Source organism: Scyliorhinus canicula, chromosome 18 (assembly GCF_902713615.1).
Source record: "Scyliorhinus canicula chromosome 18, sScyCan1.1, whole genome shotgun sequence".
Classification (NCBI taxonomy): domain Eukaryota; kingdom Metazoa; phylum Chordata; class Chondrichthyes; order Carcharhiniformes; family Scyliorhinidae; genus Scyliorhinus; species Scyliorhinus canicula.
This window is the reverse complement of record NC_052163.1, coordinates 105,128,471-105,200,559: the sequence shown is the minus strand read 5'-3', so window position 1 is coordinate 105,200,559 and position 72,089 is coordinate 105,128,471. Positions and strand designations below refer to the sequence as shown.

The following is a 72,089-nucleotide window of genomic DNA, read 5'->3' as shown; positions in this document are numbered from 1 at the left end:
ATGTGCAGGTTAGTGGATTGGCCATGCTAAATTGCCCCTCAATGGCCAACGGTTAGATGGGGGTTAGGGATTATGGGGATAGGGTGGGGGCTGGGCTTAGGTAGTGTGCTCTTTTGGAGAGTCAGTGCAGGCTTGATGGGACGAATGGCCTCCTTCTTCACTGAAGGGATTCTATGGATAATCAGCCAACTTAGGCTCTGGTTCAGGGTAGCATTCTAACCTATAAATTAGGAGGGTGTGGATCCCACTCCACTGATTTAAACACATAATCTAGATGAACGTTCCAGTGCAGTTTGCATGCTTGGTGCCATGTTTCAGATCAGACGTTAAATTGAGGCCACATCTGTCCTCCCAGGTGGAAGTGAAAGATCCCCTGGCACTATTCGAAGAGGTACGGGGGAGTTCCCGCTGGTGTTCTGGCCCAAGTTGATTCCTCAATCAACATCACAAAAATAATACCAGGTCATCTGTCATTCACACATTGCTGTCTATAGGAACTTGCTGTGCCCAAATTGGCAAATTGGCATGCCTTGTCTCCTATATTACACCAGTTTCCTGCACTTCTGGCAATTTGGGATGTCCTGAGGTCCTGAAAGCTGTTACATAAACACAATATTGTTCTTTCTTCCTTCAGTGCATATTTCACTTCAGTACAAACCTACCTTGTACCTCGAATGTAACGGGAAAGAATTAGAATAATAATCATCATTATTGTCACAAGTAGGCTTACATTAACACTGCAATGAAGTTACTGTGAAAAGCCCCTAGTCGCCACATTCCAGCGCCTGTTCGGGTACACAGAGGGAGAATTCAGAATGTCCAATTCACCTAACAGCACGTCTTTCGGGACTTGTGGGAGGAAACCAGAGCACCCGGAGGAAACCCCCGCAGACTCAGGGAGAACGTGCAGACTCCGCACAGACAGTGACCCAAGTCGGAAATCAAACCTTGGACCCTGGTGCTGTGAAGCAACAGTGTTAACCACTGTGCTACCGCGCTGCCCAAATAAGCAGCTTATTAATGATTGATGACTTTCTGCTTTTTGAATAAATGTCTATTTCAATCAGTCTGTTTATTTTATCTTTCTCCACATTTTCTAGAGGTGTTTTCACTGAGTTATTGGAATGTTTAATACTTTACATAAGTGGCAATCAAAGCAGAACTATAACGTGATCTAAGAACGTTGGAAAGATATTTAAAAAGGAGATATGAAGAAGGAATCAATGAAAGAGTAGGAAGATGGAATTTATATAGATAGCTCTATCAAAATAGCATGGTGACCTTCTAGGTGGTGTTATTTCAGGTATAAAGTTGACACATGGTTTTGATCCTTCTCTTCTATTGGTTTTGCACTCCCAAGTCATAAATATTGGATTTTTCTCTTTCTTACCCAAACACTCTGAGTGTGGAATCCTGCATCTCCTCCTATTTGAGCCACACCGATCAGAACGGTAATTCTGCAGCATGGTGAGAAGACAATTTGATTATATTAACATCAATAATAGCACTGCAGTGGCTATATGGTGGCATGACCTCAGTAAGGGCTATGATAATATGATGGCTATGTTGCTGAACTAGTAATAGAGAGAAAGTGAGTTTAAATTCCTCCATGGCAGTTTTATTACAACCACCACATTGAGATTTTGGGTGGAAATCTCTGGCCCCGGCAGTTGGGCCGTTGAATCTCTTGCGGCGTGTCCCACCACACAGGGGCTGGAGAATCTCGGCTTTTGACTTCTGTTTTATTTTTAACCTTGGAATGAAAAAAATGTTGGTGTCAGTTAAATGGACCATGACGCTGTTGAACTTTTGTAAAAAAACCCAAACGTCCTTTATGGAAGGAAACATGTCATCCTTACCAAGTCTGGTCAATATGTGACACCCAGCTCCACTTGACGGCACTTGCCTTTTGACTGCCTTGATCAGTGGCCTGGCAAACCTCCCAATGGGCCAAGAAGGTGGCCGTCCATCATTTCCTCAGGGCAACTGATAATGGGCAATAATTGTCAGTCTCGCAAGGAGCACCGTCATCCTGAGAGCAGGCCCAAAGGAAAATTGACCTTCAAGTGTCAAGATAATTAATAAACATTACTTGGCACAGGTACTGCAGGTGGAGGGGGGGGATGTGTGAGTAGCAAGTTTTCAAACTGTAGAAGGGTCATATGAACTCGAAACATTAACTGGGTTTCTCTTTTCAAAGATGCTGCCAGACCCGCTGAGTTTATCCAGCATTGTCTGTTTTAATTTTATATGAGAACTGAGTTAGTGGAAGTGGAAGTCAGGGGAGTGTTAACCTAAAATACCACAGACCAAATCCAATCCTCACAGCTTTCAGAGTCTGTGTTAGTCATGCAGACACCATCACTGTCTTTGCACTAGGGGCTTTTCCTTGGTGAAATTATGAACATCCTACACCATTACCACAGTAATGCTGTCACCTCAGTACAAAAAGAAGCATATATTCCCCTACTGCCAGCTCAGGTTCACAATCTGGCTTGTGTAAAAAACAGAATTAACGCTGTGGACTATTTTCCTGAGGGAAAGCATATTACCTGGATGCAAAGCTTTGAAAACAAGGAGAAGGCCTTTGAGGCCAGATCTCCATCCCTTTCCCTTTATGTTCCAGGATCATGTACCAGGGACTGCTCCAAAGGTTGGATCCGGGCCCATATCTGAAAATGGGCACAAGCAAAAGTTCTCAAAGAATTGAGGGGGGGTGGGGCACTTCTGGTCCTCTTGTCTGCACTTTTGTTGGAAGGAAATTCATTTCTGACATGCCTGAGGTAACTGGCAGTGAGTGTTCCATGTGGGAATGCCTCCATTTGGAGAGTTTGAGGGGGTAGACGGCAAGGCAAGAGAGAGCACTGCTTTTCTGATGAATCCATATTACATTCATCAACCTATCTCAGTCCACATATTGTCACTGGTCACAACTTCCAGTCCTTTAATTGCAAATAGGCTGAATTTCGACATATTAATCTATGTCCTTCGACATGTACATTTCATTTTATGTTTCAAAGAACCAAACCTAGGAACTACACTTGTGATTTTAGTGAACGTGCCATGATTTAGGAATCATTAATTTTATGTTGTGATGGTGACATTGTGCTATTTATTTTAAATTATTTAAGGTTGAGAAGGAAGGGCCTTCATGAACAATCTCAGCCGGTACAGGAATTGAACCCACGCTGGTGGCCTCGCTCTGCATCACAAATCAGCTGTCCAGCCAACAGAGCTAAACTAGCCCCCAGCTATGTGCTTAAAATAAGCCTAATGACAATCTCCTACTTAAACCATTTGAAGATCTTAAAACTGTGGAACGCCTTGCCACCAATGATTTGATTTCTTCCTCCCACAATATTCCAGCTTTTAATAACCATTAATCATTATGTTCTGATTTACCTTGCCTTCTCTTTCATTTAATGAACCTTGGTGTTGCCCTGCTTTTAAGGGCTTTAGTTTCTTAATATTAAAAATAAATTCCACTGGGACTCTTTAATAACATGTAACAATTCTAAAGGGCATCAAAAGTATGACGACTCATAGAACATCATGTCAAAACACCACTTTACTGGAAAAACCTACAGGGAGCTCAGCTCTCTCACAACACACCTTTGGCAGCCAATGTGGGTTGCTCTGTTTCTGTGCGCAAGCCACAAATTCCTCGGTGACAGTTCAAAACGAATTCTGCACAGCAGAAGGTGCATTTATGGTTCTGAATGTAATAAATCTGCCTGTTAGCGAGCTATTCCTTCACCCAAAACAAATGCTTTCAATTTGAACTTGCTGTGTAAATTTTTCTGGGCAGTGCGCATAGGGACTATATTATGCCAGATGTTTCCAGCATTCCAACCACAAGAAGCGAGGTATTAAATAACAGCCCAAGAATTGCAGGGAAAATAATGTGGGGGGAGGGGGATTTTCAACAACCCCCCCCACCCGTGGCGTGTTTGTCGGCAATGGGATTTCCCAATGAATCCAGCCCCCACCACCAGGAAACGCGGGTAGGGGTTCGCTATCGGCAGGACTGGAAGACCCCACTGGCGAGAACAGCCAGAAAATTCCACTCCGCCCACAAAATCAGTCCAAAGATGGCCATGATAAATTGCCCCTAGTGTCCAAAATTGCCCTTAGTGTTGGGTGGGGTTACTGAGTTATGGGGATAGGGTGGAGGTGTTGACCTCGGGTAGGGTGCTCTTTCCAAGAGCCGGTGCAGACTCGATGGGCCGAGTGGCCTCCTTCTGCACTGTAAATTCTATGATATGCACACATTATTTGTGCGTAAGCTGGACAACAATATGCGACCAGGAAGAGATACAACATGAGCTGTGGATGACTGCAAATTGCTGGGTGATTTACGCTGCTCAGGGTTTAACCTCGGAAAAAAGGGAGTTCGCCATCAACCGTTCTGTTGGCACTTATTGAGAGCCAAGAAATTGCTGGATTTACACAATAAATATGAATTAATCACACTGCAGGCATCTAGAACTGGGATTCACATCACCTTGTTACTTTGTTAACGATATTTTATGCTCCAGATAGCAGTGTGGAAAAGTACAACTTGGCATTGTGAAGTCTGACTCCCACAGTTAGTAACTAGTTCGAAGAGAGCTTTACATTTTTATTTTTGGCTTATCTTTCCTTGCTGTTTCTTTGCTCCATAAAAGTCTGACAGAAGGAGGCCATTCGGCCAATCGATTCTGCACTGACCCTCTGAAAGAGCACCCTACCCTATGCCCACTCCCCCACCCTATCCCTGTAACCCCACCTAATCTGCACATTTTTGGGCACTAAGGGGCAATTTAGCATGGTCAATCCACCTAACCTGCATATCTTTGTACTGTGGGAAGCCCCCGGAGGAAACCCACATGGGAGAAAGAGCAAACTCCACACAATCACCTCAGGCTGGAATTGAATACGAGTCTCTGGCGCTGTGAGGCAGCAGTGCTAACCACTGTGCCACCGTGCTACTCTCTTAATCTGCTTCTCTTCTTCCCCTCTCTTTATTACTCATCCTGAGTCCCTATTCTGCTGTTTGTTCTGCTTCTTTCTCCACCCTTTACATTAGTCGGGTAAAGACGTGGCGTTCAGAGGCTCTCAGATTCTCTGTTGACGTCGGTGCCGGCGTACTATTATCAAGTTACAGGTCCAGCAACAGGGTGCGTGAAGCTAAAATGACCAGCAGGCCGAAGTGAACCATCCTCATAGTGATATGTCCCTTAATTTCTGGGCCAGTATCAAATAACTTAGGTTCCTTGCGGCTCCTGGTTCCTTGTCCTTCTGACTGCAGTTCTGGTTCAGTTATTTACAATCTCAGTTGGGCTGCAGGTTTTTACAAAATAAATTTAGAGAAGCAAAATAAAGCTCAATGATAATTAACGTTGGATGGGTTCCAAATTACAGGAAATACCTCATGATCATGTGCTGCGAACAGAAATGATTACCTCACACCCTTTGCAGTTTTCTGGCACATTTATCAAGGTAGACGAGATGGATGATGAAATATTGATTTAACATTTCAGTGCAAACATTGAATATAATAGAGAACCTGATGATGTTTATGAACAGGGAAAATAAATGTGACCTTGTTATAACAAATTCCACCAGAGAAAGGATTAAGTACTGACAAAATGTGAGATTTAACAGTTCTGGAGTTAACTTGCAGGTGGTCTGTAGAATAAAGGGTGACTATTGATTTACCAGCTCTTTTTGCATTCTTGACAGTGATGGCTAAAATATTAAAAATGCCATAATGAACTCTGACTCCCCCTTTCTCACCTCTGATTTCTCAGCCCTCCGATTCCCTCCTCCTCCTGGGACTGCACCCCACCTCCCCCCACTGGTCATTGAAGTTTTTAATTTCCCATCTCCCATTCCCCATCTCACCAAAGCCTTTAGCAACCCTTATGTCCTGTATTGCTGGGACACAAATGACACAAAATGCCCTGAATCAAGTATGCCCATAGTATGTTATTGGATTATTGGATAAGCATATGGATGATAAGGGCATAGTGTAGGTTAGATGGCCTTTAGTTTTTTTTCCATGTCGGTGCAACATCGAGGGCCGAAGGGCCTGTACTGCACTGTATCGTTCTATGTCATCGTAACATGCTTGATCGTATGTACGTGAGCATGTGCACCTGTCCCTAATGTCACAGGGTAGTTTTCACAGGTGAAGAAAGCAGCAGGGATGTGGCAATACCTTATTTTATAATCAAACACTACCTATCTGTGTATACGGCATTTACACATGTGGGCAGGAAATCATTGCACGCATGTGGGAACATGATTATGACTCAGAGGTAAAAATTATGCTTTTCCCCAGGCAGTTGTATGATTCTGCTCCACTCCCCCCACTATTATTTCATACTTGTGACAATAAAACAATATTATTATTATTAGTATTATTCCTGTCATCTGGCAAGTATCCGTCTGTCTCCAGGATACCTTTTCTGGCCCCCTACTCCATATCGCACCTGACGTAGGTTCAGGCATTCCTGCAGAGATACAAGCCACTGGGATTGCATTTCCAGCCCTGAGTGGCCAGAATCTCCAGGCAAGTTGGCCAAGGCAGTGAAAAATCAGGCCTGGTTTGGTTTGACTCTTACTTGCTGCTAATTAGTGTTACTAATTGGATGGACTTCTGGGGATTTGGTCATATAAAAGCATGATTACGTGATGTCAGATTGCAATAAAATCTGATCATGTGACAATTGCCCCTAATTTATTATTGTCACAAGGAGGCTAACATTAACACTGCAATAAAGTTACTGTGAAAATCTCCTAGTCACCACATTCCGGCACACTGAGGGAGAATTCAGAATGTCCAATTCACCTGACAGCAAGTCTTTCGGGACTTGCGGGAGGAAACTGGAGCACCCGGAGGAAATCCAGGCAGACCCGGGGAGAACGTGCAGACACTGCACAGACAGTGACCCAAGCGGGAATCGAACTTGAAACGCTGGCTCTACCATTGCGCTACCATTCCACCCTGTAATTTGCATATGCTATTGCATTTAACTTATGGAGGTGGATCATCTGTAATTAGGAGTCCATGCTGGAGGTCCACATTCCACACAGGAATGCCAGGACGCCACTGACTGCAAAGTTAAACTATGTTTTAACTTTGCTGAAAATATTGCAGCATTAAGTTGTATAGTTGTTGGAAAATATGCATTCCTCATGGATGGCTGGGAATGTTATCAGGTGTTGGTCTGGCAGTGCTCCCTTACTGCTCACTCCTCTCTAGCTGGTTCTACACTAGCCAGCTCTATTTATGCAGGGACTCTGCTAACAATTTCTCCACCCCCCCCATTGGGGAAGCTCATACTCCGTAAAGAGTGTGGGATTGCCATTAGTCCCTTGTCAGTGGCAAGCAGGCAGGTTATAACACATATCAAATGTCATTTCAGTACAAGAGGCAGTCAGGGTCCATTGTATTTTTTGATTATTGATTGATAATCGCAAAGGTCTGCCTGGATCTCAAGTAATTTTGGCCTTGCTGAACAGAGGTGTCTAACAAACACAGTGCAAGGAGATATTTGCATGCTCCGTCCCCATAGACTCCTGGCTTGTCATGTGAATGATCCCCTCTTAAAGGAGCCACACCATGACATTCCTCCCCCTGCCCTCTTTAGTTCCCTTACAAATCCCTGAAATACAAAAGCAGAAAAACTCTTATTTACAAATATATACAGACAAAGAGAGTTACAGTAAGTGTTCCCAAAGCAAAGGTCACAAGGCAAGTTAATCAGGTGACTTCCAACTGTTGCCAAACCTCTCAACTTAGCAACTAGTTTTTCCAGACTGGAAGCATCCGAATCTACAGCAAGGGCAGGTAGAATCCGAAGTAGGGGCAGCACTGAATCGCTCTTCAATTCCTTCAGGGGGCCCTGGTGATTCCCCTTGAGAAGATTTTGTTTTTACGAATTTAGAGTACCCGATTATTTTTTTCCAATTAAGGGGCAAGAAATCACCTAACTTGCACATCTCTGGGTTGTGGGGGCGAAACCCACGCAAACACGGGGAGAATGTGCAAACTCCACACAGAGAGTGACCCAGAGCCGGGATCGAAACTGGGACCTCGGCGCCGTGAGGCAGAAGTGCTAACCACTGCGCCACCATGCTGCCCTCCCTTGAGAAGATCTTGAGTGGCATGGTGGCACAGTGGTTAGCACAGCTGCCTCACAGACCCATGGTCCCGAGTTCAATTCCGACCCTGGGTGGCTGTGTGAAGTTTGCACTTTCTACCCGTGTCAGCATGGGTTTCCTTGGGTACTCCGGTTTCCCCCCATTGTCCAAAGATGTGATGGTTTGTTGGGGTTATGGGGTTACAGGGATAGGGCAGGGGAGTGTGCCGAGGTAGGGTGCTCTTTCAGAGGGTAGCTGCAGGTTCAATGGGCTGAATGGCCTCTTTCTGCAGTGTAGGCATTCTATGGTTCGAACACCACCGATTTGGTAAGTGATATTCTGGTAATGTGGATTGGGTCTACCCGTCCATTTGCGGAACAAAAGATTCTCTCCGTCACAGCCCTGTAGATCGCTGTCATAGGATACTGGCCTAGTCCTGGTTACCTCCCAGGTAACCATTCTGATCCTGCGCCAAAGTTCTGCATGTACATTAAATCTTCTGTTTGAAATGACTTGTCCTTCTTGGCTGTATCATGGTGGTCTTTCTATGAGGCTTGTTTAGCCTCCATCCTCACCAATAAATTTGGAAAAATGAGGTCAAGCCTAGTCCAGAGGCGCTTGTCTATTAACCATTAACTGGGATGACCCCAGTGGTGGCATGCAGCGTTGAATTGTACGAGAGCAAGAAGTCTGCTAAATTAAGCAATAGTGACTGATTAGCTTGCTTTCTCATTGAAGCTTTGAACATATGGACAGCTCTTTCAGCTAGCCTGTTTGATGTGGGGTGGTAGAGGGTTGTCCTTAGGTGCTGGATCCCATTGGACTTAACGAAGAGTTAAAACTCTTCGGCTGTGATGGCAGTATGGTTGTCTGAGACAATTATCTCGGTTAGGCCATGAATGGCACAGCTTGTCCACGGAGGCCGCTGCAGTAGTTAAATGCATAGGCTGAATATCTAGCCATTCGAATAGGCTTCAACCACAATCAAAAGTATGATAACCAAAAATGGATCTGAAAGTCGATGTGGAGCATCGTCCACGGATGCCCCGGCCACCCCCAAGGGTACAAACTTGCTGCATGTGGATGGTTGTGTTCAGTCTGGCATTGTTCGCAACGGTTGACCATACTTTAGATCTCCTTGTCGATTACTGGCCACCAAACGTAACTCCTGGCCAGCACCTTCATCTTGGACTGACCAGAATGACCACTATGTAATTCTTGGACAAGAGGCTGCGGTCCCAGAGGTGTAATTATCACTCTGCAAAACCCACAGGAGAACCCTGTTCTCACAAGTGGTTTCGTCCCTGCATCGCACATAGGGCCTAATCTGACTTTTCAAAATGTCAGCTCATAACCATTCTTTTAACTCTTGACAACACAGGTTCTCAGTTGGTCCACGTCTTCAAGTGGTTGAATGAAACAGGTAGAGTGTCAAGAAAATTTCAAGCCAGGATAATCTCCCATGGAGTGGGAGGCTCATATACTGACTGTGGCAGTGGAAGCCTGCTCAAAGCATCCGCATTGGATATCTGGGTTTCCGGTCTCGGCTGAAAGGCATATGAATAAGCAGCCAAGAGCAGTGCCCATCTTTGCACTCGGGCCGATGCTATCACCAGTAGCCTTTGCCGAAGCTGAAAAGGCAGCTGGACAGAAATGAGAGTTGAAGAAACCTAAGGTGGAGTTGTGAATGTGCAGACAAATTATGAAGTGGCCCGCCTGCTCCTGATACCCATTCACTGCATGTGTTGGTTGTGAGGACAGTCGCATGGCACTATCCCCATTAATCAGCAGCATGCCTATACAGAGGTGAAGCATGTTTCAGGCGACAACTAGCCAGTGCTACCATTAAATAGTCCAGCGCAAAGTTATGTCGTGAGTGCAAGCACCCTGGCAGCAAATTAAACAGCCCTGCTTCTAACTCTTCATTGGCTGGGCCACTGTGTGGAGTGTTTCTCATGATCATTGCCAGGGAAATGCACCAGCACCTTCGTTGGCAGCATTGTGACTGGTGTAGGCAATCGGATTATGCCGGTTATTGATTACCCCTGTGTGCCTTCTTCCATGCAAGACATGCTGCGATGTGTGATTAGTAATGTATTTGCATATCTTTGCTCTGCCAGTGGGTGTGTCATCCCAGCTCTCTTCACTGTGCACTGGCAATTGGCCATTGCAAGGTATGTTCACCTCTGCCTGCAGTATAGCTGTGTGGGGAGTGGGCAGTGTGTGGTTTTGTTCAGCCCGAGCTTCCTTTGATGCCTCCATACATTTTCTTCAAATTACCTCATAGTGGGTATTTCCATTGGAAAACCCATGAATGCCAGTAACAGTGCTTGGGGAGAAATGGTTGCTGGAAAGCCTCATAACAGCGTAAGGGCTGGCCAAAAATACCATGTATACACTTCATGTGTAATATTGTGCACTTTAATTACGCTGCTGATATCTCCATCCCTAATAATCTTGGACACCTAAATATTAATATCAACTTTGGTCAAATAGTGTGCAAATTTAGACAGGGTGTAAAATGGATCAAGTGGATTAGATTAAAACTGGGGCTATAGTTCGATAGATATCTTTTGTACACATGTTGTGTGCAGGGTGTCATTGCTTCAATTTCATATAACAGGAGCTACTTATTGTCCCATTCTCAACAAGAATTTCAATAGTGCCCAAATTAGACAGAGAACAGTCATTCCAATCTATTCTTTCTCCTACAGCTGGACAAAATACAAACTAAAGTCATTCCCCATATCTCCTTTTACAGACGCTATGTTTGGTGATTAGTGCATTACAAACCAAGATTAAAAATCTGCATCTATGTATAGAATGCCATTCCCTGTACCTGTATGTCATATTCTGAATTTCAAACCAATTCCATATTCAAAATATACTGCACCCAATGGCTGGCAAATATGGAAATCTAAGGTCATTTGAATTTTTGGTGGATTAGAACGACTCCCCTGTCTCAAGAGGGAACCAAAGAACATTCCAGACTGCTGTGAGTTGATGCCCTTCAAAGGGGTATTATCTGATTTGAATGGGTCATTCTAAAACGATGACATCAACTGTCTCAAACCCTCAGAGGTGTTAGCCCATAACACAGGGTGTGGAATCAACATAAGTGCCACACTTTATTTGGAAAAGGCCTTGACTCTGTGAAAAGTCACATGGAGACAGCCTTTGTCTGCATAAATGGTCAGCGAAGAGCTGGGTGCAGGCAGCTCCACCAAATCCATCAGAAGCATCAATTTGATTAGTCTGTGAACCAGAATCGGGAGGAAGTTGCATGACAGCAGGCAGCCAGAATATGCAGCCTGTAAAGTTTAAAGATATCCTGAGAACCAACCCTCCTAACTATTCGACCTACAAGAAACCTCACAACCCGCTGTCAACCTTTTGCTTTCAAGAACCTCGCTCCAACGTTCAATCAACAAATCCATTCAGAAGACCACAGGCTTGCCACATGGGAGACAGGAAATCAGAGAGTGAGGTAACTATAATTGTAAGAGGTGCATGATCCCTATCAGTATCCAATCTTTGTGTGTGCAGGTGTGTGAGTGAAACTGAGTGTGTGACAATGCCTTTAATTTGGAGTATGTGAGAATAAATTACTTTCTTTAATTTAAATTCACGAAAGCTTTCTGTTGAATTATTTAATTGGAATACACACTCCAAGTGTAAGAAAAGACGCACCTCTTTCCATACATGAGACCCCAATGTAGTAGGAAATTTAGGGTTAACCAGACCAAGGGGAAAAAACTTTAAAAAAAATAAACTTAGCGTGGCCAATCCTACTCTCACACTTTGGGTTGTGGGGACGAAACCCACACAGATAGGGGGAGAATGTGGAAACTCCACACGGACAGTGACCCAGAGCCGGGATCGAACCTGGGACCTCAGTGCCGTGAAGCAGCTGTGTTAACCACTAGGCCACCACGCTGCCCAAGGGGGAAAAAAACCTGCTAGCACACAGTCAGAAGGATACACCCACACTTGGCCAAGTTACATAGTCCCAATCAGACTTAAACTAATTAGCGGGGTGGACAGCACTGTGGCGCAGTGGGTTAGCCCTGCAGCCTCACGGCGCCGAGGTCCCAGGTTTGATCCCGGCTCTGGGTCACTGTCCGTGTGGAGTTAGCACATTCTCCCCGTATTTGCGTGGGTTTCGCCCCCACAACCCAAAGATGTGCAAGCTAGGTGGATTGGCCACGCTAAATTGCCCCATAATTGGAAAAAATTAATTGGGTAGGGCAGCACGGTGGCACAGTGGTTAGCATTGCTGCCTATGGCGCTGAGGACCCGGGTTCGAATCCCGGCCCTGGGTCACTGTCCGTGTGGAGTTTGCACATTCTCCCCGTGTTTGCATGGGTTTCACCCCCACAACCCAAAAATGTGCAAGCTAGGTGGATTGGCCACACTAAAATTGCCCCTTAATTGAAAAAAATAATTGGTTACTCTAAATTTAAAAAGAAAATTAATTGGGTATACTAAATTTATGAATTAAAAAAAACAACTAATTAGTGGGAATGCACAGGATACCCCAGATCCATTGTTCTTCGGGCCACCCCTGTCTAACCAGCTATTAACCCATTGCGGAGTCTGATGGCCTTTTTGTCCATCAGTGGGAGGTTAGTTGAAATCAATAGCATGGCTCTGTTTGTTTCTTTAAACAGGAGTGGGCAATCCAACATCCAAGATAACACTGATGGATTCAAGCCTGCAAACCCCAGCAGAGGATCTTTGTTTGAGGGGCTGGGTGGAGCTTAGAGACAGAGAGAAAACGAATGCTGTTCTGAACAGTTATAGGAGAGAAGGCTTTAGAAATCAATCGAGAGAAGTCATGAAAGTTACAGATGAAGGCTTTGGAAATTGACCGAGGGTGGTCAATTTCCGAGGTGAATGTTGCCACCAAGGCAGGCTATGGAAAAGGGTTCTGAATGAGTGTCTCGAACAAAAGAAAAATTGCTTTGTAAATGCCTTTGTCAGCATAAATGGCATGAGAGCTGCATTTTCTGTTAAAGTGCTGTGTCATGGGAACTAGTGTGTCAAGGTTAAGAAGCTACATGTAATCTGTTATTGTTATGGTTAAAGTTTTAAAGTTTAAATATTATTTAATTTTGTTTTGTTTTAATAAAGTTAGTTGCGAAATAACCAAGCTCTATTTCTTATACTTTTAATAATCTTTATTGTCACAAATAGACTTACATTAACACTGCAATGAAGTTACTGTGAAAAGCCCCTAGTCACCACATTCTGGCACCTGTTCGGGTACACAGAGGGAGAATTCAGAATGTCCAAATTACCTAATAGCATGTCTTTCAGGACCTGTGGAAGGAAACCGGAGTACCCAGAGGAAATCTACGCAGAGACAAGGAAAACTCTGCACAAAACAGTGACCCAAGCTAGGAATCAAACCTGAGACCCTGGCGCTGTGAAGCAACAGTAGTAACCACAATGCCACCGTGCTGCCCATGATGTTTGTGCTCGTTTTCGAACCGGCGACTTTTTGTGTGTTAGACGAATGTGATAGGCACTTCACTACAGAAACAGCTGGCTATATTATCACTCCTGTAATGAATCAATCTTTCCGCACCGTCTTAAAATTTGTAAAGTTATGACTCTGGTCCAGTCTCTTAGCCACTGTTGAGAGTTAAACAGGTGTCCGTAATAACTCACAATGATCAAAAATTTTCAGGCACACCTGGACTGCAAAGCCAAACCAAAACCATAATTGGAACAAAACCATTTTGCACTGATTTGGTTGCTCTAATAACAAATTTGTCCTTTTAAACGCATAAGAACGTAATAACAAGAAAGGGCCATTCAAGACATTCCATCTTCCAGGCCCTGTTTAATTTAGTTGTACCTTTGGGGCTTACATTAACACTGCAATGAAGTTACTGTGAAAAGCCCCTAGTCACCACATTCTGGCACCTGTTCGGGTACACAGAGGGAGAATTCAGAATGTCCAAATTACCTAACAGCATGTCTTTCGGGACTTGTGGGAGGAAACCAGAGCACCCAGAGGAAACCTACGCAGAGACAAGGTTGCCGACTGGTAATTTATTGTCTCAAAGGACAATATAAAATTGCTAAAGGTGATTGAAATACTTACAATCAACTAAGGTATAGCAGAGAGACAGGAGTGGACATCCCATCATAAAAGAAATGGTTAATTAATATGACCTTGGAAGGTTCGAACATGAAAGTTTTTCATACTCTCAGAAAGTCCCAAAACAAGAGCTGACACATTTGCATCTCAGTGCTCACAGACAAATCATTTGTGGTTGGTTTTCTGTGCCACCTCCCTAAACCACAATACTTGTTTCAACTGAGGGAAGATAAAAATCCCAAACATGCCAGTTAGAAATTGCAATAACTAATTTGTCTTCTTCCTCATCTGCTCAGGTTAAAAACTCCCCACCCACCAGCTTTGTCTTGTCAACTGATCTCAGCTCCAGGGGTTCGTGCAAATTTAGAACAGCCCAGTGAAAGATAGGGATCTCGCGTTGTTTAGAAAATGTCATCAACTGGACTGCTTAACTACAGTTTAATTCAGTTCTGGTATTCAGCTCGATTCAACAATTTCTTTACACATACAAGAGATTAAATTAAATTGATTGGTTGAGTTTCTCCCCCCCCCCAGTTGTCAACATGAGCTGTGTGTCAGTCCCCTCACAGAGCAAAGTAGCCGAGAACTTTGGCGTCACTGCAGTCCATCAATGATGGTGTGACCTCTGCCACTTGATGATATTGTTTCCCTTTGTTCGCAGTTTCATTCAGCTCATGTCCTTTAGTTTACATATATGGACAAGGTCAGGGAGGAGACATTGTCCTCAGGGGAACTTTGAAAATACCCAGATGAACAACTTGCATTTTTTGCAAGTTAATAATAATAATCTTTATTGTCACAAGTAGGCTTGCATTAACACTGCAACGAAGTTACTGTCTAAAGCCTCTAGTTGCCACATTCCAGCGCCTGCTCGGGTACACAGAGGGAGAATTCAGAATGTCCAATTCACCTAACAGCACGTCTTTCGTGACTTGTGGGTGGAAAGCGGAGCACCCGGAGGAAACCCAAGCAGACACAGGGAGAACGTGCAGACATCGCACAGTGACCCAAGCCGGGAAATGAACCTGGGACCCTGGAGCTGTGAAGCAACAGTGCGACCCATTGTGCTACCATAAGTTTCCATCAATATTGTAGGGCAACAATTTGGACAAAAATAATGATCTGCAGGCTTGTTTCCCATTTAACAAAAAACTATGTTGCTTTTAAAAATGTCACTTAGTTGGACAGATATATGAAAAGAGAATTTGTAAAAGGATATGGGGAATTTAAGGTGGATTGGTCTTATAGAAACATTTAAAATTATGAAGGGAATAGATAGGGTAGATGTGGGCAGGTTGTTTCCGCTGGCGGGTGACAGCAGAACTAGGGGACATAGCCTCAAAATATGGGGAAGTAGATTTAGGACGGAGTTTAGGAGGAACTTCTTCACCCAAAGGGTTGTGAATCTATGGAATTCCTTGCCCAGTGAAGCAGTTGAGGCTCCTTCATTACATGTTTTTAAGGTAAAGATAGATAGTTTTTTGAAGAATAAAGGGATTAAGGGTTATGGTGTTCGGGCCGGAAAGTGGAGCTGAGTCCACAAAAGATCAGCCATTATCTAATTGAATGGCGGAGCAGGCTCGAGGGGCCAGATGGCCTACTCCTGCTCCTAGTTCTTATGTTCTTATGTTGTGGCTCCAGTTTAGGCAGTAGCAAAGGTCCTGAAGACTGAATGGATTTGTGTTGTGCTGCATTTTCTGCAAATCTGTAGAATTTTCAGTAAGTTCAGTATGTGTATGACAAAAAACACCTCGCTGATGGTGGCAGTCACTGATACTTACTTCTGATACTCCAACCTGGCAAGTACCTAAGTGATCCTGCAATTGAATCACATATATTGCCAAATTCCAGCGACAAATTAAGGGTGAGTGACAGTGACTCTCTTTATCCCCTGTGCAATAGATATCTGATGTTATATTGGTATTGTATTTCTGCTGTCAACAATTTCTGCATTGCGGTTGACAGGGAGAATGCCTTGTTAGTTCACCTCAAAAAGAGCAGCGGACAGATGTAATTCTGTGTTCTTTATCAGGGAGAGGAAAAATCAGTAGGAGTTTCCGTTTCTGGTCACTATCACAGAATCCTTCCTGAAAAGCAGATCGTGTGGACACATCTGATGGTCAAAATTCCTGGAACTTGCTACCTAACAGGACTGTAAATGTACCTTCACCATACAGACTGCAGTGGTTCAAGAAGACAGCTGATCGCCACCTTCTCAAGGATGTGTAACTAATGCTGCCTTTACCAGTGACATTCATATACCATGAAGGAATTGAATGTGAGGCAGGATTTGAACTTGACTGGAATAATATGCTGACAATCTCTGTTTAGGCTCCAATAAGAAGTACGACTAGTTATAAGTACAAAACCATGAAGTCATAGCCTAGCAAGGAGACAAATGTCTTCAGGAGAAGATGAAAGATGAAAGAAATGTTACAAAAATGAGTGTGCAATTATGCCATTCATTTGCAGTGCATAGGAGAGAGGTTGGATGAAGGAACTCAAAGCCAAGGATTGAGATTTGTCAGGTTTGTGTTGAAGTATGTCCGTTAACACCTTTTCAATGGCAATGTTGAGGAGGCAAAAAAATGCAGTTCTTGACAGCGATGCCCATATCCTGAAAGTAAATAGAATTTAAAAAACAACATTGTGAGTGTATTTTATATTGATTCAAATAGGCTGTTGTGCATCACTTCCTTGCCCGAGTCTAGATCCTCAACCCAGTATAGGTCACCGCTCTTAAGCATGTGCAATGTCTCAGTGCATGAGCAGAAAAGACAGCTCATCATGTTTTGTGCGACAATTAAAAGAAATCTGCTCCTGGAGTAGCAGCTGTTTAGCATAAAGACTGTTGAGACCTCATTGCTTTTGGCTGCAGCTTAAGCAGGTGAAGATTGACAGGTGTTTCAGCTCATTGTGTGATGTGGGGTCTGGCAAGATTGTGGGTGCTGTAATATCAGTGAAACACTGGATGAAAACATTTTTTGTTGGAGCAAATCCTTTAAGAAGTGAATTACAGTAATAAAGCTTACTATAAAAATACTAGGTGCTGGGCATTCATACAACAAGGGAGCAGGGGGTCATGTAGGAGTTGGTTCTGATTACATAATGAAAGGAAATTTGATTCCACAGGTTGGTCTGAAAGCGTGAATGTTGTTTACTGTTCCTGGGTTAAAGGGCGAACATGTCACTATTGGATGCCAATCAGTGATCCCTGCTAGATGTGTACATGTGAACATCTTATAAAGATTAGATTTGATGTGACTGTGATGGTCCTCTGCAGTCAGGTAGTCAATCCAAGGTCTTTCCAAGGGTCACCTATGAAATGTGAAACATGGGTCTCTTGGGAAGTACCTAGGCATGTCAACAATCTGGCGTCTGGAGGCATTTCCTGGATACCTTGATGTACCATTCTCCCTCTGACATGTCATCATTGTGCGCCTATAATTTTGGCCTACCAAGTCTCAAACATTTTTAAAATGTGGTTTTCAGAACTGTGAAATGCACAGTATTAGCTTTAATCATTTATCTTGCTTTAGTTTGATGGCAAGTTTATAGACTCACATTTACGATACCAAACAAAAGTGATGGCGAGAGAACTGCACATCTACTGGCAGCTGCACTGACCTATAATACCAGAGGAATATCAGGCTAAAGATGAAAGGCTCCCAATCATTGATAGAAAGGTGGAAACTGGAGTTTCACAGGAAATACGGTATATATTTAGAATTTGAGAACCACTAATACCAGGAAAGCATTTCTGCAGGTAATTTTTTTTAAAAATTTAGATTACCCAATTATTTTTTCCAATTAAGGGGCAATTTAGCGTGGCCAATCCACCTACTCTGCACATTTTTGGGTTGTGGGGGCGAAACCCATGCAGACACGGGGAGAATGTGCAAACTCCACACGGACAGTGACCCAGAGCCGGGATCGAACCTGGGACCTCAGCGCCGTGAGGCGATTGTGCTAACCACTAGGCCACCGTGCTGCCCCTCTGCTGGTAATTTTAACCATCCAATATATTTACTTAATTAATAAATGTGTTAATTGTAGATTCTCGACAGAGTTGTTGACATCTTCGGGTTCAATTGATCACATTTCAGAACAGAATTTGCAATGCAAACCATGCACTCAGTCTAGATCGTCCCAGTATATCTCTGAATTGTTGAGGTTTCAAAGTACTTTGATGGATATGACAGAGCTGAGTCAGTGTTAACCAATGCTCAAATTGATAATCATCTTCAACTCTAATGGCTATTGCCAGTCAACAGTCTGGCAGGAGTATTTAAAAGATGGAAATTCCTTCGACAGAGTCGAGTGGAAATACCTCATAGAGGTACTGGAGCGGTTCGGGCTTGGAACAGGGTTCACCGCTTGGGTAAAGCTCCTGTACAACGCTCCCATGGCGAGTGTACAGACCAACAATACCAACTCCCAATACTTCCAGCTGCACAGGGGCACCAGACAAGGATGCCCACTGTCCCCGCTGCTGTTCGCACTAGCAATTGAACCGCTAGCAATCGCGCTCAGGGCAGCAAAAAATTGGAGGGGGATCCGAAGGGGAGGTAGAGAGCACAGAGTCTCACTCTATGCGGATGATCTGCTCCTCTATATCTCGGACCCACAAAGCAGCATGGACGGAATCATCGCGCTCCTGAAAGAGTTTGGAGCCTTCTCGGGCTACAAACTCAACATGAGCAAAAGTGAGATCTTCCCAGTACACCTGCAAGGGGGGGGGGGGGGGGGGGGGGGCAGCACTAAAGGGGCTGCCGTTCAATCAAGCCCGACATAAATTCCGCTACCTGGGGATCCAAATAGCCCATGACTGGAAAGGGATCCACAAATGGAACCTCACCAGCCTGACGGAGGAAGTTAAAAAGGACCTGCAAAGATGGAACACACTCCCGCTCTCCCTCGCGGGGAGAGTTCAGACGATCAAAATGAACGTACTGCCCAGGTTCCTCTTCCTGTTTAGATCCATTCCGATCTACATCCCCAAGGCCTTTTTCAAAGCGCTGGACAAACTCATCATGGCGTTCGTATGGGGGGGTAAAAATGCTAGGATCCCAAAGAAGGTCTTACAAAAAACAAAAACCAGGGGAGGGCTAGCCCTCCCGAATCTACAATTCTACCACTGGGCAGCAACAGCCGAGCGAGTAAGGGGATGGATCCAGGAGCCAGAGGCTGAGTGGGTGCGTGCGGAGGAGGCCTCCTGCATGGGAACCTCCCTTCGGGCCCTCGCCACGGCAGCACTCCCATCCCCACCCAAAAAACACTCCAGCAGCCCAGTGGTGACAGCCACCCTCCAATCCTGGAACCAACTGCGGCAGCAACTTGGCCTGACCAAAATGTCGAACAGGGCTCCCATCTGCAACAACCATAGGTTCACACCAGCACTGACTGACGCCACCTTCAAAAGGTGGAGGCAGGACGGGGGGACACTGACAGTCAGGGACCTATACACGGACGACAGGATCGCAACACTGGACGAACTGACAGAGAAATTTCAGCTAGCTGGGGGGAACGAGCTACGGTACCTGCAGCTCAAAAACTTCCTACGAAAGGAGACAAGGACGTACCCACAACCGCCACGACAGACACTACTGGAAGACCTACTGGACGCAAGTATCCTAGAGAAAGGGAACTGTAGTGACATGTATGACCGACTGGTAGATAGGGGCGACACCGTACTGGACGCAACAAGAAGGAAATGGGAGGACGACCTGGGGATGGAGATAGGGTGGGGACTCTGGAGCGAAGCACTGCATAGGGTCAACTCCACCTCCACGTGCGCAAGGCTCAGCCTGACGCAACTAAAAGTGGTACATAGAGCCCACTTAACAAGAACCCGTATGAGTAGGTTCTTCCCGGAGGTGGAAGACAGATGTGAACGGTGCCAAAGAGGCCCGGCCAACCACGCCCACATGTTCTGGTCTTGCCCCAGACTCGTGGAGTACTGGACAGCCTTCTTCGAGGTTATGTCCAAAGTGGTGGGAGTGAGGGTGGAGCCATGCCCGATAGTGGCGGTCTTCGGGGTTTCAGAACAGCCAGATCTATTCCTGGGGAGCAGGGCGGACGCCCTTGCCTTTGCCTCCCTGATCGCCCGCCGTAGAATCCTGTTTGGCTGGCGGTCAGCAGCACCGCCCAGAGCTGCGGACTGGCTGTCCGACCTCTCGGAATCTCTCCAAATGGAGAAAATCAAATTTGCCATCCGAGGGTCGGACGACGGCTTCCACAGAACGTGGGAGCCATTCATGCAACTGTTCCGGGACCTATTTGTGGCCAATGTACAAGAGGAAGAATAGTCGGGGGAAGGTAGCGGGAGGGGGGGGGGGGGGCTACAGGTTCGGTACGGGGGGTCGATGGCTAGCTAAGGCCCAAAACCAAACTAAATAAACATGTTGAGGGGGGGGGGGGGGGGGCGGGCGCAGTTACTACTACGAAGATGCTTACCTGTAAATATGTATGTTAATTTTTGCGTGTTTGTTTGTTTTTTTTTTGTTCTTTTTCTCTCCTAACAATTTGTAATTTGTTCAATATAAAATATGAAAACTGAATAAAAACATTTATAAAAAAAAAGATGGAAATTCTGATTATACAATGGAAAAAATTCATTTGCCAACGAATAAATGTGCGCATTTTATTATCTCATTAATATGAACTTCAGTAAAACAGCAGTTTGGACCCTTGTATTAAGAATAAAGAACAAAGAGAACAAAGAATAATATAGCACACGAGCTGTCCCTTCGGCCCTCCAAGCCTGTACCGGTCATGATGCCACCCTTGGCCAAAACCCTCAGCACTTCAAAGAACAATACAGCACAGGAACAGGCCCTTCAGTCCTCCAAGCCAAATACATTTGTGTATTTTTCTCCTTTGTTTGCAAATTAAGAGTTCACCTGTCAGGCTCTAAGAAAATATGTGAGGTTTGTTCAGATTTCAAAGCATAGGAGGGCATCACTAAACCAAACTCAGCTGATCATTAGCTCATATTTGGGTCTTGCCAGAGCACATTCCATGCCTGGCATGAATATGTGTTAGCAGCTGAAATGGGTGAAAATCATAGTACATTGTGCACTACCACAAAAATATGTCAAGGAATCCGTGTAAAGAAACATAGCCCCCAGAAGAGTGATAAGGGTAAAAGACTTATTTTCCTATAAATAAGATTTGAAAGAACACTGGCTACACATCCTGACATGTGCAAACGTGTGTCTTTTACAGCAATAAGACAATACAAGGATGTCATTGTGGTGCAGTGGTTAGCACTGCTGCCTCACGGCGCTGAGGACCCGGGTTCGATCCCGGCCCAGGTCACTGTCCATGTGGAGTTTACAGTCTCCCTGTGTCTGCCAACCCAAAGATGTGCAGGGTAGGTGGATTGGCCACGCTTAAATTGCCCCTTAATTGGAAAAGATAAGGCAGCACAATGTAGGATTTGATAAAATTAGCTTAAACTGATAATCCTAGATCATAGTCAATTGTAACTTTTACAACCTAGAATCATACTTGACATCAGTATTCACCAAAGAGAAGGAATTGGTGGATGTTGAGTTTGGAGAAGGGTGTGTAGATAGCCTGGGTCACATTGAGATCCAAAAAGACGAGGTGTTGGGCGTCTTAAAAAATATTAAGGTAGATACGTCCTCAGGGCCTGATGGGACCTACCCCAGAATACTGAAGGAGGCAAGAGAGGAAATTGAGGCCTTGAAGAAATCTTTGGCTCCTCACTGTCTTCGGGTGATGTCCCGGAGGACTGGAGAATAGCCAATGTTGTTCTTTCGTTTGAGAAGGATAGCAAGGATAATCCAGGGAACTACAGGCCGGTGAGCCTTACGTCAGTGGTAGGGAAATTAATGGAGAGAATTATTCGAGACAGGATCTACTCCCATTTGGAAGCAAGTGGATATATTAGCGAGAGGCAGCACAGTTTTGTGAAGGGGAGGTTGTGTCTCACTAACTTGATAGAGTTTTTCGAGGCGGTCACAAAGATGGTTGATGCAGGTAGGGCAGTGGATGTTGTCTATATGGACTTCAGTAAGGCGTTTGACATGGTCCCTCATGGCAGACTGGTACAAAAGGTGAAGTCACATGGGATCAGAGATGAACTGGCAAGATGGAAACAGAACTGGCTAGGTCATAGAAGGCAGAGAGCAGCAATGGAAGGGTGCTTTTCTGATTGGAGGGCTGTGACTAGTGGTGTTCCACAGGGTTCAGTGCTGGGACCTTTGCTGTTCATAGTATATATAAATGAATTGGAGAAAATTGGAGGAAAATGTAACTGGTCTGATTAGTACATTTGCGGATGACACGGGTGGAATTGCAGATAGCGATGAGGACTGTCAGAGGATACAGCAGGATTTAGATTGTTTGGAGACTTGGGCGGAGAGATGGCAGATGGAATTTAATCTGGACAAATGTGAGGTAATGCATTTTGGAAGGTCTAATGCAGGTAGGGAATATACAGTGAATGGTAGAACCCTCAAGAGTATTGACAGTCAGAGAGATTTAGGTGTACAGGTCCACAGGTCACTGAAAGGGACAACACAGATGGAGAAGATAGTCAAGAAGGCATACGGCATGCTTGCCTTCATTGGCCGGGGCATTGAGTATGAAAATTGGCAAGTCATGTTGCAGCTGTATAGAACCTTAGTTGTTTTTTTTTGTATAGAACCTTAGTTAGGCCACACTTGGAGTATAGTGTTCAATTCTGGTCGCCACACTACCAGAAGGATGTGGAGGCTTTAGACTGGGTGCAGGAGATATTTACCAGGATGTTGCCTGGTATGGAGGGCATTAGCTATGAGGAGAGGTTGAATAAACTCGGTTTGTTCTCACTGGAACAACGGAGATTGAGGGGCGACCTGATAGAGGTCTACAAAATTATGAGGGGCATTGACAGGGTGGATAGTCAGAAACTTTTTCCCAGGGTAGAGGGATCAATTACTAGGGGGCATAGGTTTAAGGTGCGAGGGGCAAGGTTTAGAGGAGATGTTCCAGGCAAGATTTTTACACAGAGGGTAGTGGGTGCCTGGAACTCGCTGCTGGGGGAGGAGGTGGAAGCAGGAACGATAGTGACGTTTAAGGGGCATCTTGACAAATACAGGAATAGGATGGGAATAGAAGGATACGGACCCCGTAAGTGTAGAAGATTTTAGTTTAGACGGGCAGCATGGTCGGAGCAGGGTTGGAGGGCCGAAGGGCCTGTTCCTGTGCTGTAATTTTCTTTGTTCTTTAGTTCTTTGTTCATGTTATAATCTTAAACATACACAAATTAACTACCTTTGAGCCCATACAAGCTTGACCTTTCTCGAATTAGTTCCAAAACCTATATAGAACTTAACAGTTCTACATATGTTCCTTGAATCAAAAAGGATTGTCCTGAAGTGGAAGTTAGCAATGATCCAAACCAAATCTGGAAAATAATTCAGAACAACCCCTAGGTGAGAAACTAGCTTTGCAACCTCAACATTTTGAGAACAGACATAGATTCACTTAACTCACTTAGGTGATTTTCAACAGGGTAAAAGTTCAACTGCTGAGGCTCAGCAAAGATGATTCTTTCCTCTGCTGGGCCAAAATCATCTTGCTAACTCTATCGTCTTGACTTGGGGAATTATACTAATCTTTATTGTCACAAGTAGGCTTACATTAACACTGCAATGAAGTTACTGTGAAAAGCTCCTAGTTGCCACATATCACCGCCTGTTTGGGTGCACAGGGAGAATACAGAATGTCCAATTCACCTAACAGCACGTCTTTCGGCACTTGTGGAAGGAAAACGGAGCACCCGGACGAAACCCACGCAGACACAGAGAGAAAGTGCAGCCTCCACACAGACAGTGACCCAAGCCGGGAATAAACCTGGGACCCTGGAGCTGTGAAGCAACAGTGCTACCCACTGTGCTACCGTGCTGCTAAGGGGGCGCCACAATCAAATTAAGGACATTAGTGGCCAGATGAGTATTTACAACAATAGACAATGGTTTCATGGACATGGTTAGACTTTTAATTCCAGATTTTTATTGAATTCCAAGTTCACCATCTGCCATGGTGGGATTCAAGCCCAGATTCCCCAATGCATCATTCAGGATCTCTGGATTATTAGTCTAGCCACAATACCACTACACCACTGACTCCCCTTAAATACTATTTTCATAACTGATAGATATAATTTACTGTAACAATAATTGAATTTTCTTTCTTTTTCCCAGGTCTTACTTATCTATGTGATTGAGTGTTTCCATTCACTTTGAATTGCACGTTCAGTTCACTAATACACTTCTATATATTTTAGAATTTATATTGGGCAGGATGTTTCATTTGGGAGACTATGGGCTGGAGTCACCGATCTTGAGGCTATGTCCAAAGGAAGTATCTAGTTTTACAATGAAAACGTCGGCGCTGCCCCCTCACCGTTGCTCCGCCCGGTGGAGGGCTAGCAGCCCCGCCAAGGTAAAGCCCCCGGCTTTACCTCCAGATACGGATGGAGGATTGCCGGGTCGGTGGCCGCGCATGCATAGATAGTGCCAGATAGTGTCCCGCTGAAACCCCCTCTTGCCTCCCCTGGACCACCCCCCACCAGTCCCCCAGCCCCCGACGAAGCCCTTCCAGCCAGCAAAATGGCTTCCCCCCCCCCCGCCCACTGTGGACCCTGAAAACTGAGGACACGCGACCGATGTTGCTGGGAAGTCGACCCATCGGAGGTGGAGCATCGGGGGAGAGCCTCAGGTGATGTCCTAAGGCCATCCCAACGGCGTGCGCCATATTCAGCGATTATGCCATTTTTGTGGGGGCAGGACATCTGAAAGACAGCGTCGCTCCTGATTTCCCACACTAAGTGTTGCCACCAGAACTGAATAGTGTGTGATTCACGTTCCAATTGGGGGCGCTATTCGGGAAGTGAGTCAGGGCATACACTCTACCAGTGCTCTATCAGAGCAATTCCTGGCCAGTGGGCATTTTAACCACTGGGGGGGTGGAGTTAATGCTAAAAGGCCTGGCAACTGTAGCTGATTTTATGCGCTCCACGTACCATACACTCACTGCAGCCAGGAAGATGGCTCACTGGGGACCAGTCCCCCGAAGCCACACGTCCGAGGTGGACCCACAGCTCTATGCCAGTGAGGAGAGGAGGGACAACCACTACCCCAGGGTCGGCCGCAGACACAAGCCTGCCCTCCTGAACACTGCCTGGGAATTGGTGGCTGACCCTGAGAGCGGCAGAGAATCAGGGAGGTATCCTCTGGTTGGGGTGAGCTCTGTTGATCCCTTGCTTCTGCTGCAGTGGGGCAGCTCTTCTGAGAAGTGCCTATACCTGGTGGGCGCCTGATTGAGCTTGGCCATACTCATCATCTTGAAGAAACGTCTGGGGTATGAGGCTGTCCAGAGGGCCGGCCTGGGTGGGCTCCCAGATAATCAGAGGCTCTCTGAGCATTCAAAGGACACAGGCAGCACTGAGCAGAGTGAACAGCCAGGGGCCTGTAAGGAGAACCAAAGGGATGCATTTAAAAGGCAGACTGCAGCAATGGTGGTCTGAGCCAGGCCACCCCGACACCCTGAGTCCATGGATTTGGTACCATGTTGTTCCCCGCGACTGCCCCTGGCTCCATATCATTGATGTCTTGTGGGATAAATCCAGAGTTAGGCTCTGATCTGACTGGACTGAACATCAATACTCTCAGCTGGCTCCTATCCTTGGAGAGAGATAGATCAATAGAACATCAATAGAACGTGGGCAGCACGGTAGCCTGGTGGTTAGCATAAATGCTTCACAGCTCCAGGGTCCCAGATTCGATTCCCGGCTGGGTCACTGTCTGTGCGGAGTCTGCACGTCCTCCCCGTGTGTGCGTGGGTTTCCTCCGGGTGCTCCGGTTTCCTCCCATAGTCCAAAGATGTGCGGGTTAGGTAGATTGGCCATGCTAAATTGCCCTTAGTGTCCTAAAAAGTAAGGTTAAGGGCGGGGGCGGGGGCGGGGGGGGCGGGGGGGGGGGGGGGGGGGGGGGGGTTGTTGTTGGGTTACGGGTATAGGGTGGATACGTGGGTTTGAGTAGCGTGATCATTGCTCGGCACAACATCGAGGGCCGAAGGGCCTGTTCTGTGTGTACTGTTCTATGTTCTATATTACAGCTTAGTACAGGCCCTTCGGCCCTCGATGTTCCGCCGACCTGTGAAACCACTCTAAAGCCCATCTACACTATTCCATTATCATCCATATGTTTATCCAATGACCATTTAAATGCCCTTAATGTTGGCGAGTCCACTACTGTTGCAGGCAGGGCATTCCACGCCCTGACTACTCTCTGAGTAATGAACCTACCTCTGACATCTGTCCTATATCTATCTCCCCTCAATTTAAAACTATGACCCCTCGTGCTAGCCATCACCATCCAAGGAAAAAGGCTCTCACTGTCCACCCTATCTAATCCTCTGATCATCTTGTATGCCTCTTAAGTCACTTCTTAACCTTCTCTCTAACGAAAACAGCCTCAAGTCCCTCAGCCTTTCCTCATAAGATCTTCCCTCCATACCAGGCAACATCCTGGTAAATCTGCTCTGTACCCTTTCCAATGCTTCCACATCCTTCCTATAATGTGGCAACCAGAACTGCACGCAATACTCCAAATGTGGCCGCACCAATTTTGTACAGCTGCAACATGACCTCATGGCTCCGAAACTCAATCCCTCTCCCAAGAAAAGCTAACACACCGTACTCCTTCTTAACAACCCTATCAACCTGGGTAAATAGATAGATCAGTCCTTTACACCAATTCTGTGTCATCGGATCTATCTCATCTCAACCTAAAGAGAAAAGGAGTCATCTTAGAAATATTCCTCATCTGCATGTGTCTCAAAAAAGGACTAGGATTATAGCCCACCACTAATAAGTGACAGCAGAGAAAAGTAAATGCTATTTGAAAAATGATGTTTAATACATGGAGCAAACTCAGATTGGCACACTGCTAGTCTATAGTGTGTTCACTTGCTACTGTTTTGGATTGGCATAGTTCTGTTGTGACTGGACTAAGCAACAACTAGTCCTCCAGATGTTGATGGTTAGAGCAGTGAATTCAGCTACTTGTAAAACAAAAGGAATCTAAAAAATGAAAGCTAGCAACAATGTGGAGTTCTTTATTTTTGGCAGTGATTTTCTATTTCCTCCTCATTGTCAGCTTGCACGACACGACAGTAGGAGGGGTTAATTTTACCAGCCATTTGGAGGCGGGAAGGCTGGCAAAAAGGTTGCAGAAAGAACCAGGTGACGTGCCTGTTGCCTCCCCACTGCACTGTCATGGCATTTTGCCAGTAACGGGAAAGATGGCAGAAGATCCATCAACTTACAACCCAGTTGAGCCACTAAGTGGTCAATTAAGTGCCTCTTCCCACCACACGGACATTTTCCTAGTGGTCGAGGGGGCTCTCTGCCACTCGGAAAGATTGCCAAGAAAACCCTTTGGCCAACTGGCAGGCTATTTTTTGGGCACTATTTGGTACAGGGAGGAGCCACCGACACCAATGATCACCTCCATGGCAATGGTTTTGCCTGCCATCAGTGACTTGGGCCTTCTTTCCCCTCGTCAAGGTCTCCTTGACTGACCCGTGGGTCTCCTGCTTCCTCTTAGCTGACTTTAAAGGCCATGATGTGGAGAAGCGGCATTGGACTAGGGTGGGCACAGTAAGAAGTCTTACAACAACAGGTTAAAGCCCAATAGGTTTGTTTCAAATCACTAGCTTTTGGAGCGCAGCTCCTTCATCAGGTGTAGGAAGGATCTGCGCTCCAAAAGCGAGTGATTCGAAACAAACTTGTTGGACTTTAACCCGGTGTTGTAAGACTTCTTACTGTGACTTTAAAGGTGCATGGCCTCATCCTGCAGCTGTAGTGCTGCTGGTTCTCTGATTGGGCATGCAGCTCTTGGGGGCAGGCCACCACTCTTAATAGAACATAGAACATATTGTGCAGAAGGAGGCCATTTGGCCCATCGAGTCTGCACCGACCCACTTAAGCCCTCACTTCCACCCTAACCCCGTAACCCAATAACCCCTCCTAACCTTTTTTTTTGGTCACTAAGGGCAATTTATTATGGCCAATCCACCTAACCTGCACGTCTTTGGACTGTGGGTGGAAACCGGAGCACCCGGAGGAGACCCACGCAGACACGGGGAGAACATGCAGACTCCGCACAGACAGTGACCCGGCAGGGAATTGAACCTGGGACCCTGGTGCTGTGAAGCCACAGTGCGAACTACATGAGCTACTGCAGCAGCCCCAGCAGCAGCCAATTAATTGGATGTTGCCACAAAATGGGGCCCTGTGTCCCACTGAGGTGAGGTTGATCCCTCCATTGCTTTTGTCCCTGGCAGATGATACCTACATAGAAGTCAGCACACACAGTCAATGTGTTTGCTTCATATCTGTGAAGTCTTGTGGGATAAATCCAGAGTTAGGCCCTGGCCTGACTGGAGTGAAGTGGTTCATACTAGAAATGCAGCTCAACTCTTTGAACACCCAGATCTCATGGTCAGTCAAAGATGAGCATGTGAGGGGCGGCACGTGGCGCAGTGGTTAGTACTGGAACTGCGGCGCTGAGGACCCAGGTTTGAATCCCAGCCGTGGGTCACTGTCCATGTGGAGTTTGCACATTCTCCCCGTCTGTGTGAGTTTCAGCCCCTCAACCCAAAGATGTGCAGGTTAGGTGGATTGGCCACGCTGAATAGCCCCTTAATTGGAAAAAAAAATAATTGAGTATTCTAAATTTAAAAAAAAAATGAGCATGTGCCATACCTTCAAAACCTGAAGTAATGACGCTCCACCATTGTAATAGTTAATTTTCAGTGTTGGAGATATTGCTTCCCAGTAATTACCAATTATACCATCATTAAAAGGGTGCTGACACGTTTTAATTACTCGAGCTGAGTATCTGTGGTGAGTTTAGTTGATGTCTACTGCACAAATTCAGAAACTTTGTGATATTCAATGCATGTCAACAGTGAGGTAGCCAACAAAATTCCATTTTAACAAAACAAATGGTAAAACACGGCAGTGAAAATCAAAAATAGACAAAAGGTGTAGTTTATCATTTATGGGAAGATGTGAAAGGAGCATGATAGTATTTTCCTCTATGGTAAAAGCCAGTATCTCTCTAAGGGTGAAATGTGGTGGGGGGAGGTGGCAGGGAGAACAAAACACTGACCATGGTCTATTCAGCAGAGACTAGAAATACCTGCTGACCAGTTATTTTTCCATTTTAATGGAAAGGTTTTGCAAAAATGAATTCCTATCCCATCTTTTGGTCTAATTTTGATTTCTACTGCCATTTCAAGGTAGGTGTCATAACTGCCGATATTTGGTGGACTTCCGGTGGTGTAATGTAGGGGAAAGATATGCGTGAGGTGACTCTCACTTTTGAAAATCCACAACATTAATGGATTAAGGATCCGGTATGATTGAAAGTCCCAGAAATGTCAGGGGAAAGAAGGTAGACAGCAAAGGTTCGTTGACAAAGTCAGAGGCCCCTCGTCAGCAGATAAAATGGCGGAGTCAGCCTCTGTGGCTCTGGCCACTCCACTAATGGACAAGTTGCTTTCTGGTAGCTTGATGAAGGAATTTGATAAACACTGGCAGATTGTGTCGGAAATCAGTGGAAGAGGCCTTGGCTCTTATCTGAGCGGCTCTGGAGAAAACCAATGAAACAGTGAATACCCATGGAGCCACAATAAAAGATATGGAAGCGGTCGTTTCGAGTCACAGTGATCGGATTACCTCACTAAAATTGGAGATGTCTTTGGTGGTCGAAGGGAACAAGTTGTTGAAGGTCAAGGTGAGTGATCTAGACAATCGGTCCAAGAGGCAAAACATTCAAATTGTGGGGCTGCCCGAGGGGATAGATGGCTCAACGTCCATGGAATATTTTGCAGAGCTGTTCAGTAAGACGGTGGGGATGGTGGATTCACATCCCCTCCTGAGTCGGACCGAGCCCACCTTACACTTCGGCAGAGGCCTTGTCCTGAGGATCCACCATAGAACATAGAACAGTACAGCACAGAACAGGCCCTTCGGCCCTTGATGTTGTGCCGAGCATTGTCCGAAACCAAGATCAAGCTATCCCACTCCCTGTCATTCTCGTGTGCTCCATGTGCCTATCCAATAACCGCTTGAAAGTTCCTAAAGAGTCCGACTCCACTATCACAGCAGGCAGTCCATTCCACACCCTAACCATTCTCTGAGTAAAGAACCTACCTCGGACATCCCTCCTATATCTCCCACCCTGAATCTTATAGTTATGCCCCCTTGTAACAGCTACATCCACCCGAGGAAATAGTCTCTGAACGTCCACTCTATCTATCCCCCAGATCATCATTATAAACCTCTATTGAGTCGCCTCTCATCCGCCTCCACTCCAAAGAGAAAAGCCCTAGCTCCCTCAACCTTTCCTCATAACACCTATCCTGCAAACCAGGCAGCATCCTGGTAAATCTCCTTTGCACCCTTTCCAATGCTTCCACATCCTTCCTATAATGAGGTGACCAGAACTGCACACAATACTCCAAATGTGGTCTCACCAGGGTCATGTATAGTTGCAGCATAACCCTGCGGCTCTTAAACTCAAGCCCCCTGTTAATAAACACTAACACACTATAAGCCTTCTTCACGGCTCTATCCACTTGAGTGGAAATCTTCAGAGATCTGTGGACATGAACCCCAAGATCTCTCTGTCCCTCCACATTCCTCAGAACCCTGCCGTTGACCCTGTAATCCGCATTCAAATTTTTTCTACCAAAATGAATTACTCGCACTTATCAGGGTTAAACTCCATCTGCCATTTTTTCGGCCCAGCTCTGCATCCTATCAATGCCTCTTTACAGCCTACAACAGCCCTCCACCTCATCTAGTACTCCACCAATCTTGGTGTCATCAGTGTGCTGTAATAGAGAAGTTAATAATGTTAATAATCTTTATTAGTGTCACAAGTAGGCTTACATTAACACTGCAATGAAGTTACTGTGAAAACCCCCTAATTGCCACGCTACGGCGCCTGTTTGGGTACACTGAAGGAGAATTCAGAATCTCCAATTCACCTAACAAGCAGGGCTTTCGGGACTTGTGGGAGGAAACTGGAGCACCCAGAGTAAACCCACGCATGCATATTGAGAACGTGCAGACTCCGCACAGACAGTGACCCAAACCGTGAATTGAACCCGGGTCCCTAGCGGTGTGAAGCAACAGTGCTAACCACTGTGCCACCGTGCTGTTCCATAACTTCAAAGAGAAAGAGCGGGTTCTTGGATGGGCGAAGGAACACCATGACTTTAAATTGGAAGGCCATGCCATCAGGTTCTACCAAAGCGTGGGAGTGGAGCTGGCAAAGAAGAGGGCTGCATTCAATAGAGCCAAGACCCCCTGTATGAAAGTGGAGTCTGGTTCGGTGTGGTCTACCTGGCTCGGCTTAAAGTGACTTTCGATAGAAAGGACTCCTTTGTTAAAAAACATGGGTTGGGTGTGGTATGATTGAGGTTTTGGCAATGGGCATGTTGAATTGGTACATTGTTGGGGTTTTATGTTTGTTCTTGTATTTTCTTGTTCTGTCGGGGTTGAATTTTGACTCTTTTTGCTTAGGTGTGGGGTTTATTTCTATGTGCGATTCTGCTGGCTTGGTCACCTGGAACGTTGGGGTTCAATGGCCCTGTGAAAAGGTCAAGAGTATTTGCTTACCTTAAGAGTTTAAACTCCAATGAGGTATTTTTGCAAGAGACTCATTTACGGGCCAGGGACAAGACAAGGCTGCGGAAGGGGCGGGTAGGACAAAGCTTTCATGTGGGTTTTGATGGTAGGGCCAGGGGTGCAGTAATATTAATTAATAAAAGGGTTCAGTTTTCTGCCTCTAAAATTTTAGCCGTCCTCAACAGCAGACATGTTATCATCTGTGGCTCTTTGGTGGGCATCCCGGTGGTTATAGTTCATATCTACACCCTGAACTGAGACTATACAAATTTTATTAATACTCAGCTGACCTACCTCCCTTTTTTGCATCAGCTGATTTTAGGTCAGGACCTAAACTGTGTCCCGGACCCTTGTCTGGATTGTTCCAAGCCCAAATCTCTGACTCCATCTGAGGTGGCCAGAGCTTTGATATCTTTCATGGATTAATGAAGGGGTAGATCCTTGGCTCTTCTTGCACCCAGACTTTTTATTTTTCTTGCATGTTCATCAGTTATATTTGCAGATCGCATTTTTGTGGTAGATAGGTCTCTCCTTCCTTCAGTGGTGGTGGCTGAGTATTCAGCGACTGTGATTTTGGAACCATGCCCCACACTTTGTTGATTTGGCGCTAGAGTCAGGTCCCTCCCAATGTCTGCCATGGCGGTTAGACACAACATTATTGGTGGATAAGAAATTTTTTTAAATATAAATTTAGAGTACCCAATTCATTTTTTCCAATTAAGGGGCAATTTAGCGTGGCCAATTCACCTACCCTGCACATCTTTGGGTTGTGGGGGCCAAACCTACGCAAACACGGGGGGGCTGGTTTAGCTCACCAGGCTAAATCGCTGGCTTTTAAAGCAGACCAAGCAGGCCAGCAGCACGGTTCAATTCCTGTACCAGCCTCCCCGGACAGGCGCCGGAATGTGGCGACTAGGGGCTTTTCACAGTAACTTCATTGAAGCCTACTCGTGACAATAAGCGATTTTCATTTCATTTCATGTGCAAGCTCCACACTGACAGTGACCCAGAGCCGGGATCGAACCTGGGACCTCAGCGCCGTGAGGCAGCAGGGCTAACCCACTGCGCCACCGTGCTGCCATGTGGATAAGACATTTTGTGAATGCATGTCACATGCCTCACAGCGCCAGGGACCCAGGCTCGATTCTGACTTTGGGTGACTGTGTGGAGTTTGCACATTCTTCCCGTGTCTGCATGAGTTTCCTCCAGATGCTCTGGTTTCCTCCCACAGTCCAAAGATGTGAATATTAGGTGGATTGGCCATGATAAATTGTCCTTTAGGGTGGGGTTGCAGGAATAGGGTGGGGGATTGGGCCTAGGTAGAGTTGTCTTTTGAAGGATCAGGGCAGACTGGATGGGCCAAATGGCCTCCTTCTGCAATGAAGGGATTCTGTGATTCTATGCCCACTGCCATTGAAGACTATACAAAATGTAATAACACTGAGTCAATCTCACCTTCCAAGCTGCGGGAAACCCTTAAGGTAGTCCTCAGGGGGGAGGTCTCTTATAAAATGCATTTGGTGAAGACAGCGAGGGTGGAACAGCAGAGGTTGCTGGACTCCATTCTTGAGTTGGACCACCAGTACTCCCCTACCCTGGAGTTGTTGGCAAGCAGGTAAAAGTTGCAAACGCAATTCAAGATATTATCGACAGGCAGAGCGGTGGGCAAGCTGGGATACTCGAGGGGCATGTTTTATGAATATGGGGAGAAGGCCGATCACCTGCTAGGTCACCAGCTTAGGTGGCAGGAGGCCTCCCGGGGAATTGTATAAGAAGGCAACTCCAGAGCTAGCCTGGTTTCTGCCCCATCTCAGGTTAATGCAGTTTTTGAATTGTTCTATTGTGTACTTTATAGATCGGAGCCTCTGGTGGAGGGATCGGTCATGACTGACTTTTTGGACAGCCTATCCATTCCAGCTGTGGAGGTGGAGAAGAGCCAGATGAATTATAAAACGCATTGGTTTGATACAGACTGGCTAAGGCCCCTGGCCCGATGGCTTTCCCATTGAATTCTATAAGATGATCTCAGAGAAGTTGGCGACTTTAATTCTAGAAATATTTAATGATTCCTTTCCCTGGGGTTTGTTGCCCTCTACCCTCACACAGGCCTCTGTCTCCTTGATTCCCACTCTTGAACGCGGATATCAGGTTACTTGCCCAGGTGCTGGTGCTACGGCTGGAGCCCTGCCTCCTAGAAGTAATCTTGGAGGATCCTTTGTTCAGGATCGACAATTGTCAGTCAATATACGTCACCTGCTAACCGTCGCCCTTTTCCCCTCCTCGGTGCCTGGACTGGAGGTGATTGTTGGATGCCAAAAAAGCATTTGATAGCGTGGAGTGGGAATATCTGTTTGAGATTCATGGGAGGTTCAGATTTGGCCACAAATATATTTCCTGTTAAAGTCAACAAATTTATGTCCTCCTTTATTTGGGCAGTAAGAATCCCTGGATCTGTGGGGCTTTGCTCCAAAGAGCCAATTGGGGTCCCGGCCCTACCTAATTTATTGTTTTACAATTGGGCAGACAATATTCAGAAGATATTGCTGAGTTTGTGGTTTAACGATCCCGGTTCCATATGGGGTCAAATGGAAGCAAGTTTCTAGTCTTTTCGCATTAGTTACTGCATTGTTGTCTTTCTCTCCAGTTATATTTCCCCTGAATCCAGAGGTGGTCCCCACTCTGAGAAATTGGAAGCAGTTCAGGCAGCATTTCAAGCTTTGTTCCCTGTCTTTGTTCGCCCCCATCTGCAACAAACACATTTTTCTGCCTGCCAGTTTGGACTTAGGAGGGGAAAGGTCTGGAGAGGTTTGAAGACATGTTAGTGGAGGGGAGGCTTGCTAGTTTTAAGGAGTTGGCTGAGAAATCCCAACTGCCTGGTTCCAGTCATCTCCGTGTACCTGAACAGGTGCCAGAATGTGGCGACGAGGGACAGAGAGGAGAGGCAGGCGTGGAAAATACCCCCCATTATTTGCATACAGCATTTCAAAACGCTGTCTTGTACAAAGCTACAGTCTAGATAGAACAGCTGGACAGATTGAAATGCTATTAATGATCACAAAAGCCTACCTGGAAATTCCCTCCCTACTTCTCTCTGCCTCATTTTTCTCCTTTAAGAACATTTAAAACATCTTTGTTAAAGCTTTTGGACATGTGACCACATATCTTCTAACATAGCATGGTGTCATATCTTGCTATATAATACCTTAGGATGTTTTATTAAAAGGCGCTATGTAAGGTTAAAATCTGATATTAACTCGGACATTTGGGAAGACACAACCAACTATAGACCATAACTAGGTCACATTTGCCAGGACAGTTTGAATGGATTTAGGGTGACTACCAAAGCATCACATCCACCTGCCTCACCTGGCTTCCAACTTGATGTCTGCAGCCATAATTGGACTCTTCTTCCATTAATGTATCAATCACACGGAATATATCATTCAACTTGATATGAGACACTCGGGGTGCAATTCTCCGCTCCCCACGCCGCGTGGGAGAATCGCAGGAGGTCCCCCCGGACAAATTTCACGCCCCCCTCGTGCCCCCCGCGATCCCCCCCCCCCCGCTCGGAAGAATCGCCGCTTGCCGTTTTTCACGGCAACCGGCGATTCTCCGACCCGGATGGGCCGAGCGGCCTGCTGTTCCCGGCCTTTTCACGACGGCGGTAACCAGTAACCACACCTGGTCGTTGCCATCGTGAAACGGGCGTGGAGATGCCCATTTGGGGCTTATAGGGGGCCAGGTGGGGAATGAGGACCATGACTGTGCTCGGGAGGGGACAGGCCCGCGATCGGTGCCCACTGATCGTTTGGCCGGCGTCTCAATCGGACGCACTATTTCCCCTCCGCCGCCCCACAAGACCAAGCCGCCACGCCTTGTGGGGAGGCTGAGGGGAAAGACGGCCACCGCGCATGTGCGGGTTTGAGCTGTCAGCGTCGTGACGTCAGCCATGCATGCGCGGGTTGGAGCTGGCCAACCTGCGCATGCGCGGCTGACGTCACATAGGCGCCGCCGTCACGTCATTCTCGGCGCGACGCCCCCGCGGCCGAGAATAACGGAGCGCCGCTCCTAGCCCCCCGGGTGGGGGTGAATTTGGTGCGAGGAGCGGGCACCCAGGCTGTCGTGAGACTCGGCCGAGTTCACGACGGCCTTCACGATTTTCTGCGGGAGCGGAGAATCGCGCCCCCTATCTTTGATTTGCATAAATTGGGAATTGGTAATTTCAACACTAAATATGCTTTATAATATGGAATAATATATGATATGAAATAAATAATATGAAATCTTGTAGATGTTATAGAGAAAAGCAAGTTAGTATTTTGCAAGGATAAAATCAAATGGGCTAAAGGACATTATCTCAAATAACTCCCTTGTCATGACCGGGGCAGACACAATGAGCTGAAGGGACTTTTTTGTGCTGCAGACCACGATGACTCAATCATCCAGCATATTTCATGTGCCATCTGCTGGAAAAATAAGAAAGTACAACACAATGCTGGATTGGTTAGTCAGTGAATATTTTTTAAAGGAAAGGGGCAAAACTGCAAAGGGAATCACAGAACGTGACAACTTTGAAATAGGTCATTTGGCTTATTGAGCCAATGGCATTTTTTTTTATTTGTCAACTAGTTTTATCTCATTGTCCTTTTTGTGTCCACATAGGTTGTCCCATTTCATTGTAGCCATCTTGGATGGCCACTTCCAGAATACAAAATGGATGTTTGCAAAGACTATAGGGAAACATGAACAATGCTAAGAAAGCAGGCAGGCACAGAGCCTGGATGCATATTGAGAAGGCAACTCCCAGACGAGACTGAAACTGTAGGTCAATTAGCATACTGATGGCCCATCTCCGGGAACAAAGGAATAACATTCAAGTAACTGATACTAAGGCAGACACCCCGGCGCCAGCAAGACACAAAGCAAGGCCAACGGCCACCTAAGACACGCCCAGCCATTAAGGCACCCACCCCTTTACTGGTTGAGATCGATACCGATGATCAAGATGCGGTCCAATTAATTGGGGCCAAGCTCAAGGCCCGCCCAAAAGCGCGCGAAGCCCCTTTGGGTATAAGAAGAAGCCCCCGAGAGAGAATCGCTCTCTTGAACTCGGCTCTCGAAGCGGAGAGACCCGTCCACCAGCTGCACTAGAAGCAAGTAAGTCCAAGATCAATGCTCGCCATCAGACGGACGAACTTAGCTGTTCTCCTGTTACACCTTCGCACCCAACAGCCTCAGATCCGAACAACGGCCATTGTTCCTCTGACTGAGTGGGCACCCAATGTTAAGTATAGGCGTTAGCGTGAGAGATAGTTTAGTTTGTGGTATTTGTGCATGAGTAGAGATTATTGTGTGTGTAAATAAATAGTATTGACTTTGAACTAACTAACTGGTGCACTGGTTCTTTGATCAGTATTTGGGTTTGAACCTTGTGGCGGTATCGAAAGATACCTGGCGACTCTAGAGCAAACATAATCAGGATTAAGGAAGGCGACCATATTGACCGCCATATTTAGAGCCAGATAAACAGAGCAACATTTACTGGCGACTGTGATGGGATTTGACCTAGAAGTGGCCTAGTCACTCCGAGAGAACCCAAACTTTGAATTAGTTATCCATTGGAAATAGTAAAACCACAAGTGTAAGACCAATACTGATCAAACCATCAAGATTCGGAAGTGTGTTAATGCATGCGTACTAACAGGGATATAAGGTAAACCTGAGAGATTTTGTTGCGTAAATCTGTCGGGAGTTTTGTAGGCCGGAAATTAGCGTGAGCCGTACCCGTGTCTACATCACCACTTTATCACCCCCTGTTCCAAATTCAGTAGAGACCCAGACATAGAGGGAAAAATGGCAATGAAGGCAATGGAACGCCTTATGAACCCCCAAAAATTAGAGGTTGCAGCGACCAGTAGAGTAGGACAGTGTCCCGTATGGGAAGAGGAAATCAGAAAGTACCTCAAAGGGAAAGGTTGGCCCCTTTGGAGCGAATTCTGCGCGAATGATGAAACAGGTCCTGGAAGTATAGGGCATACTTGGTGGGAGAATCTGTCAGAGATTCACAAGAAGAGCTTAGGGAAAACTCGCAAGCTGATGGCAATCGTGTCCTGCTTGGCACAATTGCGAGGCACAGAGGAGGTCGTGAGGACGCTCTGTAGAGAGATTGAAGAGAGAGAAAGTGCCGGACGCAAATTGCAGAATTGCAATCCCTGCTTTCTGTTCAGAATGGGTTCCAGAGCACGTTAGGACCTCAGTTAGACCAAGAAAACGGACCGGACTGGCAGGAGTTAAGTGAGTCTGCCCATAGATACGTACATGGCACATGTACACAGGAAAAACCCCAGGAGTGAAAAGTACCCCAACCCCTGACTGCACAGGCAGAACACACCTCTATGAACCCTGTAACCACACAGCGCAGGGCCACAACAGACGGAGACCCAGATTTCCTATACACCACCCCATTAACCGTCACTCAATTAAGGGACGCGTGAGAGAAAATTACACCGTTCCTACCCACATCGGACCCCCACCAGTTCTTTGCAAGAGTAAAGCAGCAGGCGACCATGTATGGCCTGGATGAAAAGGAGCAAGTGAAGCTCACAGTTTTAAGCCTCGACCCTTCAGTCGTGGCAGCCCTTCCCGAACCACAGAATGTAGGAGGAGGCACACTCCAAGAAATGCACGCAGCGATCCTGGACGCGATCGGCTACAACAAAAGAGACCCCGTAGAAGGCCTAAACAAGTGTAGGCAAAAGAAGACAGAGCACCCCACAGCGTTTGCTGGACGCTTGTGGATACATTTTACAGTGGTGTTCGGAGTATTAGCACGCGCCCATTTATCCCCAGATAATATGGCCAAATGGACTCGAATCCTGGTCTCTCGTGCAACAGAGGCAGGACAGAGAGCTTGCGCAAATTACGACCCTCAGACGAGGCCCACAACGAGAAATGAGTACTAAAGAGATTATCCCGCGCTTGAGAACAGTCCATGCAGGGAAAAACAGCATTCGGTAGAGCAGATGAAGATCAGGCAGACATGCATCCAGTTAGGACGCACCAGAACCCCGCATGGGTAAATGAGGGCAGGAACGGCCCACGGCTGACCAAATCCCAGGAGTGTTATAATTGCGGCCAATTAGGACACTTTGCACGAGAGTGCAATGCACCCCAGAAACAGCAGAGAAACCAGCAGGCAGGCACCCTAAATAGGAATAGGGAAAAGCCAATTCACAGTGTTAGCGCCCATTCAGATGCCCCAGACATGAACGGCACTGATTGACGGTGTTTGGACTCCCCAACTTGGGTCTGCGACACCCTTTGGGACAAATCCGGTAGACCGGTAGTGGCAGGCACAGTCCGAGGACACCCCGTGGAATTTCTTTGGGACACAGGAGGATCCCGTACCACGATAAATTCCTCCACAATGTTTCAGAGAGAGACATGGCCCACCACGGACACCATTACTCTCAGCGGTTTTACAGGGCACTTACAGCAGGGACACATCACAGCCCCTGTAGCAATTCAGATCAGGAACATTAAAACAAAACACCCATAGTTCTGCTTGACCTACCCCAGACAGTCGAACACATTTTAGGAATTGACTTTATGAGCTCCAACAATCTATCATTCGACCCCATAAATAGATGTGTGTGGAAGATGGCAAAGGCAGCACGAGCCCCCGCCACGCTCACAGTTGGAGATTACGAAAACAGGATCAGCGCAGTAGGAGACTTCTAGTTTGACCCTCGAGCCATTAGTCAGGACAAACAGGTTAGGGAAGTCCTGCAGCAATACAAAGCAGCATTTGCACAGCACAAGCAATACTGTGACAAGATCGTTGGCTTAGTGAACATTACAGGTCCCGACCACAGACCACAAAAGCAGTATGGTTTTCCCGATGAATCAGAGGGACAAATCGCAAAAGTGATACAGCGTCTGCTTGATCAAGACATACTCCGACCAGTAGCCTCCACGAACAATGCCCCAATTTGGCCTGTAAGGAAACCCGATAGATCATGGCGACTAACCATTGATTATCGGGCACTAAACAAAGTAACCCCAGCAGCAGCCCCCACCGTAGCCACGAGTCCCGAGACCATGCTCAAACAGGGGCTACAGTCAAAGTTTTTTTCGGTTTTCGACGTTAGCAACGGCTTTTGGTCCATTCCATTGGATAAAGCGTGCCAATACAACTTTGCTTTCACATTCCAAGGACAGCAATATACGTGGATGTGCCTTCCACAAAGCTTCCACAACTCCCCCTCCATTTTCCACCGACAGCTGGCAAATAGTTTAGTGAAATGTTCCCAACCGGATTGTCTGGTCCAATATGTAGATGACTTGCTTCTGCAGATGGACACAAAGAAAGAGCACATTTTGCTTCTCGATGAACTATTGGGCCTCCTACAACAAATTGGATGTAAAGTGAACCCCAAGAAGGCCCAGATTTTGCAGGAAAAGGTGATTTACTTGGGTACAGTAATCACGCATGGTAAACGTGAGATCGAGCAAAAGAGAACTGACTCGATCGTCAAATTGCCCCTCCCCCATAATGTCACAGCCCTCCGGTCATTTCTAGGACTGGTTGGCTACTGTAGAAACCATATCGACAGATTCGCCACAAAGGCAGGGCCCCTATCCGACCTTCTCAAGAAAAAAGCACCTTGGGAATGGTTTCCACAGCACACAGATGCCGTGGATGCATTAAAAAGAGCCCTCAGCGAGCCCCCGCATTACAGGTCCCAGATCCACTCTCCCCGTACGCAATTGAAGTTGCAAGCACCGACCGAACCCTTTCGGCCATGATCCTCCAAGAACGATATGACCGTTTAGGCCCCGTGGCATACGCTTCACGCATTTTAGATCCCATCGAGCAAGGATTTTCTGCCTGTGAGAGGCACCTGCTCGCAGTTTTTTGGGCAGTACAATACTTCGCCTACATTACAGGACTCAACCCCATCACCATTCTCACTGAACACACCCCAACACAACTCCTACTAGATGGTAGATTTAAGGATGGCACAGTTAGCCAAATCCACACAGCCCGTTGGATCCTTCTCCTACAGGGACGGGACATTACAGTTAAGAGGACAAAGACCCATACTTTCTGGTGGGGAAGAGGGTGGCGTTCGAGGCGTCTGAGGTGATGGCGGACAAGGAGGGCAGGTTTGCTATGGTGAAGGGTAGGCTGCAGGGAGAGAAGGTGGGGCTGGTAAACGTGTATGCCCCGAATTGGGATGACACTGGCTTGATGAGGCGTATGTTGGGCCGCATTCCGGACCTGGAGGGGGGGGCCTGATCATGGGGGGAGACTTTAACACGGTGCTGGATCCCCCACTAGACCGGTCCAGTTCAAGGACGGGTAGGAGGCCGGCGGCGGCCAAGGTGCTGAGGGGGTTTATGGACCAGATGGGAGGGGTGGATCCCTGGAGGTTTGGGAGGCCGAGGGTGCGGGATTATTCCTTTTTCTCCCATGTGCATAGGGTTTACTCCCGAATAGATTTTTTTCGTTCTGAGCAGGGGATTGATCCCGAGGGTGGAGGATGCCGAGTATTCGGCCATAGCAATTTCAGACCATGCTCCGCATTGGGTCGATCTGGAGATGGGGGAGGCGCGGGACCAGCGCCCGCTGTGGCGTCTGGATGTGGGGTTGCTGGCTGATGAGGTGTGTAGGAGGGTCCAGGGAAGTATTGAGGGTACCTTGAGGCCAACGATATGGGGGAGGTCCGGGTGGGGATGGTTTGGGAGGCTCTGAAGGCAGTGATCAGGGGGGAGCTGATTTCCATCCGGGCCCATAGGGAAAGGAGGGAGAGGAGGGAGAGGGAGAGACTGGTGGGGGAGCTCCTAGATGTGGATAGGAGGTACGCGGAGGCCCCGGAGGAGGGATTGTTGGGGGAACGGCGTAGCTTGCAAGCCAAGTTCGACTTGCTGACCACCAGAAAGGCGGGGACACAGTGGAGGAAGGCGCAAGGTGCGGTGTATGAGTATGGGGAGAAGGCGAGCAGGATGCTGGCGCATCAGCTCCGCAGGCGGGATGCGGCTAGGGAAATTGGTGGAGTGATGGATAAGGGTGGGAATGTGGTGCGGAAGGGGGCAGAGGTGAACGGGGTCTTTAGGGACTTTTACGAGGAATTGTACAAATGCAGTCAGGGAAGGCACCGGGGCCGGATGGGTTCCCGGTGGAATTTTATAAAAAGTATGCGGACCTGGTGCGGGCCTTCAATGAGGCATGGGAGGGGGGGGGGGGGGGGGGGGGGCTTCGCCCCCGACGATGTCACGGGCGCTGATTTCTTTGATCCTGAAGCGGGATAAGGACCCCCTGCAGTGTGGATCATACAGGCCTATCTTGCTCCTCAATGTGGATGCTAAGTTGCTGGCGAAGATCCTGGCCACCAGGATAGAGGACTGTGTGCCAGGGGTGATACACGAGGATCAGACAGGATTTGTCAAGGGAAGACAGCTTAACACGAATGTGCGGAGGTTGTTAAATGTTATTATGATGCCGGTGGTTGAGGGGGAGGCGGAGATAGTGGTGGCGCTAGATGCAGAGAAGGCCTTTGATAGAGTTGAGTGGGGGTACCTGTGGGAGGTGCTGGAGAGGTTTAGATTTGGGGAGGGGTTCATCAAATGGGTGAGGTTGCTTTATGAGGCCCCGATGGCAAGTGTAGCTACTAATGGAAGGAGGTCAGTGTACTTCAGGCTCTACCGTGGGATCAGGCAGGGGTGCCCCCTGTCCCCCTTGCTTTTTGCACTGGCAATTGAACCTCTGGCTATGGCGTTGAGGGAGTCGGGAGGTGGAGGGGTCTGGTGCGGGGTGGGGAGGAACATCGGGTATCGCTGTATGCGGATGACCTGCTTCTGTATGTGGCGGACCCAGTGGGGGGAATGCCGGGGGTGATGGAGCTGTTGGCTGAGTTTGGGGGCTTCTCGGGCTATAAGCTGAATCTGGGTAAGAGCGAGGTGTTTGTAGTGCACCTGAGTGACCAGGAGGAGGGAATTGGTAGGCTCCCGTTTAAGAGGGCAGTGAAGAGTTTTAGGTACCTGGGGGTGCAGGTAGCCAGGAGTTGGGGGACTCTCCACAAGCTTAATTTTACCAGGCTTGTGGAGCAGATGGAGGAGGAATTTAAAAGGTGGGACATGGTGCCGCTATTGCTGGCGGGTAGAGTGCAGCCGTCAAAATGACGGTGCTCCCGAGGTTCTTGTTCCTTTTTCAGTGCCTGCCCATCCTTATCCCTAGGGCCTTTTTTAAGATGGTGACTAGCAGCATCATGAGCTTTGTTTGGGCGCATGGGACCCCGAGGGTGAAGAGGGTCTTCTTGGAGTGGGGCAGAGATGGTGGGGGGTTGGCGTTACCCAACCTCTCGGGGTATTATTGGGCGGCCAATGTGTCAATGGTGCGCAAGTGGGTGAGGGGGAGGGGGCAGCATGGAAAAGGTTGGAGATGGCGTCCTGTGGAGGCACAAGCCTGGGGGCCCTGGTAATGGCGCCGTTGCCGCTCCCTCCTACGAGGTATTTCACAAGTCCGGTGGTGGCGACTACCCTCAAGATTTGGGGGCAGTGGAGGTGACATAGGGGGGAAGTGGGGGGATCGATGGTGGCTCCGCTAAGGGGGAACCATAGGTTCGTCCCGGGGAACATCGATGGGGGGTTCCTGGGGTGGCACCGCGCGGGCATCAGAAAGCTGAGGGACCTGTTCATTGACGGGAGGTTTGCGAGCCTGGGAGAGTTGGAGGAGAAATTTGAGCTCCCCTCGGGGAACATGTTCAGGTACCTGCAGGTAAAGGCGTTTGCTAGGCGGCAGGTGGAGGGATTCCCTTTGCTGCCCGCGAGGGGGGTGAGGGACAGGGTGTTTTCGGGGGTCTGGGTCGGGGATGGGAAGATATCTGATATCTACAAGGTAATGCAGGAGGTGGAGGAGGCGTCAGTAGAGGAGCTAAAGGCTAAGTGGGAGGGGGAGCTGGGGGACCAGATTGAGGATGGGACATGGGCGGACACCCTAGCAAAGGCAGGTTCCAGATACGGTCACTTTTGGAATCCCCCCGAGAGCGCCCCAGTACACGCGGTTCAGGTCTGACAGACCAACATTCAAGATCTAGCGAAGGCCCAAAAGTAAGATGAGAAGCTCAGGGAAGTTTTAAAAGGCAACTTCCCAGCCCCTTATGATAAGTTTAAAAACGCGATAACCACACATGACGGTGTGATTTTAAAACACGGCATTTATGTAGTCCCCAGCCGGGACCGGAATCAAATTATTTGTCAGTTCCATGACAACCATGGACACCAGAGCACTGAACCCACCTCAGACCTCTCTGCTGGTGGCCTGATTTAAAAACTGATGTGACTCACTACATCGAGAATTGCTTGATCTGTGGCCAGAACAATCCGGACAGATATGCAAGGAAAGGTCAGCAAAGTCACACCCGCCCCGTTAATGGCCCCTGGACACATTTACAAATGGTTTGTAATTTGTAATGGTTTCAAGAATGTGTTGGTGGTCATTGACACCTTCACAAAATGGGTGGAAGCGTTTCCATCCAGAACGAACACGGCCAAAACGACAGCTAAAATCCTCACTCAGCACATCTTTACAAGATGGGGACACCCCATAGTATAGAGTTCGATCAAGGCTCCCATTTTACAGGACGCGTTATGAAAAATGGCCTCACGATTTTTGGAATAAAACAGCAGTTCCATATTGCATACCACCCCCAGTCAAGCGGCATTATAGAAAGGATGAACAGGACTTTAAAAGCCACCCTCTGAAAAATGGTGCAACAGCACAATAACACCTGGGGCACAGTTCTCCCCTTTGCACTAATGTTCATTCGTATGGTATCCACGCCCACAGGATACACCCCCCCACACCCTCATGACCGGACACCCCATGAAAGGGTCAGAGTATTTATTAGGACTGGATTTGGCCAGCCCCGCAGTCACCTCACGCATGAAAAAGCTGTACAACAGATTATTGAGAATGTAAAGGCAGCCCGGCTTGCAGCAGCTATCAGACTTGGGACCCACAAGAAGCAAAACAAAGTTTGCTTCGATAAAACGGTATACGCCACGGAATTTATAGTTGGGCAGCAAGTCATGCTAGCTCTATACAACCACAGTTCGTTCCTCTCCCCCAAATTTGCCGGACCGTACTCCATCTCTGACAAAGTCAGCCCCTCTGTTTACAAGATCACTTATCCCAATGGCAAGTCTGCATGGTTCCACGTAAACCAGCTTAAGGCTTATGGCTCGCAGAACAACCATTCACACCACATCTCGTTTGCAGCAGCAGAGCACGCCCCGCCCACAAACAACATATTCCTACCCACCCCCAAACTATCCAGCCCATCCTCAGACACGACTTCAACTCCACCTGAGGCACGACTTGCCTCTCCCCGCCCCCAACCAGCAACGACAGCGACAGTGATAGCGACAGACAGCCATAGCACACCACGCTCCGATTACACCCCTGCACCAGGCCCCACTCCCAGCAACTCCAAACATGATTCCAGCGACCCATTCGAGATAACGTACATTAAAGCCCCTGATCCAGACCCACCCGATGATTATGGACTGACCCCGGGCCGGTTTTTATGGTACTGAATTAATTAGCTAGCTGATGGGCCTCTGCTGCTCAGTGAGGGAGCTCGTACTCCAGCAGGCTCATGGAGAAATTAATCGATTCACACCCATGGGTCTTGCGATGGTTATAACATTCCTCCCCCTCACCCTGAAGTCTGTACGTCCCTCTGAAGAAGGAACAGCAGGAGGACATCTCATCTTTACCCGCGGCTGCGCTTCCAGTGGCTGCAGGGCTGGGTTGGGGGGTGTATAGTGTGTTGGGTAATGCTGTTTCCACGATGAGTGTCTGGGGGGGCACCGCTGGTGATTTATCCCTGGCAAGGTCGCCGTCGGAAGTCTCGGATGCCTGGGTCTCCATCTCAGAGTTGGAGTCCCCTACTTCTTGCATCTCCGTATTGGGGCCCCTAGGAGGGGATGCCCCCATGTGCCAAAGCGATTTGGCTGGAAGTTGGTTCTTCTGGTGGGGCGTGGCCTAGGTGTGGCCCCCTGCTCCTGAGGTGGTCAAGGTGACTTCTACACCATCTGTTCGTTGGTCTTCACCTGGTACGAAACCGGTCCGGTCTGATGTACCACTGTCCCTGGAATCCGACTGATAACATCCCCGTAGACTTGGACATACACTGTGTCCCATGGTTTGAAACGCCTGGCCCGCATACGCCTGCCTAGGCTTTGCCTTCTGCAGGTCCTGACCATGTGAACTTTCCCACCAATATCCGGGAATGTGAGGTTGTGCGGGTACTGAGCGTTCGGCCCATCAACAGTCCTGTCGGTGCTACATCGGTTGTGGCATGTGGCGCGGTCTGGTAGCTAAACAGAAACAGCGCCAATCGCGTCTCCATGGACCCTATAGTCTGTTCTTTCATCCCTCTCTTGAAGGTCTGAACCACCCGTTCAGTCAGCACGTACAAGGAAGGATGAAACGGGGCCTTACGGTTGTGCCGCTCCCCGTTTTCTTTCATAAAGCATTCAAACTTGTCACTGGTGAATGGGGTGCCGTTGTTTGTGACTAGCACCTCCCGGATGCTGTTGGTGATGTAATAGAGCCGTAGTTTCTCAACCGTGACCATCGATGTGGTGGACAGCATCCAATGGACTTCCAGCCAGTTGGAGTGGATGTCTATCATGAGTAAAAACATTGACCCTTGGAAATGTCAAGTAAAATCGACATACAGGTGCACTCAAGTTGGCCATTTTCATGGATGTAGCTCGGTGGCTGGTGGGAACCTCTGTGACTCCTGGCATGAGGTGCATTGTTGGGCCTGTCGTTCGATCGCGCCACCCAGGCCTGGCCATCACAGACAGTTTCTGGCCAGCATCTTAATTTTTTACACCCCTGGGTGTCCATTGTGCAAATCCTGGAGAATCGCCTGTCTGCCCAGGCTTGGGTGGGAAAGGGGGCAGCACTGTAGCACAAGTGGACAGCACTGTGGCTTCACAGCGCCAGGATCCCAGGTTTGATTCCCCGCTGGGTCACTGTCTGTGCGGAGTTTGCACGTTCTCCCCGTGCCTGCATGGGTTTCCTCCGGGTGCTCCGGTTTCCTCCCACAGTCCAAAGACGTGCAGGTTAGGTGGATTGGCCATGATAAATTGCCCTTAGTGACCAAAAAAGGTTAGGAGGGGTTATTGGGTTACGGGGGTAGGGTGGAAGTGAGGGCTTAAATGGGTCGGTGCAGACTCATTGGGCTGAATGGCTCTATGTTCTATGAGCCCCACAGGGGAATGTCATCTTCTACACTGAGCTCCGGCAGTGTATGTCAATGGCCCATAGGTCCTCAGGCAGTTTCACTTGCTAACCTCGTGTATGACAATGTGGCATACTTTTGCAAGCGTCGGTTCCTTTTGCGTCCAGTCATGTATCCGGCAGCTGTCACCAGCAAGGTGTCCATGAAGTTAAGCATCGAAAGAACTTAAGTCCGCCCTCTGTGGGGATGGGGGAGGGGGTGTCGACAACAGGAGCCTGCTCAGTGTGTCCGCATTTGCAATCTGAAAACCTAGGCGATGCTCAAAGGCGTACCCGTATGCTGCTAGCAACAGGGCTCATTGCTGAATCCAGGCTGACGCTGTTTTGTTATGTTCTAGACTTAGCATAAGCTGCGTCCTTGATGTGCACTCTGACAAAGGAAGGTTCAGACTTGGAGATAGCTTTAACACATTTAATAAACTGTTAACGATTCTCCTACTTGGAATCGACTCTCCTGTTAATCCTGCTATAGCTACTCAGACTGACGAACCAGTATGCTACAATCCAGGTGGTGGGTTTGATGTGTTGAATCAACCCTGTGTACTCACGAAGTATCTCCACTGTAAAGAGGAAGATCATGTGTGCTGTCTCCTTGTATATGGGTTGGTGTAATGCCCCCCTGTGGTAGTGTCACCTCTGTGTGTGTCGTGAATGCCCATTGGTCGTGTCCTATCATACTGGCCTATTGGTTGAATGTCTGTGTGTCATGTCTCTGGTGCTCCCTCTAGTGTCTATCTAGTCTACGTGTATTTACATTAACCCCTTGTGTATTTACAGTGATGCATATCACCACAGACGCTATTGGTGGGATTGCCATGTCCTCTTTAAAAAGCCTTAGCAATGACTTATAGTTCATCACAATGGTGAATCGGTACCCATACATGCAAATACGATGGCCAAACCTTATTTTTCAATGTGGGCATAATGGTGCTCCGCAACGGCCAGAATCCTTGGCACATATCTATCGGCTTTTTCCTATTGTCAGCCATGCAGTGGAACAACACTGCTCTTATTCCGTAAGGTGAGGAATCACATGTCATCAAGAGGGGCTGGGAGGAGTTGTAATGTGCCAATAATCCTGATGGTGTCTGTTTCACCCTGGCAAAGGTCTCCTCCTCCTGAGGAATTCTACATGCCTGTTCTTGGTACGTCTTCAGCATTGCGTGCCGTGTGGCGAGGATGGTCACTAGGCCAGGAATAAATTTCCCGTAGTAGTTTACAAAGACCTAGGAACAACAGTAACTCTGTCGCGTTTTCCAGAGCAGGGGCTTGCTTTATCGCCCGTACCTTCTCCTCAATCCATCTGAAACCATGCTGGTAGCCCTTTGAGGATGTTCTCCATCATGCGCTGGAAAATTGTGCAAGCCGACGACACTCCAAATGGCAACCTCATAGAGACCCCTGTGAATATTAATGGTTACGTAAAGCTGGAGATAAGCGTTGGATGATACCAAGGCTTTACAATCGGTTGAGTCCATTCTCGACTTACCGCAGCAGTGCATAGGGGACCAGGCAGGCCTGGAAGTCTTGTGGCTGGACATCAGGATCCACATATATCTTGGCACTGGCCCCCTTAATCTTACCCATGAGTTCCAAGGCAACTTCTGGGTACTTCATAGAATCTCTCCAGTGCAGAAGGAAGCCATTCAGCCCATCGAGTCTGCACCAACCCTCTGAAAGGGAACCCTACCTGGGCCCAATCCCCACCCTATCCCCACTCTATCCCCATAACCCCACCTAGGAGCAATTTAGCATAGCCAATCCACCTAACCTGCACATCTTTGGACAGTGGGAGGAAACAGGAGCACCTGGAGGAAGCCCACACAGACATGGGAAGAATGTGCAAACTCCACACCGTCACCAGAGATTGGAATCAAACCAGGGTCTCTGGCACTATGAGGCAGCAGTGCTAACTACTGTGCCACCGTGCTGCCCCAAGACTTTGTAAAGCCCTCTGGTGTCCATCCAGAGGATCTGTTGCCAGTCCAGCCAAAGGCGTTGAAGCCAGTCTTGAAACTAGCAGACTCGGTACGGGGCTCTGTACTACTTTTAACGGCAACCAAATGGACTGCTGCCCATACATAATCGTGCCCGCTACAACTATGGGTTCCCCCAGCCTTGCTTTGGTGTCCCACAAACCCAACTGTTGAACTCCAGTCACGATTCTCTCGATGGCCTGCTTCCCTATTACAGAAACAACGGCACCCGTGTCCAATTCCATGTATTTTTTAAAATAAATTTAGAATACCCAATTCTTACTTTCCAATTAAGGGTCAATTTAGTGTGGCCAATTCACCTACCCTGCACATGTTTTTCGGTTGTGGGGGTGAGACCCACGCAGACACATGGAGAATGTGCAAACTCCACACGGACAATGACGTGGGGCCGGGATCAAACCAGGGTCCTCGGCGCTGTGAGGCAGCAGTGCTAACCACTGTGCCCCCATGCCGTGTCCAATTCCAATTCTTTTTTTTTTATAAATGTTTTTTATTCAGTTTTCATGTTTTATATTGAACAAATTACAAATTGTTAGAGGGAGAAAAAAAAACACGCAAAAATTAACATATATATTTACAGGTGAGCATCTTCGTAGTAATAACTGTGGCCTCCCCCTCTTTGCCGGCATACATATTTTACATTCCCCAACATGTTTATTGGCATTTATTTAGTTTGGTTTTGGGCCTTAGCTAGCCATCAAACCCCCGTAACGAGCCCGTAGCCCCCCCCCCCCCCCCCCCCCCCCCTCCCCGCCGGCTACCTTCCCCCGACTATTCTTCCTCTTGTACGTTGGCCACAAACAGGTCCCGGAACAATTGCATGAATGGCTCCCACGTTCTGTGGCGAATTTGATTTTCTCCATTTGGAGAGAATCCGAGAGGTCGGACAGCCAGTCTGCAGCTCTGGGCGGTGCTGTTGACCGCCAGCCAAACAGGATTCTACGGCGGGCGATCAGGGAGGCAAAGGCAAGGGCGTCCGCCCTCCTCCCCAGGAATAGATCTGGCTGGTCTGAAACCCCGAAGACCGCCACTATCGGGCATGGCTCCACCCTCACCCCCACCACTTTGGACATAGCCTCGAAGAAGGCTGTCCAGTACTCCACAAGTCTGGGGCAAGACCAGAACATGTGGGCGTGGTTGGCCGGGCCTCTTTGGCACCGCTCACATCTGTCCTCCACCTCCGGGAAGAACCTACTCATACGGTTTCTCGTTAAGTGGGCCAATTCCAATTCTAATGGGTGGCTATTCACCTGGATAGTAATGCTGATGGGGGCAATTGTGGCAATGCAATGCAATTGCATACACTCCTTGCCATCAGATTGTTCTTAGTGTAGGGCCCTGGCTCTGGGCTGGCATCTCCCTTGGGTCGGATGGTAAGTTTGCTGGATGACATGTGGTTTCGTATCCCTACAGTTTCGACCGCCGCACCACCTTGGATCATCCTCCATCAATTCCAGGGAGGTGTCCTGCATGGCTGGAGCCGCACTTGGCTAACGGGCCTGGTCTCGACAATGTTCGGGCCAGGGTGAGCTCCTGGGGTCTCAGTCCTAGGGGGTGCTGTTTGCCGAAATGGGAGGGTGTCCTATGATATTTACCTCCCTCCCTGACATCCCCTGGAGTTCCTGGACTCCCTTCTCTGCGCTCTCCCGTGAGAGGGAGTACTCAACAGCCTTATTTAGGTCCTGCAATAGCTCGGCCAGGAATTTCCGCTGGATCACCATATTATTTATTCCACATACAAGGCAGTTCCATAGCATCTCAGGTAGGGATGGTCCTTAGTCGCAAAACTCCACCAGTTATGCCCAAAACCCAGTAATGGACTCCTCTGAGATCCTTTAGGTCATATTATATCAGTACCTCTGAACGGTAACTGACGGCTTGGGGTCATAGTGGATTGGCACGAACACCACTAACTCTTCGAATGTCGGAGTCTGGCACCGTGAGGTATGGTCTGCTTGTTATGACTCTGAAAGTAGGCCCCACAGATGGTCAGAGAAATCACCGTCTGCCGATCATCCCCAATGATAGCGTTCGCCTTGAAAAAATGCATACACTCCGCCTACTGAGTCCAGTTCTCTACACCCGCATCAAATCTGCCAAAGGGCAGCATTTTCAAAATGGTGCAAACCTTATTCCTTTGTGAAGAGGTGATCGTGCTCCAAATGGTTAGCAGTGTCGACTACGGTTCCACTTTATCCTCGTCACCAATAGAGTAATCATAGAAGAGTCCAGTAAGGAGAGTCAAAAAGATGGTTTATTTCTAAAAGAAAGGTATTTGCAAGTAACAGTCCAACATCCTGTTGAGACAATCTGCAGCTCGGCAACCTACCTGGGCCGACTTTTATGGTGCTGAGTTAATTAACCCGATGGTGGGCCTCTGCCCCTCAGCGGGGAAGCTCCTACTCCACGAGACTCACGGGGAGATTAAACAAGTCGTTCCCATGGGGGTTATAACACCCTTCGATGCTTGGTCCTTCTATATATTTGCCCTTTCCTCTATCGTTTACTGAGCTTCTGCAGAGAAAATGCAGATGTTCCATGCTTCTGATTGATGGTCTACTTTTATCATTCATTCAGCTCCAGCAGCTCATTCATTGTATTTAAATAATCTCCATGTTGGTTCAGGGCTCCCAACCACTTCATAAGATAGGAAATGTAAAGAGTTCCATGAAAATCTATCGCAAGACACAGCACTTCTTGAACTACACTAAAGAGTTATTCTAAAGGGATATCAAAAGAGAAAAGATTTAAATGATAATAGATTTTTCATTCTTATAAATGGATAAAACAAGAATTCCTTATCTTAAACTTTGGTTTGGAGGGAATGTAGTTTGTTGGAATTGGTCCCTGGCAATTAACACATAGGTGACAGCTGGTGAAAATTCAGAGATCTTGGGCATGACTTCACCCAAAGTCCCATAGCGAGCGCAATTAGCCACGTGTTTCCCAGCGCTCACATTGTCGAGAAACATATGGCTATTCAACTCAACCCATGTCGTATAAGGGGCATGAACGTGAACTGAAGCCGCACATAGCCCCATTTTGTACAACGGGCAGCTCTGCTCACTGGAACTCCTCAATGTAGCGAGAGATCGGGACACCAATCAAAAATGGTGGCCCGGTCTCCGAGGCACCCAAAGCGATCCTCAACCTCCCCTCCAGCTCGAATGCACTATGGGAGAGTCCTGGTCCTTACCGCACTGCCCCCCTCCCCCAACACCTTCACAGGGCACCCCCGGCCCAATCGTGCACGCGCAAAATTTGACATCTTGGCACCTTTGTGCTAATCTGCCACCCTGTCAGTGCCAACTGGCAATGCTACCCGAGCACTGCCAGGGTGCACAGGTGGCACCAGCAGTTGGGGGTCTCTGATCTCCTGGGTTACCGTTTGTGGGGGCCAGTGCCGAATGGCGCTCGCCCAAAGTCTCTGAGACGAAGGGGATGAATCCCAAAGCCTTGGGTATCTCGTGAATCCATACATTCGAGTGTGGCTAGCAGCTTTGCTCTAATGTGCAGATTTGCCAAAAAGTGATCCCGTCCACAATGGGCAGGATTTACATCATGCCTCGCAAGATCACATTGGATCTCGTGAGCTAAGTAGATGCTCGGGGCGGGGTCTCCCGGCTTTTATCAGCCATGCTGCGCCATGGCGAGCTGCTTTTCCAGCGCAGTGTGGCCATTAAATCACGCCCCTTAACTATTATATGTGTAGATTATTGCAGTTGTGTGCGATGATTCATAGTCACGTGACTTAATGATGTCATCGGCAATTTTGCTGGGTTTTGGGCAGTCCAGTCCCAAACCTTGTACAGTGAAGATCTATTCAATAAGCCTATGTTAATCTTGCATCAAACCCACATGCTACTGAAATCTATTTTTTTTGTACTGTTAGTCGAAAGATACAACAGCTTACAAAGAGTAAACTGCCGATGGGGAACTGATCGGAAGAAAAACAATTTTATTTTTCAAAAATCGTTGGAATGAAGTAGATTAATCAATGAACTGATTAACAGAACGTCAGAAATTGCTGGCATCGGAACCATTCAGCTTTTGGGGCAAAAACTGAAAGGAAGTACCCATACCGATTCAAAACTAGCAATCCAGGGTTCAGGCTGTGGGGCTCGACACGTGCAGTACAGTAACGCATGGAGGTAGAAGAGGGCAGAGAACAAAAGTTCATCATAACTTTCAAGCAAGCTAAAGCTGTTGCGAGTTGAAGTTGATGGAAGTTAAGACTGTTACAAATCAGTAATACATCGTAAATGAACCAGACCACTGAACGAAGTGAATGGGGAGAGAATTCCGACACCGTGAAAAATGGCATGATACTTTGGCATAATGGGTTAATTTGATGAAGACTCTCAGAATTGGAAATCATATTTAGAGAGATTCCATTATTACATTTTAGCCAATAAAATATCAGAAGCAATTAAAGTCCCTACATTCTTAAATACAATTGGAAGCAAAACTTTTAATTTGCTAAGAAGCTGAGTTCAGCATGAGAAATCTAAGGATAAGACATATCAAGAACTGGCGAAAATATTAGAAGGCCATTATGCGCCAAAGCTCTTGATTATTGTGGAGAAGCTTCAATTTCTTTGAAGCAATCAATTAGAAGGGGAAAATATTGCAGTTGGTTGCAACCCTCAAGTGACTTCCAGACCTTTGTGCATTTGGCGATTCATTAGATGACATAATTAGAGATCGTTTAGTGTGTGGTTTGAAAAATGAGGCCAGTCAAAGGTTAATAATGGAATGATATAAAGTTTGAAAACTGCATTAGATATTGCTGTTTCAATGGAGCTTACAACTAAGGAGGCTTCTCAGCTCTTAGCGAGCACGAGGATCCATAAACTGGCTGCTGCCCAGATGTCTGCCAGCAACAGATGTGTCATCATTGTATAAAAACGGGCCAGTCACAGGCTGATTGCTGGAGCAAGGACACCAATGTAAACATTGTGGAAGAAGCGGCCACATAAGAAGAGCTTTGCTGAGTTAAATAACTTCTCCAAAGAACACTCGAAGGAAGAAACAAAACAAGTTCAACTAAGAAAATTCAGAACATGGAAGAAAAGTATAACAGCCACAATGAAACTAAAACAATAAACCCAATTATTTTTTCCAAGGGCCAATTTAGCATTGCCAATCCACCTAACCTGCACATCTTTAGGTTGTGGGGGCGAGACCCATGCAGACATGGGTAGAATGCCCAAACTCCACACAGTGACCTGGGGCTGGGATTGAACCCAGGTCCTCAGCGAAGTAGGCAGCAGTGCGAGCCACTGCGCCGCCCAAGATTATTACTACATCAAACCCACATGCTGTGGCAATCTATTTCTTCTGTACTGTTAGTCTAAAGATACAACATTAACAGGTCTGAATAATCATTTTATAGTAGGCTCATCCCCACAAAAGCAGTGCATTTTAAGAGGTCATGTCAGAACAATAGCAAAAACCACCCCTTGAGAGAACATACAGCAGCAAGAATGAGGAAGAAAAGTTTTGAGAATGTTTTAATAACATTACACATTAATCTTACAAGCAAACACTCAAAGAATTAAGTGCAAGGGAAACAATACAAATAATCCAGACAATAAGAGATTAAAGCCCATCATGTAATGTACAAAACTAAATCGATAAAATATAAGATATAAAATATAATAAATTTAAAAAGAACTTCCTTACACCACAGATGGCCCCAGAAATTACGGAAAACTATATTGTAATATAGCATTCATGAACACTAAAGCTTTAAACAAGAAATACCAGTAAAAAAGTATATCATTTATTTTTAAATATTTTTCTTAAATCCACAGTGTTTTTTTGTTCAGTTAGAAGAACCAAATGAACAAATATTTTATGTACCATATCAGGACCAAAGTCACAGATTTTGTCTGCAAGGTAGCATTGTTGATTGTACTGTGAAAGGGTATCAAGATAAGTCATTATTTTATCAAGAGCTTTTGGTATTCCTGATTTAAACCAGGATTTATTCAGGAAACCCAGAAGAGTGAAATCTGTGATAAATATTGCAAATTGCCTTTTCAAAAGGTTTCTGGCACCAGCCAGACCTTGTTATCATATCAGCAATACTCACTGCGCAAGTAAAGTAAATATACTGAAATATTAATTTCTGAAGGCATGGAAAATATTTTGCCTCGTCATAGAGTGCCTTATTAACACTCATACATTCAAATGTGCTTTATTCATAATTAGCTGCAAAAATATCAATAAATCTTTATGTCAAGCAAAATAATTATTATAGAAAAGCTATAATTCTCTTTGTTTTGTGCACCAATACAGCTACAGAATTGTGTAATTTAGAATAGTTATAAAATTTAAACAATTAACTGCTCCAGGTAGGCTTCAGTGCCATTTGGAATTTTCTGCAGTTCTGTGCGTGAATAGAAAATTCCATGTTAGGCATTTCTATCTTTCACATTTCGACATCAGTAAGTAATTATTTGAAACAGGATAGAGCTTCTCTTTCAAGTGGATTTTTTTGTATGAAGGTAATTGATTTCAATAACAATGTGGATGAAACAGCTTCTTCCATAACTGGTCAGGAGTTGCTTTTCAATGGCACATTTGCATACTCATCTCCTTCTGTTAAACAAACAGATAAAATAGTACATTAGTGGGTGCCAATGGTCTTGAAACATTCATGTAGACTTGTTGGAACACGGAGCACTTTTCAGAGAGAGGGGTTGAGTCAAAGGTTGTGGGCGAGATTCCCGTAGTCTGATGCCGGAATCGCGACTGGCGGCGGAGAATCCAGTTTGACGCTGTAAATCGGGCCAAGCGCCGCTTCGTCGATTCTCTGGGCACCGAAAATCAGCATCACCGTGGTGTATACCGCTCCGCCAGGGGGCCATTGCCAGAGGCCCGCTGAGCAATCCTCCGCCCCCGACCAGCCGAGTTCCTGACGGCATGGAACTAACCTGCTATTGCCGGACGGGATGCTCGCGTGCTGGCTGTGGACTTAGTCCAAGGCCACCCTGGTCGGGGGCGGGCGGATCGGACACCAGGCAGCCTTATAGGCGGCTGGAGAATGATAGTGCAGGGTTTGATGGTTGGGTGCGCGACCGATCGGGGGGTCTCTTTCTTCGGTCTGACTCCAGAGTCCAAGTCCGCCATGGAGCACAACGCGGCCACTGGAAGCCGCCGCCATGTGCATGGACGGCCTCTGACACGGAAGTGCGGAGGCCCGTATCTGCAGCAAAAGCTGCGAGATTCACTCCGGGTCCCTGCTAGCCCCCTGCAGGGCTGGAAATTAGTTTCACTTTTTTGCAGGAATTTCAGGAGTAAAACTCGACCGTTTTGATGCCGGCGTGAGGACATTGTCTCAATAATTGAGAATCCAGCTGTGCATCTTTAAGGCAACAATATTTAAAAGCAAAAGGAGTATCACGGCTGTGGGGAGAGCGTGAAACAGTACAATTACTTTTGGATTGCTCTGGGCAAATAGTTGGCACAGGCATGATGGGATGAATGGTCTCGAATGCTTATTTTGTAAAACAAAAGATATAGATTCTCTAACTTAATTGAGAGCAGTATGAAATGTTTTTTTCAATTTCATAGAATCCCTACAAAGTCTGCACTGACTTTCTGAAAGAGCACTCTATCTTGGCCACGCCCCCACCCTATCCCTGTAACCCAGCCAAACCTTTTGGACACTAAGGGGCAATTTAGCATGGCCAATCTACCTAACCTATACATCTTTGGACTGTGGGAACACCCAGAGGAAACCCACACAGACACGGGGAAAACATACAAACTCCACACAATCACGAAAGCTGGAATTGAACCCGTGTCCCTGGCGTTGTGAGACAGCAGTCGAAACCACGGGAATTTCCAGAACTTTTTGTTGATGTTAATGGAAAATACCAACACAGCTGCACCCAGGAATTCTAGCATTTCTTTTTGTCACATGATTTACTACATAGGAACTGCACCAAATGCAGCCAGTCTCAGTCCACACAATAAATAACGACTGCCTTGGTGTGCAAAACACTTGTAAAGATGAAGGAGCAAAAGAGAAGTAACACCAATCAGAATTTTTTCATAACAAAATTTTACCAGGATTGCAAGATTAAAGTGTAACTTTCTTTTTATAACACTAGTAATTGTCTCTTTATATATCCTGTGCCTTAAGAATAATAAATCAAAATGGAACTGGTTTGCATTTATGTTTCTTCTTTTTCCCGACAAGACAATCACACATTTAATCCAGCCTTCTTGGGGACTTATATTGACCTTTGGAAGGCATGATAATTCACACACTTGTTAATTTTAAAATGGTGTCCCGATCTCCGAGGCCCTGAACAAAATCCTTGACCTCCCCACATCCCGAACGCATCATGGGAGGGTTCCCCGACACCCCTCCACATCCGCCAACACCCACGACTGGCAACCATGGCACGATCACGTGTGCGCAGAAAATGCCAACTTGGCAGTGCCACCCAAGCACCTTGACAGTGCCACATTGGCACCCAGATAGCACTGCCATGGTGCCAGGCTGGCACTGCCTAGGTACCCAGACAGCACCAGCAATGCCAGGGCATCACCCTGCCCTAAAGGCATGCAGCTGGGGGAGCCCAATCCTCTTATAGACCCCCATGAGTGCCGTTCCGTTTGGTCCCGGTTTGTGGAGACCAGCATCAAACGGCACACTCCCGAGGCAAAGGGAATGAATCCCAAAGCCTCACGTCCTCAGGAATCTGCATATTAGAGTAAGGCTTACTGCCTCGCTCTAATATGCAGATTTGCCAAAAACTGATACCGCCCATTGTAGGCGGGATTCCCCTTGCAACGTCTCACAAGATTGCGTTTAATCTCGCGAGGCGTTGTGAGCTGGGTAGATCCCAGGAGCGGGGTCTCCTGGCTTTCGCCAGCCACGCTGCGCCACGCGAAATGCTTTTCTGGCGCAGCGTGACCAGCAGATTGAGCCCAGTAGGTCAGGTAGCATTAAGAGGTACCTGCTTCATTAATAAAACCTTGATAAGTGCAAACAAAAACTCCATCTGTACAGATAATCAGCAGTTCAAACTGCTGATCAAAAAGCAGTAAAGGAACATACCAGGGGGACTAATTCTTTGTTGTCTATTAGATTGAACTCTGTAACAAAGTAGTAAAAATGTTTGTAACAAGTATTCACGTGCGCTTCTGCACCCATATAGCCGATCCGATCAAAGTGGTGTATGTACACGTGGACAAAAACACGGAAAAGCCGAGAAAGGATCTTCTTACAAACTTGTTGGAAATTCTTAGGAAAGGGGGTGCCTGAGAGAAAAAGAAAATATATTAATTAATGTCCTTGCTAGTAATAAATGGCGACATTGCTCAACATTTCTATATAGCATAGATAGGAATTATAGATTGTATTTGGACTTCAAGGTGCAGTTTATCTGTATTTAGTGAATAAAGATTGGAAATAAAAAATGAAAATCTGCACTTTATTCTACGAAACGTCAATCTCCCACATTACAAAAAACCGAACACTGAGTCGGAGGAGGACTTTGTTTTTAAGGCCAGTAACAGCACAAACCAACTTTGACAAAGAGTACTGGAAATCCCACCCCTCAAAAAGGTTGTTGAAATTAAGTCCATTGAAATTTGCAAAACCAGGATAGATAGATTGGACTTCAAATGTTTAACTGTGTTTCTCTCTTCATAGATACTGCCAGACCTGCTAAGTTTATCCAGCATTTTCTGTTTTTACTATTGACAGGTTTTTGTTCAGCGAAGGTAGTGAGTGAAGGTTACACAACCAATGTGGATAAATTAAATCAAGATACAGGTCAGCCAGGATCAAATTGAATGGCGGAAGAGGCTTGAGGCTGAATGGCCTACTCTTGTTTCCATGTTGATTGTTGCTGATAGAGCTACTGTGCACTTAACTTTTTCTGTTTTGTGTCTAAAATTGGTTAGACTACATATTATTTATTGCAGCAATACAGATTGTATTCCAGTATGACGAATACAAAGACAATAAAGTAGTGTACCAAACCGTGTTCACACAGAGCAGCCAATTTAAAGTTACATTGGATTATAAACAAGCCCGACACAAATTCCGCTACCTGGGGATCCAAGTCGCCCAGGACTGGAGAGGGATCCACAAGTGGAACCTGACCAGCCTGGTGGAGGAAGTTAAAATGACCTGCAGAGATGGAACACACTCCCACTCTCCCTGGCAGGGAGAGTGCAGACGATAAAAATTAACATACTGCCCAGGTTCCTTGAGGGGACACTGACAGTTAGGGAATTATATACCAACAACAGGTTAACAACGCTCAAAGAGCAGACAGAAAGATTCCAGCGGTGGGGGGCAATGAACTTAGGTATCTACAACTCAAAAAATTCCTACTCAAAGAAACAAGGACGTACCCATCACCACCACAGCAGTCACTGTTAAAGGACGTGCTTTATGCCGACATCTTCGGGAATGGGAACTGTGATGACATGTACGGATGACTGCTAAGGGGAGCCAACATCCAACTGGACGAGACAAGGGAGAAAGGCTTGGGGTTTGAAATAAGGTGGGGACTCTGGAATGAAGCACTGCACAGGGTCAACTCCACCTCTACAAGCGCAAGACTAAGCTTAATGCAGCTATAAGTGGTACACAGAGCCCACAACCAGAACCCGGATCTGTATGTTCTTCCCGGAGGTGGAGGACAGATACAAATGGTGCCAAGGAGGTCCGGCCAACCATGCTTGCATGTTCTGGTCTTGCCCCAGACTTGCTGGGTACTGGGCAGCCTTCTTTGAGGCAATGTCCAAAGTGGTGGGGATGAGGGTGGAGCCATGCCCGAGAGTGGTAGTCTTCGGAGTATCAGAACAGCCAGATCTTCTCATGGGGAGAAGGGCCGATGTTCTTGCCTTTGCCTCCCTAATTGCCTGCCGGAAAATCCTGCTCAGCGAGCAGTCAGTAGCACCCCCCCAAAAGCTGTAGCCTGGCTTTCCAACCTGTTGGAATTAAATTAAATTCGCCATCCCAGGGTCAGAAGGTTTCCACAAAATGTGGGAGCCATTCGCTCGGTTGTTCCAAGACATGTTTGCAGCCAACAAGGCAGCCAAAGATCAGGAGGGGGTAGCCACAACACAGTAAGGAAGGGGAGGGTGGGGGTTCAGGGAACACAGAACTCAATGTATTTCTGTAAATAATCAAACCGATCATGGGGCAAATATTAAATAGCTCTAGTTTTACTTCTTATATATTCTCGTTTAACTCCCACTGTTTCTTCATATTTATATTTGTTTTGTATACCAAAAACTCAATAAAAAACTCTTCTTAAAAAAGTTACATTGGATTAAACAGAAGGACACAAGAACCAAGAGATCAATATTGAAATGATGGCAAGTCAACAAACACCACTGCAATGTAAAATTTGTCATCAGACACTGTTTCACCAATTCACATGTAGTGTGCATTCTATGCAGCTGCTCCCTCAATTTATATTTGATTGGAATCAATGATTTTCCTAAAATTATTAATTCACTGATTATATGTTATTTACAAATTCTATACAAAAATCTGAAGACATTTCTTTTGATCTGTTGGACAAAGAATAAAATTGAAAAGCAGCATTTGAGTGTTTCAACTCACCAACATTGGTTGGAAATATGTTTTCATTATTCACTTGGGTTTCAATCCAATCCATAAGGAGACTCATATATTGAGGTGCTGGCAGTGCAGTAGGTTTTTTGTATTTATTCTCATCTTGCCACCTGTATTCATATCGAGGTCCTCCTGACATTATAGGGCATGTGCTACTAGTGCAGAATTCTGATACAGTTCCGTAAATCAGATTAATACGGTTGAAAAAATCCACCACGTGCACAGCTACCCAGTCATTGAGATCCTCGTTTGAAGGGAGCTGTACGGCCAATTTCAAATCTAGACCAGCATTTAGTGATGCTTGTGCCCTTTTATGCAATTCAAACCTCTGGGTGCCTGGCTCAAATTTGCGTTTGGGGCGAAAAGTCTTGTCTTTGTTGAACACCTGTTTCAAGGCCACAGCCATATTAAAATCTCTGCAATGGTCTGCGAAAACCAGCAAGAACAAGAAGTCTTCACAATAAATGACTGTCACTCCAGGCAATTTATGTTGCTTGCAAACCTAAAATATACGTGTTGTAATGTTGCTCGTATTCAACAAGTCTTCAATTCTGTGAAAAATGTGGAAAATAAAACTTGAGTCACACTATAATTTACTATCATGGTACAATTTTACATTGTTATTTGCAAAACTGATCTATCCCAGTCAACGTCACTTCAAAAATTTACCATCATTAGTCCATCTATATTACATTTAAAAATGATTTATTTTAAAAGAGTGACAGAGTTGCTCTTAAATAAACTAAAGTATACAGAGATTAGCACTCGTTTCATTTTCAACTTCTAAAATTGAACAAAAGCAAATAAGCAGAACACTGCACCTTCAAAAGGAATTAAAGGGGATTTACATTCACTGTTGGCACTTCCCATTTGCTTTTTATTTGGAGCATAACATTGCCTGAAGTTGACTCAAGACAAGAAAAATTATGTTACTGCACTGGGCTGTTAATTTTCCCTTTATTTCTCCCCTTTCATCCCATCTCTTCTGAATACAATGAGTCGCATTGGGCTAAAGTTCAGCAAACAAGCCAAGCTGAATTTATACAAGACATTAGGTCACAGTTTGAGTACTGTGAGCAGATTAGGACACCTAATTCTCCCCATACAAGATTAAGGATTTTGTGTTGAATTTGCATCAGACACCTCTTAGGTCTCATCTGGAGTACTTTATCCAGTTTTGGGCACTATACTTGAGGAAGGATGTGAAGGCATTGGAGAGAGTACAGAAGGAATTCACAAGAATGACTCCAGGGATAAGCTGTCGCTATGAGGATAGATTGGACAGGTTGGAACTTTTTTCCGTGGAGAAAAGGTGGCTCAGAGAAAACTTGATAAATTGCAAACATTCTTTTTGTTCAGATATCTTTCTGAATGTGAACCCATAAGAAACAATTAACAAGTATTTTGGGCCTTTTATTTTCAGCGTATTAATTTTCCAAAAATCTACACTAAATCATGAGCAAATCTTAAGAATTTCACGGGGATTACATGGCCCCAAAGCTGAATACATTGCAAAGTTTTGACCTGATTTTTAAACCTTATCTTACATTCAAACCAGGAGCCAACTTGTTCCTGTCAATTATTATTTACTGAAAGATCCTGTATTTGGCCAACATCAAAGAAATGCACTCTAACACTCTAGAGACAACAAATAGTATACCCACATTAAAAATGATATAAGCACCTACCTTTCTCTGCAAATGATTCACCTCAACCCCTGCCAGATTTTTTTCAGCCAGTCAAATTTAGTTTGACAATTACCTCTTCATGCTTATCACCTTCCTGAAGATTAATTATATACTCCTTTACGTTTCTAAATAAAATCTGTAATAATTTAAATTTTAAAAATCTAGCAAACAGCTCATTCACGATATGACTGCTTTTGTTAATAGTATGTGGTCTTCCTGGTTCCTTTATTTATACAGTTCAGACTTTCTTACCTAATTATATGAGTCATGCATTGTGGAGAGTGAAGGCATGGAGAAACCCACATCTCATTTTAACATATTATTCTGGGGAAGTTAGGGAAACACCCACTTGGACTGTTTCCATGAAGTGCTTAACTTTTTTAAAGAAAGGTTTACCCGTCCCCATTTCTTTGTTGCTGGTACAAAATACCCAGCCCAATCTGTGAGAGTAAATAGCACTTGAATAACTGACCACTCAAGATTTACTGAACCATTTTAGAGTTGGGCTGCCTTAAAGAATGCTTTAATCTGAAGCTAGTTTAAACATCCAATCTTGATCTCCTAGCAAAAAAAATAATCAAGAGTCTTGCCATATTTAGCCATCTGCTTGGCTGAGGTACTCTTATGGGTTTTAGAGTCATACATGGATGACCACAGAAGCTCTTACAGATACCAACTTAATGGCCTCCCTCAGTAATCAGTCCTAGCACATCCCTTTTAAATCTGTATATTAACGATCTAGCTGTGACCAGATTGTGAAAACATGCCCGAGAAGCCACATTAATGATACAAAACTTACATCTGAGGAATGCCTGAAATGGCGTCTTCAGCCAAGCACCACAAAGATGGTGCGCTATGTAAATTGCTAGTGTCTTTCATGAACTCATCCTGAATGGTCAACTTCTTAAATATGACACTCACCCTATTTACTTGTGTATGCTCTGCAAAAACAAAAATCTATTGAAAACAACAGGAAAAGTTAATTCCAATTTGGAAGCACTACTGGGCAACGAATGCCTCCAGCATACATTCATGCATGTTCAATTGTGGAGTATTATGGGGGACGGTTTAGCTCGGATTAGCTCAGTTGGCTAGACTGCTGGTTCGTGATGCAGGGCATTTCACCTGCGCCCCCCTCCCCTGCATCGTGGGTTCAATTACCGTACCGGCTGCGGTTGTTTATGAAGGCCTGCCTTCTCAACCTTACTCCTCACCCGAGGTGTGGTGATCCTCGGGCTAAATCACTTCCAATCAGCTCTCCCCCTCAAAGGGGAAAACAGCCTATGGTAATCTGGGATAATGGTGACTTTCCCTTTATCACGCTTTCCGCACATGAAGATAGTGGATAATCATTAAGGCTGAGTTAGATAAGATACTTGATGAACAAGGGTTTCAAAATTATCAAGCGGTTATCTAGGAAAATTGAGTTAAGGCCAAAAATCAAGTCGGCCATGATCTTACCAAATGGCAGAGCAGACTCAAAGGGCTGAATGGCCTACTCCTGCGTTGTTCTCGCATGTTATATGTACCTTGTGTCAGACACACACCCTGCTCCTGTGGTTGCCAGTCTTTGCAGGGACAGATACAAACCATGTCACTAATTCAACAATTTGGTGACCTAAGTTCTTTCCATGCTGGTGCCGACAATGCTTTAAGATGGCTGGAATGATATGCTGAGGCTTTATGCTAAATAAATAAATTTTAACACAGCACAGTATGGGAACTTGAGTAGAGGGATTTTCTATAGAATACAGAGAAATTTTTCATGAATCATAAAAGAATTAGGGATTCCCCAACCGTCCCAAAACATTTTGTGGTTCCCCAGTGTCATATTTAGGGGGTACCCAAATTAGCACCGGGGAACCCTTCTCGAAAGTTCCCACGCAAGGGTTTACCCAGCATTTGCCCAGAAGCACGAACTTCCCCTGGACAACTGCACTGGGTCAAGAACCACCCGTCAGAAGTGATTTAAATTGGTAACTTCAGATAGTTCTGCCAATTTTACCCTGATAGTTACTCTGAAAGAGTTAGAAGGCATCAGTTCTAACTCCAGAGTAGCCACTTGAACACCCAGAGTCAGCTTCACAAGGGACACCACCCCCAGCAAATTCCCCACACCACATCTTCCCCTCTGTCCGACGCCAACCCCTAGTCTGACACCGCACCAGTCTCTCCCCCCCCCCCCCCCCCCCCCCCCCTCCACTTCCTGGAGTGACCTGGCCGGCCCCTCCTATCCAACCCCCATCCTTCCAAAGTCCTTAACCCCCTCATAGTTGACTGACTCCCTCCCCTTCAATGTCTGATGCCCTCCCCTGCCCAGTGCTACCTGACCTCCTACAGCCCTCCAGTTCAACAAACCCCCCCCCCCCCTCCCCTCCCCCACCAGAAGCACACTTCGCTGCTCCTGTCTCACCCAGCCTGAGTGGGGAAGGTTGGGCGAGACGGAGACTTAACAAATTCAGTGTATGTCAGCCGAGAGTGGCAATCTGCCAGCGGCTGCCACTTTGAGGAAGTTACAGGCCATTAACTTGACTGGGTTTCACTTCACATCCAGTACAAGTTTCCAATCTCAGCATTACAGAATCTTTACAGCACAAAAGGTGCCATTTTGGCCCTTCATGTCTACACATACACAAGTTCTTCAAATGAGCATCATGGCTTAGTGCTATTACCCTGCCTTTTTTCCAGTACCTCTGCGCACTGTTTTTATTCAAGTAACCATCTAATGCGCTCTTGAATGCCTCGATTGAACCTGTCTCCACCACATTTTGAGGCAGTGCATTCCAGACTCAAACCACTCGTGTGAGAAAGTTTCTTCTTCACATAACATTTGCTTCTCTTGCAAATCACTTTAAATCTGTGTTCTCTAATTCTTGATCTTTTCATGAGCCGGAACAGTTTCTGCCTGTCTACTGTCTAGACCCCTTATGATTTTGAACATGTCTATCAAATCTCCTCTTGGCCTTCTTCTCTCCAGAAAGAACAGTCCCAGCTTCTCCAATTTATCCTCATAAATGAAGTTTCTCATCCCTGGAACCATTCTTGTAAACCTCTTCTGCACTATCTCAAATGAGTTTTGATCCTTCCTATAGTGTGGCGCCCAAAACTTCACATGATGTTCCAGCTAAGATCTAACACGTGTCTTGTATAAGTTCAGCATAATCTCTTTTCATTATGTCCTTATTAATAAAGCCCAAAATATTATATCCTTTATTAATGCTCTCTCTACCTGTCCTGCCACCTTCAATGATCTATGCACACATACACCCAGGTCCCCCTGCTCCTACACCCCTGAAAAATGTTACCCCTTATTTTTTTGTCTCTTCATGTCCTACCAAAATGCATCACCTCACACTTCCCTGCATTGAACTTCATCTGCCACCTTTCTGACCACTTCATCAACTTGCCTATGTCCTTATTAAGTTCTACATTATCCTCTTCACAGTTTACAACAGTTCCAAGTTTTGTGTCATCCGCAACTTTGAAATTGTCCACTGCACACCCAGATCTAAATCATTAATATTCACTGACCATTACTCTTTGCTTTTTATTATTCAGCCAATTTTGTATCCATGTTGCTTCTGTCCCTATTATTCCATGAGCTGTAGCTTTTTTTGCAAGTCTTGTGTGGCAACATAATCACACTGACTGCATCAAACAGTGGTAAAGTGCTTTCAACACATGTCAGCCAAGGGAGATAACGAAAACTAGAAAGGTAATCTTCACCAGATGATTTGCTTTTTTCTCCATGGTTATACTGTAGCAGTAAGTGGGTCAAAGGTCTATCTGAAGCATTTGAGAGGTTACTGCAGAAGGAAGAAAATTAGAATTTTAGTAGAGATATAGGCTTTATGATGTTGATCCTCAGAACATTTTTTGGCATGAGAGGGATGGGGATGGAAGATGGCATCTTAGAAATAGGATGCCTTACTTAAACAGGGATATAAATGGTACATGAATTGGACTCTGTGGATAATTGAGTTAGGAATGAACTGTAATAGCCATAATGAACTATAGTAACCGAGAGGATTGACTGACCAGGAGGTTGGGAAACAAAGAAAGATGAAACTGGAATACAAACAGCGAGTTCTGTTCCACTCTAGATTTCTGGCTATCAAGTGGAATGCAACAGCAGGCTGGCCAGAACTGACATCAATCATGGGTAATTAATGAACTTTAGGTATAGATGATTTTTAATAATCTTAAGACAGGATGTATCTCATAAGGGAGTTAGCAGGAATTGACAGTCCAAAGATCTGTTTATGCATCAAATATCAGTTGATGGTAAGCAACCAGAGTTTAAAAAGGGGTGAAGATACTGGGCCAAGTGAGATAGCAGGAGCGTGAGAAAACTGAATTGCTAAACCTTTGTGTTGTATGGACTGATTATCTGTACAAAACAAATAGAGTCTGTTCCCTACACTTAAGTGACTTGTGTTTGACACATGTTGCAATGAACCACAGAGAGGAGGTGGACTGACCTTAGGCAAAAATATTTTGTTCCAACTCCATGCAACTCCTAATTTGCCCTGTAGATCATGGGTTAGAAGGACACTGTTCACTCACCCCCAATAAATCAATACTGAGAAAAAAATGAGCTTGGGTACTTTACAGTACCTGAACTGGAAAAATGAAATTCCCTGCAACTTGCTACAACATTGCTGTAATACTGCAGTAAAAACGTAACAAAGGTGGTTAATAACCTCTTACCGACACCATGGCTCTAAGACATATTGGAAACCTCCCAATGTAAACAGCAATGTCACTTCCAAGTTTCAAAAAGAATAAATACTATTTAAATGATCCAGGGAATATAGTCAAGGATAGAACTTGTCAGTAAACAAAGCAAGTTTACAAACCATAATCACCTGATTCCCCCCCACCTTAAATTTGTTTCATGCCCTACTCTTTTATACAAAATTAGTGTTATTATCTCAAAGCAGCTGATTTATAAGAGATCCCTCTACCCCGCAGCCCCATCCAATTTTCTTCTTTACTCTCTGAAAGGCAGCCACTCATGCGGAGGTATATACAACTCGAGAACTCTTCTATCTTGACATCATGGAAACTCTAGGCGTGAATCTCCCAAAAGGGAACAAAGTTCCCCAGTGAGCGTGTTTAGCCATGTGTTTCCCGGCGCTGAAAAGCACATGGCTATTTAATGTGACTCACTTTGAGTAAGGGGCCTGAATGGGGAACGTGCAGCCAAGGCCACACATAGCCCCAATTTGTACAATGGGGACTCCCATTCACCAGAACTCCCCAGTGCAGAGAGAGATCGGAACGCCATTTTTAAATACCCTTCCGATCTCCATGGCCCCGCAATGATTCCCGACCGAACACACCCCCGCAGCCCTGTCCAATCACGCACGGTTAACAAAAATGCCAGCTTGGCACCTTGGCAGTGCCAACCTGGCACTCTGGCAGTGCACATGCCTGCTGGCAATGCCAGGGTGCTAGGTTGGTACCACAGGGCATGCAGCTGGGGGTCTCCGATCCCCCAGGAGACCCCCATGAGTGCCATTCCGTCTGGTCCCCATTTTTGGGGACCAATGATGAACGGCTCTCGCCTGAGGTCTCCGATGTGAAGGGGTTGAATCCTAAAGCCTCAGGTAGCTCGGAAATCTGCACATTAGAGTGCCTCACTCTAATATGTAGATTTGCCAAAAGTTGATCCCACAATGGGGCAGGATTTACATCGCAACAGAGGCGTGGTGAGCCGGTTAGATCCCGGGAGCTGGGTCTCCCAGCTTTCATCGGCCACGCTGCACCACAATATGGCCGTTGGATCGTGCCCTCTATGTTTGAGCTAAGTTGGAAGGCAAAATCTGACTTTACCCAAAATCCCACAGATGAATTTTCCAAAGTCTGGAGAGGGGCCCTAACTGTTTTTATCCTTTTCCATGTCCAGGTACCCAGAAATCAACTGCTTGCTCCTTACCACCCAATGCCTACAGCTTTATAATAAAACATTGCTGTGATTTTGATTTCTGAGCTGACAACAACTTCTGAGCATGCACAAGAACACAAGAGATAGGAGCAGGAGTATACCATACAATTTGTGGAACCTGCTCTGCCATTCAATACAATCATGGCTGACCTTGGATTTCAACTTGAACGCTTCACCCACTCCCCATACTCGAGTCACTCAGACGAAAACTCTATTTCAGCCTTAAATATATTCAACAATGGAGCGTCTGCAACCCTCTGGGCAGATAATTCCAAAGAATCACAACTCTTTGTGCGAGGAAATATCTCCTCATCCAAGTCCTAAATGAGAGCCCTCTGATCTGGAGACTGTGCACTGTGATTTAGATTCCCCACTCAGTGAAAACAACCTTTTTGTCTCCCCTGTCAAGCCCCTTCAGAGCGCTGCTGCCTCAAGGCGCCGAGGATCTACGTTCGATCCCAGCCCCGGGTCACTGCCCATGTAGAACTTGCACATTCTCCCCTTGTCTGCGTGAGTCTCACCCCACAACTCAAAGATGTGCAGGGTAGGTGGATTGGCCATACTAAATTGCCCCTGAATTGGAAAAAAAAATCCATAAGTTTCTGTCAGTGACTCTATGCTTCTTTCGAGGGCATGCTGTTGTAGACTGCAATCAATTAGAAATCACTGAACTAAAGAAAACGTCCACTCATTCTCTTAGTCTCGGAGTAAAAACCCTTGAAAATGTACATGCGACTGAGTTTTTAATTGCATACCAAATTCATAAATACTGCGAAGGAGTCTAATTGGCTTTGATAGAGTAAATTGTTATGTGCTGAATTTCAAATTTCTTCATTATGGTTAAGAAATTCCACACAAAAAAGTTCTGTTTGTGATATTTTACCTTCTACTTTAATCTCACATGTTTGACCCAATCGTTTATTTCACTGCCTGTAATTTTTTTAAATTAGATAATTCAATGGTTTTCACTTCCTGGTTTGCTGTCTGAGAATCAATGTGATTGGCTGCTCACCCAGCCTGATGACATCACTTCTGACCATGAAATTTAGCCGTTATTTCTGCACCACAATTCAGAAATTCTCATTAAAATCAAAGTTCAGTACAGACCAAGTACAAAACTAAAGCAGGCAATGACCAGCGTCATTTTCAAAGATCCTCAATGATAATTAATTTAGATGACGTGCTTCTGAAGATGAATAATCTTGTTTTCTTACAACCATATACACCAGAACTATGCAGAACCTACAGACATGCAACAGTATATTATTTCTCCATAGTCGATTATTAATTGTTACTATGAATTGGCAGTTGAGAAAATGACAGCTCACTGTGTTTTTCCTACTGTATTAAAGAACATTACTTAAAATTTAGACAGTTTATCATTTTGGGTCAAACATTTTAGCTATAATCAGACTATGGTTATGACACCTCCCTCCTTTAACACACAGAACCATGGTGTTTATTTGTCTATATTTCTAATTACTCTATTTAGTCATCTCCGTAATGGCCACAACATTGTAGTCCTAGGTACCAATCCATGCTTCAAGCTCACCAACCTTATTTCTGAAAAAGTGAAAGTGAAAATTGCTTGTCACAAGTTGGCTTCAAATTAAGTTACTGTGAATAGCCCCTAGTCGCCACATTGCGGCACCTGTTCGGGGAGGCTGGAACAGGAACTAAACCCGTGCTGCTGGCCTGCCTTGGTCTGCTTTAAAAGCCAGCTATGTAGCCCTGTGATAAACCAGCCCCTGTGCTCTTCGCATTGAAGTAGACACACTTCAAACCACCTTCATGCCTGCAGGTCCACTCTTGTGACCTTGGTACCTTCCTCAGTACTGCACTACCCTCACCTTCTTGAAGTCTGGCAACGCTATCTCCTGGACTACAAATCAGTTTGCCATCCCCCTGCCAAATTAGTTTAACCCCCCCCCCGAAGAGTTGTAGCAAATTCCCCTCCCAGGATATTGGTGCCCCTCTGTTTCAGGTGTAACCCATCCTGTTTGTACAGGTCCCACCTTCCCCAGAATGTTCTCCAATTATCCAAGTAACTGAAAGCCTCCCTCCTACACCATCCCTGTAGCCACGTGTTTAACTGCACTCTCTCCCTGTTCCTCACCTCGCTAGCACGTGGCACTGGCAGCAAACCAGAGATGACAACATGGTCTGTCTTGGCTCTCATCTTCTACACTAGCTCCCTGAATTCCTGTTTTACAGCCCCGTCCCTTTTCCTACCTATGTCGTTGGTACCGATGTGTACCAAGACTTGTGGCTGCTCCCCCTCCCCATTAAGGATCCTGAAAACACAATCAGAGATGTCACGGACCTTCGCACCAGGGAGGTAACACACCAACCATGAGCCTCTATCGTTGCCACAGAACCATCTATCTGTACCTCTAACTATAGAATCTCCAATAACTAATGCTCTCCTGCTCTCCTCCTTTCCTTCTTAGCCACAGGGACAGACTCAGTGCCAGAGACATGGTCACCGTGGTTTTCCCCCCCCAAAGTATCCAAAATGGTATACCTGTTATTGAGGAGAACAACCGCAGGGGATCCCTGCACTGACTGCTTCTTCCCCTTTCTTTTAAACGTCACCCTCGATTCTTGGGAGTAACTACATCCCTATAGCTCTACCTATAACCGTCTCTGCCTCCTGAATGATCCTCAGTTGCTCCAGTTCCCTAACATGGCCTTTGAGGAGCTGGAGATGAGTGCACTTCCCACAGGTGAACTCAGCAGGCCCATCACGAGATAATCAGCATTATTCACGGATCAATCCTTCAGACCCTCCCATCCATTCGGTGCGGGTAATCTCCTTAATTAACTAAAGGTACCAGTACCACCACACCCACACCCCCGCCCCTGCCCGGAGCCCCCAATCTCCGAGCGGCCAAACCTCCACCCTGACCCACCCCGCCCAAAAGGTCATCCTCACACCACCTCTTCCGATTAGATGGAAAGCTCCTGTTGCTCCCTCCCGTCCGAAGACACTCCCACTAGTCTCTCTTCTCTTCCTCACCTCCGTCTCTCTCTCGCTCTCTCTCGCTCTCTCTCCTCCTCCTCCCCCCCCCCCCCCCGCTGCCACCGCCTCTCACTCACCCTCCCGCCCGCGGCCTCACCGATCCTTCTGCCGACCGCCCCGAGCTCTCCGCGCTCCGCACTGCGCACGCGCCACCCGGGCCGCGCTGCCCGCCGGGAATTGCAGTCCCCAGAGGGCAGTGTGGGTGAGGAGGGAGGGCAGTGTGGGTGAGGAGGGAGGGCAGTGTGGGTGAGGAGGGAGGGCAGTGTGGGTGAGGAGGGAGGGAGGGCAGTGTGGGTGAGGAGGGAGGGAGGGAGGGAGGGAGGGCAGTGTGGGTGAGGAGGGAGGGAGGGCAGTGTGGATGAGGAGGGAGGGAGGGAGGGCAGTGTGGGTGAGGAGGGAGGGCAGTGTGGGTGAGGAGGGAGGGCAGTGTGGGTGAGGAGGGAGGGAGGGCAGTGTGGGTGAGGAGGGAGGGAGGGCAGTGTGGGTGAGGAGGGAGGGCAGTGTGGGTGAGGAGGGAGGGCAGTGTGGG

At 46.5% G+C, this 72,089-nt stretch overlaps 1 protein-coding gene across 6 annotated transcripts; it reads right to left on the bottom strand.

Moving 5' to 3' along the window:
* Positions 1-54,780: 54,780 nt before the first annotated feature.
* Positions 54,781-71,707, bottom strand: mob3a (MOB kinase activator 3A). Of its 6 annotated transcripts, none has more exons than XM_038777497.1 (4): positions 71,638-71,707; positions 60,889-61,451; positions 58,360-58,562; positions 54,781-55,886 (listed from the first exon to the last, which is right to left on the bottom strand). In XM_038777497.1, the coding sequence occupies exons 2-4, from the start codon at positions 61,304-61,306 to the stop codon at positions 55,857-55,859; spliced, it is 651 nt and encodes a 216-aa protein (XP_038633425.1). In that variant the 5' UTR covers positions 61,307-61,451; positions 71,638-71,707; the 3' UTR covers positions 54,781-55,856. The 6 variants fall into 6 exon arrangements, with proteins under 6 accessions (XP_038633425.1, XP_038633426.1, XP_038633429.1 ...); XM_038777498.1 differs by lacking the exon at positions 71,638-71,707 and adding an exon at positions 71,479-71,578; XM_038777501.1 differs by lacking the exon at positions 71,638-71,707 and adding an exon at positions 71,063-71,327.
* Between the last annotated feature and the right edge of the window lie 382 nt (positions 71,708-72,089).

Bases quoted from the DNA above. Each gene is read 5' to 3' on its own strand.
- mob3a (XM_038777497.1), bottom strand. From the start codon at position 61,306: ATGGCTGTGGCCTTGAAACAGGTGTTCAACAAAGACAAGACTTTTCGC. The intron at 58,563-60,888 runs GTGAGTTGAAAC...TTTTTCTCTCAG, and splicing joins CATATTTCCAACCAATGTTG to GCACCCCCTTTCCTAAGAAT. The intron at 55,887-58,359 runs GTATGTTCCTTT...TTTGTTTAACAG, and splicing joins ACAAAGAATTAGTCCCCCTG to AAGGAGATGAGTATGCAAAT.